The 62,085-nt window shown below is 39.8% G+C and overlaps 2 protein-coding genes across 8 annotated transcripts in view; one reads left to right on the top strand and one right to left on the bottom strand.

Annotated features, from left to right (window-relative positions):
• Positions 1-7,360, top strand: part of lacc1 (laccase (multicopper oxidoreductase) domain containing 1) — a 9,901-nt gene extending 2,541 nt beyond the window's left edge. The window contains exons 2-5 of one of the 4 annotated variants that reach the window (XM_044366658.1): positions 1,175-1,353; positions 2,644-2,809; positions 3,107-3,332; positions 6,542-6,720. In XM_044366658.1, the coding sequence (XP_044222593.1) occupies positions 1,175-1,353; positions 2,644-2,809; positions 3,107-3,332; positions 6,542-6,620 (650 nt within the window). In that variant the 3' untranslated portion in view covers positions 6,621-6,720. Of the gene's footprint in view, positions 1-1,174; positions 1,354-2,643; positions 2,810-3,106; positions 3,333-6,541 lie in introns of all 4 variants that reach the window. The other 3 variants (XM_044366657.1, XM_044366659.1, XM_044366660.1) reach the window with 3 other exon arrangements.
• A 9,938-nt stretch (positions 7,361-17,298) lies between these two features.
• On the bottom strand, positions 17,299-57,586 carry lmln (leishmanolysin-like (metallopeptidase M8 family)). Of its 4 annotated transcripts, none has more exons than XR_006405961.1 (18): positions 57,115-57,586; positions 51,776-51,879; positions 51,461-51,491; positions 50,350-50,432; positions 49,037-49,154; positions 45,757-45,935; positions 42,933-43,038; positions 40,639-40,733; positions 38,757-38,874; positions 38,235-38,342; positions 37,944-38,131; positions 37,190-37,322; positions 32,856-33,015; positions 32,308-32,438; positions 28,464-28,674; positions 24,870-25,099; positions 24,720-24,772; positions 17,299-19,771 (listed from the first exon to the last, which is right to left on the bottom strand). XR_006405961.1 is itself a non-coding variant. In XM_044365492.1 (18 exons), the coding sequence occupies exons 2-17, from the start codon at positions 57,253-57,255 to the stop codon at positions 24,915-24,917; spliced, it is 2,091 nt and encodes a 696-aa protein (XP_044221427.1). In that variant the 5' UTR covers positions 57,256-57,350; positions 57,446-57,586; the 3' UTR covers positions 17,299-24,772; positions 24,870-24,914. The 4 variants fall into 4 exon arrangements, 3 of the variants coding, with proteins under 3 accessions (XP_044221427.1, XP_044221429.1, XP_044221428.1); XM_044365492.1 differs by having other exon boundaries at positions 17,299-24,772; positions 57,115-57,350; positions 57,446-57,586; XM_044365493.1 differs by lacking the exons at positions 17,299-19,771; positions 24,720-24,772; positions 24,870-25,099 and adding an exon at positions 25,954-26,217 and having other exon boundaries at positions 57,115-57,583.
• Between the last annotated feature and the right edge of the window lie 4,499 nt (positions 57,587-62,085).

The following is a 62,085-nucleotide window of genomic DNA, read 5'->3' on the forward strand; positions in this document are numbered from 1 at the left end:
GGACTCTCCATAACCTGTTGTTCCCCTTCTCCTTTCCAGAAAGTTAGGTTGTAAAAAATAGGCAGTAAATGAAAAGTGCAAAGCAAGAATGGTAAAAATGGTGAATGGACTGTACTTGTATAGCGCCTTTCTAGTCTTCCACATGCTGAATGGGTACAGGGGCTACCATGCAGGGTCCCAGCCTGTTCATCAGGGGGAACTAACCATTCACACACATTCATACACTGATGGTGCAGCCATCGGGAGCAATTTGGGGTTCAGTATCTTGCCCAAGGACACTTCGACATGCAGACTGATCTTCTGATTGGTGGACGACCCACTCTACCTCCTGAGCCACAGCCTTTGAAGTTCTCTACACATTTCACGCTGTGCTCTCTCTGTGTTATGGGTGTATAAATAAGTAGAGGTCTACCAGCGTGATGGCAATGCACTCGGTTTAGTCAGCACAGTTGTCTATGATTTGGGAGACTGGAGTTCGAGATCTGGTGTGGGAACCTCCTTCGTAAGATAGTTTATTTATAAACACTTTTTTAAACACTTTAATATCCTAAAATTAAAAGTGTAATAAAAACAAAAACTGTATTTTTACACCTATTTCCACTTTTATTCAAATACAAATACAAATATAATTTTGCTGCCTCAACAAATATAGATGCAAATACCAATACTGGGCTTTGTGCACATCCCTAATAGATACATAGTAAATATCAATAATAGGCTCAACTTGAGCATGAAAAATTCTAATATAATTAGAATATTAAACATAATAAGGGATGGAATTCAGATTGACAGCACTATTATACACTTATTAAAACATACTTATTAATACTATATACCATTTCTGCCAAGTCCATTCCACTAGATGCCACTAAATTCTATGCAGTGTAACTTTAAAGTAAAAAGTAGCGTCAAATGGAAATACTCAAGTAAAGTACAAGTATCTTTAAGTCTAAATTGTACTGAAGTAGAGTACTTCAGTAAACGTACTTTGTTACTTTCCACCACTGTGTGTGAATAAAGGCTAAATAAGTCCAAGTTCAATTTTCTGATGCGCAGGGTACCATAAAATTGCCAGAGTTTTGAATGAGGATCAGTGTGACTGAATATGAATATAAGGAGAATAAAAAGCGAAGAGAAACAGCAATCACTTGCTGATCATTTCTCTCTCTCTCAGACTGTTTTGGTCATGGCTTCAGTACTCGTACAGGTGGTGTGTCCTACATTCCCACCCTGTCCTCCTTGAATCTGTTCAGCAGCAGCAGGAGGAGGGACCCCGGGGCCGTGGTGATGGAGAACAGACGGCGACTGGCCCTCCATGCTGGTTTTCACCCTCAGCCACTACGCCTGGTCAAGGTACAGAACTGTCTGCACAACAAAAGATCAAACTTCTGCAGGGTAAAACTACATGACACAGTACAGTACTGCTGCTTCACTGGCAGAAGAGCTGCATAGGCTGCATGCAGCCATCTGAGTCAGTTGATTCTCCTACACATAAAGGGAGATTTGTTTTTCTCTTATACCGTGCGTTCAGAAAGTATTTAGATCCCTTCAATTTTTTCACATTTTGTTATGTTGCAGCCTTATGCTAAAATTGTTTAAATTCATTAAACGTAACAAAAAACCAAAATATCACATTGACATAAGTATAATATATAGTTGAAGCACCTTTGGCAGTGGTTACAGCCTCTCGTCTTCCTGTGTGTGACACGACAAGTTTTTCACACCTGGATTTTGTGACTTTCTGCCATTCTATTCTTCATATCCTCTCATGCTGCCATCACACCATGCTTCACTGTTGGAATGGTATTGGGCAGGTGATGGTGCCTGGTTTCCTCCAGACATGATGCCTAGAATTGAGGCCAAACAGTTCAATTTTGGTTTAATCAGACCAGAGAATCTTGTCATAAAGCCCAGATGGGTGGAGTTTTGCAGTGATGGTTGTCCTTCTGGAAGTTTCTCCCATGTCCACACAGGATCTCTGGAGCTCAGCCAGAGCAACCATCGGATTCTTGGTCACTTCTCTTACCAAGGCCCATCTCCCCCCCTTGCTTAGTTTGGCCAGACGGCCAGCTCTAGGAAGAAGTCTTGGTTGTTCCAAACTTCTTCCATTAAGAATTATTGAGGCCATTGTGCTCTTTGGAACCTTCAATGCAACGGAAATGTTTTTGTAACCCTCCCCAGATCTGTGCCTCAACACAATCCTGTCTCTGAACTGGAAAAAAAACTGTAGGCTTGCAGCAATTCTTTTCAGTCTACAGTTCATTTGGACTTTTCCCACATAAATATGTTATTTGAAAGCATATAGAAGTGCTTATAATGTTGTGACTGATGTTCTTTTTCTTTTGTTTTTGTATATATGTTATCCTGAAATTGCATGTTTTGTAAATTAGTGGTGTTGGTTTAAGGTGGACAGCATGTAGATTTATGTGTTACTAAATTACAGAATTAATGTAATTTTGGAGATATTCTTCAGCTGATGAAAACATGAATGGACTCATTTCTTCATATGTTGCTCTCCATTTGTTTTGAAATGTGTTGAGGAACTTTTGTCTTGTTAAAAACCTGTCAGGACTTTGCTCTGCTCAGCTGCAGCTCAGAGCCTCCTACATTAACTTCTTGCATGTGTTGGCTTGTTTGTTGCAGGTGAAGCACGCCAGTGATGTCTGGGTTATGGGGAAAGCCGAGCCAGAGAGCTATGATGCGATTGTAACCAATCAGAGTGGGGTGATTTTAGGAGCTCCAGGGGCAGACTGCATACCAGTCCTGTTTGCTGATCCAGTGTCAATGGTCATCGGAGTCGCTCATGCAGGTAGTTGTTTCATTCATTTACTTTCATAAAGATGACAGAAAATGACAGTTATGCCTGTGGGCATAGTGGATTGCCAGTATTGGTAAGAAGAAAAACTAATATAGATTATAAAAAAGAATATATTATATGAGGAATATGATATATATATTAATATTAAATGGGGAATAACGTCTGTATTTTCATTCTGTATGTGAAATCAGACATAAAAAAATAAATGTAATGTTGCAGAAGTCAGCCTCCATGCTTCCTGGTAGTTAGTTTATCCTGACAAACTGCTTATTTTCTACTTGCCCTCAGGCTGGAAAGGAACCCTGATGGGAGTTGCTATGGCGACAGTAGAGGCCATGGTGAGAGACTTTGGTTGCCAAGTGAGCAACATCGTTGTGGCCATTGGCCCTTCAGTGGGGGCGTGTTGTTTCACCCTGGTGAAAGAGCAGGCGCTCGACTTCCATTGCATCCATCCAGACTGTGTCCTTGATCCGCAGTCAGCCAGACCACATGTCAACATCCGTCTTGCCAACAGGTACAGTTCAGCAGAATAGAATATTATATTATTATTATTATTATTATTACTGTATATTATTTATATTCAGGTTTTACTTCATATTTAATATTTAATCAGGTGAATAACTGCCATTCTTATGTTTCAACACTTTGGTCCAGACTGAAATATCTCAACAACTATTGGATGAAATTTGGTACAAATGACTTGTGATCCTCTGACTTTTCATCTATTGCCACAAGCAAGCAAAGATTTCCACTCATTCAACATTTAGGGCTGGGTATTGAACCTCAGTATCATTCAAAACAGGTCTTGAGTATCAGAAACTACCAAATAGGGCTGCAACTAAAAATTGTTTTCATCATCAATTCATCTGCAGAGTATTTATATATGTATGTTGTAGAGTATGTATATTTTTGTCTATAAAATATCAGAAAATAATTTAACATTCCTGTCACAGTTTCCAAGGACCAAGGGTAATGTATTAAAATTGCTTGTTTTATCCAACCAACAGTCTAAAACCCAAAGATATTCAATTTATTTCGTATATGACAAAGACATCAAATAAAAGCTGGGATGAGAGAGTATTTTGGCATTTTTGTTGGAAAATTATTGAAACAATTAATTGATCAAAACAGTTGCTGATTAATTTCCTGTTGATGTACTACTTGATTAATCGACAATTTCTGCTGTCAAGTATTGAAAGTTGTCATTGACTGCTTGAGCAGGTACTTATTTTAGATAGTTTTGATTTTAATAACAACTCTGACTACATTAAATATAGTTTGACATTGTGGGAAGTTAGCTCATCTTCTCTCATGCAGACATTTAAGACAAGATCAAAACCACTCTCATCTGTCAGTTAAATATAAGCCAGCATGTATTCTGTAAATGGATGACAGAGGTGTTTTGTCTTATAAGTGATTTTGTTTGAAATATGAAATGACTTGAATGACTTTTATGTTTGTTTTGTCTTAAAGCTAACTTTGTCACTCACACTAATGTTGTGAAGCTGAATTAGCCTCCTTAAGGCCGTAATCAGACCAAATCAGGCGGTGCGGCGAAAATGCCAGTGCTCCCATTCATTTGAATGGGGGAAGTGCATTTCAGCTTTTGGAGAAACACAACTGTATGTCACTGCGGCTGAAGGCTGCAGTGGCCAATCACAGCTGGAGACCAGACTGATCAGAGCTGTAAAACTCTGCCATGAGGAAGTACAGAGATGTTACTAGGAGGAGGGAAGGACATTTCTCTTTGTTTGATAATGGTAAAAGTAAAGTTAGACTTTGCTGTCGGCTCCCCGACTCATTATAAAAAAGACAAGAGACAAAGAGACAGACAGACAGAGACAGAGAGAGACAGAGACAGAGACAGAGAGAGAGAGAGAGAGAGAGAGAGAGAGAGAGAGAGAGAGAGAGAGAGAGAGAGAGAGAGAGAGAGAGAGAGGCTGTGGTTGAGTGAGCTGGAGAGTGAATGAAGAGAGGGAGTGCTGGTAGCAAGAAAGCCGGTTCATCAGATCAATAAAACGTTATTTTCTGATTGTTTCAAAGTGGTTAGAGCACAAATAGACACTCCCACACCTCCGCTTAACCCTGTGCCAGTGGGACCAGTAATGGTGATTCAATTCACCATTACTGGTGCATTAAGGAACATCCAGCATAAGCATTCGGCCAAATCTGGCCAATTTCTTGCATCTGCAACGCATTCAAAGAGTGAAAATAGTGTGAGGGTCTTGCTCCAAATGCAAATTAGCCACAACATCAACACCACCTGTTGCAGACCTTGCTTGCGGCAGCTGGCTAGTGGGAGGTATTTATGCATTGAAAACCAGCAGACTTGTAAAGCGACCTTCAAGCTGGTGAAAAATCACGCAGATGTGCACCCGAGACAGCTGTCTGAAGACAACTGAAACTAATCATGCTGCCACAACACTACAAAAAACAAACAAACAAACAGACGCAATCCAAAGGGGAAATGCCACTACAGCCTAACAGGGAAATCTGTGTAAATAGCGTATCAGGAGGGTAACACTTACCTTCTGAACAGCACATGACAGTCCAACATCAGGTCAGAGACCAATGTTTCCTGCAAAAAACACAATGTATCTCCCAAAAACCAGAAAACCAGAGCAAACCATAGATCCAAAACAGCCCTGGCGACAAACATGCCACCTAAAAGCCAGCACGCAGGACCAATCACCTCATCAGCTGTGCAATCACACCATGCAACCAACTGCTACCTGAGGCACAAAACAAACTCCATAAACTAACCCTAATTAAACACGCTTGCTGTCTAGACAGCAAGTGTGTCAGATGTGTTTTTCACACACAGGTCACACGCAACAGATAGGCTCTCATTGTAATCTATGCAGTCTTGTGTCTCACCCGAATCTTACGGGCATAACCGCGACCTGAAGCATTAATTTGTGCTTCATGTCTATTTTCCTCCATTTTATGCACTTCACTACAGTCGTGTGTATTGGGCTATTGAGTGCTTCCAACATGCAGGTGACCTATGCTCAACACTGCACCTGAATGCCTCCAGTGTAGACACAGAGATGGAGCACTCGCTGCTGCTGCTCTGCTGATGTTCTTCTCATGCTACGTTTGCTGCCCAGACACAGGTTAATGGACAAGCCCGTTTGTTATGACCTGGCTCAAGTGGCCACAACAAAAGGGAGAGTTTTAACAAAAAGATATTTTGAATTGAATTGAACCAAATTAAAGAATTAACTAAATATGCAAAGTATGGGGTGTGGAAATCAGTAAAGTCAGTGGTGTGTGATGTGCATGGGTGGAAGATATGTGTGTGTGTGTGTGTGTTATGAAGGTGCATAAAAGCAAAGTAAATAACCAAAGTAACATGGGTGCCAGTAGGGAGGAGCAGAGAGAGCAGCAGCAGAGGGGTAGAGAGAGTGAATGAGCTGCAGCAGTGGCTTAAGTAACCTAGGAACATTGGGCCCAGGTGTTCCAGGTTATTCTAATCAATCACCTGCAGGGCGATGAGAGATACAGGTTAGTAACAGATTGAAACCCCAGATGACTCCAGGTGACATTACAATACTAAGTATATAAGGATTTTATTCTAAGCCCAATCAGAATCAGCAAGACCTGCTCCACAATATTCTATTTTTCAATAGTTTATGCTTTAAGTGTTTTTTACTTGTGTACTGTAGTGTGTTTTATACAATAATCAAGTTTAATTCTACTCTACTCCTTTCTTATATGCAGCTCAGTAAATCAAAAAACAAATTTTCCACCCCAGAATTCTCCTCCAAGAGGGTGGGATCCTGCCAGAGCACATCCATGATGACACAGTGACAGACAGGTCCTGTGTGACGCCCTGCACTTCTTGTCACCCCGAAGCCTTCTTCTCCCGCGTCAGAGACGGACTCAACTTTGGCACCCAGGTGGGCTTCCTGTGGATCAAGGAAAACCAGAAAACAGGCCCACCCTCCAGCAGACAAGATGGTGTGGAACTGACAAAATGAATGATTGTCACAGATATCATCCACCTGAGTTGTTGGGACTTTATCCCGTATTTGATAATGTGTGGGTAAAAAGGCCTGGAGACAGCAAATGACTTGCAGCTGCAAGTAACAGAGAAAATAAGTCCCTATTACTTTATATTACACTGTTATGTATGATTATATATATATATATTTATGTATATATATGTCAAATATGGAATATAACCTCTCCTGAAGAATAATGACTGCTAAATCTGTACTGTTGCTCTATTACTATTTTCTGTTCTACAGTTTTAAAGCATATTAATTTGAATGTAAAATCAACTTTAACTGTACTGTAAAAAATTCCAGCCGAGTAGATTTTATTGAACAGATCCAATTAAGATCAGCAGCTGTTGTTAATGTGCCTTTAATAAGCTGTACAGGTGCAGGCAGGAGTCCGAATGATGGCTGCTGTCAGTGTATCGAAGTTTTATGTGGTCGTTTGCTTGAATGTTTCTTGTTTTCAGGTCCCTCTTGGTAAAGAGATGACAATCTCAATGTGACTACCTGATTCAATAAAGTTTTTAAAAAAATATGACACACATGAAGCATGCTTCCACTGAAGAGTTGAATACATCAGATTTGTGTGGAGAGATGAGGAGACTGTAACGTTCCTCAAATTAATGTGTTGAACTAACAGAAAAGTCACATTTCCATCGTGTTTTCTACATGGTTTTTCACTGACTGCCGCTTTTTTAATGACATCTCACTGTCCTCTTCTTCTGCAATGGTTTAATGGCAATGACTTAAGAGTTAGCGCCACCATGTGTTTATGATCAAGTTCAATTGACCAAAACGTAGCCACCCTGCCACCCTGTGTGGCAGGGTGGCAAGCGGCTGAAGAAGCAGAACTTGATTGGTGCACCATGCTCGTTACCAGCACTAGCTGCATTTACATGGACCCTAATATTCCACTAATAATCAGAATAATAGCCCAATCAGAATAGAAATGCCTCATGTAACCACCTCAATCGAAAGAGACTGGTCCAATCCGGCCCAATCAGAAGGAATTTTCAATCGGGTTGAGAGGGGTGGTGTAAACCTTTTAATAATCCGTTCAATAGAAAAATATTAGTGCCTAATAACCATGTAAATGCTTAATCCGATTGTTTCGCTTTGGTAGGAATAAATATATTCTTCTATAGGGATAACATAAGGTATAGATGTGGACAGTGCAGTGTGTGTACAGTTTAGGCAGTGAACAAATGCTACAACTTCTCAAGACCCAAGCCAAGTTCCTGTGACTTGCCTGCCACCAGCTGATTTAAGTGAAGATAGCTACAAAGGGTTAGCCTAATCTGACCAGTTCACCTAAAGTGGACTGACTTATTATTATTGATTATTCTGCCAGTTAAACTCCCGCTGTTACTGCTCCAAGCGAAGAACAACCCTCCAAGTTCCCCAAACCAGCCAACCTCCAAACTAACTGTCAGGAGGGAAACTGACAACAAATAAAGAAAATAACAACACCAAATCTCAGTCTGGAAGCAAGTGAAACAACAGGCAGGGGCCCGGTTTGAACTAATACTACAGAAAGCGGGCAGGAATCGAGAAAAGAAGCTCCATGTGTCACCTACTCCCTGCCCCAGCATGCACTGTGCAGGCTGACCTGCGTGGCGACAATTTTTATATTTTTTCATGTCTGTGACATATTGTGCAGATACAGACTTAAGGCCTCATTCACAAACAGTGCATATACACAAATCTGTGCTTAAACCGTGTATATGAACGTTTTAAGCACAAATCCAGGATTCATCAGTATGTTCTTATCTGAGTTTGTTCTTCCTTTGCAAACAAATTTAGAAGTGTCATAGACCATGCATACGCACAAATCATAAACGTCCCACAGTCTTAAAAAATATGGTCAATATTTATTCAATGCAAACGGTATATTAGAACCACAATTATTTAAAAAACCTTGAGCCTAAATATACAGCATTTAAGTGTAAGTTGCTGATAATACACTACTTATTTACTAATTATAAAACGAATACCTAAGACATTGTAGTCCATAAATCATAATCATCATAAATTAACAAAATTATTTTAATATATTAAAATTGTCCTATTCCCACTTTCAGATGACAATAGTTTATATATTTGAGTTTCCATATTGATATGTGACAGCGACTAATTTATCCCAGGCCTATCCAACTAACGGCCCGCGGGCCAGATACGGCCCTTTTGAATTTTTTTGTGGACCGCAAGAGGCTGCCTACAAATCAGGCTGGCATGGTAAAATTTATTTTTATTTTCTTGTGTTTGTTTGTTTAAGGGGACAGATAACTGTGGTTCACACTCCAACATAATGGGTGGTGGTAATGAGCCGGCTGGCTGCCATCCGCCATAAAACAGAAAATAGAAGAAGTATCACATCCGTCCATCAAGTTGCACTCTGGGCTGGCTGACCACAAAGAAATTCACGTTAGCTAACAGCAAGCTTCAAAATGTCTCTGTCGAAGCTAAAGAGACGTAAAATCACCAAAGCGATTCCAATTCCAAAGCGAATGGACTGACAAGTATTTATTCACTTTGCCAGCCGCTACAAGTAATAAATGTTGCGTTTATTGTGCAATGAATGTATTGCTCTGATGAAAGAATATAATGTGAAGAGGCACTGCAAGTCAAATCATGACTCATTTTCTGCCAGTTTTGCAGAGGGCTCAGAGGAACGGAGAAGGAAAGTACAGGGACTGCTAGCATCCTTTCAACGGAGTCAAGTGGCCCTTGGTCACTTTTGCACGGAACAAGAGAGAGCCATGATAGCATCCCTGTGGGTAGCCTGGACACTAACCAGACAGAAGAGGCCTTTTACCGAGGTGGAAACTGTTAGAGATTGCATGGTTGCTGTCTTTGATGAAATGGTTGTTGATGAAAAAGTCAAGGAAAGCATCACTTCAACCATTAAAAAAGTGCCTCTCTTGGACACATCAACTCTTTGCAGAGTGGAACTACTTGCAAAGGATGTCTCAAGAAAGCTTTTGGAAAACCTTCAAAAAGCAGAGGTTATCTCTATCGCTGTCGACGAATCAACTGATTGGACTGACATGGCCCAGCTATGCATCTATGTCAGGTTTCTCGATGGAGTGTGCTTTCAGGAAGAACTTCTGGGCTTGTTCTGTTGGAGGGACACACTACAGATGAAGTGATTTTTCAAAAGATTGTCTTGTTTTTTAATGAGTGTGAACTGGATTTACAAAAAGTTTGCCTGTTGGTTACTGATGGCGCTCTGGCTGTGATTGGTAGAGTGCAAGGGCTGGTGGCATGGCTATCAGCCATAGCCCCACATATGCAGTTTTTACACTGTATCATCCATCAGTCTCTGCTGTGTGCAAAGCTCATCGGTGATCTGAAAAACACCATGGACACTGTTATGAACATTGTGAATTTTATTCGATCAACCTCCAGCCTGCAACAATCAAGTGATAGTCTTCTAATTTCATTGTTCCCTGCACAGATTCAAGGCACCCAGTGCCAGTGAGGCAGTTAAGCAACCCCAAAACATCACTGAGCCTCCTCCATGTGTCACTGTAGGCACGGTGTTCTTTTCTTTGAAGGTTTCATTTTTCTTCTGTAAACAAACAGGATTGGTGTGATTTACCAAAAAGCTCTAATTTTGTTTCATCTGTCCAAAGCACATTCTCCCAGAAGGACTGTTGCTTGTCAACACACAATTTGGCAAAATCCAGTCTGGCTTTTTTGTATCTCCCTCTTAGAAGGGTGGTCTTTCTGGGTCTTATACCAATGGAGCCCATTTTCATTCAGACAGCGACAGATGGTGCGACTTGAAACTATTATACCTTGAACTTGAGGATCAGCTTGGATCTGTATTGAAAATTTGCTTGGTTCTTTCTCGACCATTCGAGCAATCCTGTTCAACCTCAGGCCAATTTTCCTCTTGTCACCACGTCCAGAGATGTTGGCTACAGCTCCATGGGCCTTAAACGTCTTAATAATATTGGCAACAGCGGTCACAGGAACATCAAGCTCTATGGAGATGGTCTTATAACCTTACCTTGACCATGCTTGGCTATTACCTTTTTTCGCATGTCTTCAGTCCTCTGGTTTTCCTTCTGTTTTCCATGTTCAGTGTGATGCACACAGTGGCACAAGACAGCAGAGTGAGTCATTTTCTCCTTTCAAACTGGCTGCCTGAGTGATTATAAGATTGAAAACATCAGTGATACTAATTAAAACACATTAGTCTGCTCAAAGTATCACTACAAATCAATTATTTCTTACAACTTCTAAAGGGTACCAATAATTTTGTCCAGGCTAATTTAGAAGTTTAAAATATGCACTATAAATCCTTATCAATAGTGATGTATCACAATAATAGTTCTCTTCAGTGTAACGTTAACTTTTACTATACTAGCTGGTACTCCAAAATGGATACTATGGAAAGCCAAAGGCATCACATTTCGTCTCAATTTCCCTGGTGTTTAAAAACACCACCAGGCATTTATTAGACGCTGTTCTGATCGCTCGCAGGCTTTAAAGTACGTGTGAAGCCTGGTGGCGTTAATTAAACGCCTTGTGGTGTTTGGTAATGATTGATTTATCACAGCCAATAAAATTGAACTGTAGTCACCCAATCAGTAAAGAATAAGGGCAGACCACACTAATCAAGCACTAATCTCCTTTTCTGTTTGTTTGGATAGCCTACAGAAAATCCCAAGTATGCACTTGGGTATTATTTTATGATTTATTTATTTTTATTATTATTTATTTATTCATACACATGATTATGTGTTCAAATATGTGAAGTAGAGTGTAGTTATATCAGCTATCTAACAGGTAAAGGCTTTTCATTCATGCTTGTTCACTGGGATAAACCAGTTTGCCTGCTGTTACTGTAAGATTCCTGAGGGTGGCAGCAGAGGACCATAACAATTATGATATATTCACTTGTAGTGCACAGGATTAATGACACATCCTTTCTAAGGAATCCATTCTAGTTTTGGTATAACTGTGTAGATATCGATGTTATAGAGTGTTATTGATATTGTAAAGGGTACAAAGTCATTTTAATTTATTTTATTTCATTTTTAAGTTTATTTTATTAAGATTATATCATTATGTGATCACAATGTAAAGATTACAATGTTATATTTTTCAAGCCAACATAGTAATCTACAGCAGAGTAAGATTTTCAAGCTGTGGTGAGAGCAAGCTGTGCTGATCCATCGATCCATCTTCCTGAACTGACTGCTTGTGTGTACCATTGCAGAATAAAGGACTTGAATGCCCCTTCCACCTTGAGTCCTGTACCATAGATGTTCATAACGTATTGTTTTAAAGCATACAGTTTAGCATAGAGCAAGCCCTCTTATATAAATGTTGATTTTAACAATGCAAGACAAAAACAATACAAGTGTTAATCTACTGAAAATAAAAAATGAAATAAAGAGATGAGAATAATAATGATAACACGAGACAGCCATTAGTCTATAAATAACCACATAAAAACAAAAACAAAAGGAGATGGTGATGGTAAGTAGAATATGGTAACTACAAGTATATTTATAAATGCACTGAGCTCCTCTCTCCTCCTCCCCCTCTCCATCTGTACGTATTCATGTACCATTAATGCACGTTACTAACTTGGCTTCTTCCCCGGAATTTTTGTGCTTGGAGCAGGAAACTCCAAGATCCGAACTGTGAGCCTTGGCTTGCAGGGATGATGCAGGGATGGCGGTGTCCTGTGGGTGTCCTGCCTTGACACCTTCTCCGGCCATTATTGCTGTTACTATCACTAGTTATATCTCTATTATTATTATCGTTGTTATTGTTGTTGTTGTTACTATGCTTCTCTGTGTCTCTCTCCCCCCTCTCCCCCTCCCTCCTTCTTTCCTCTCAACCCAACTGGTCAAGGCAGATGGCCGCCCACCTAGAGCCTGGTTCTGCTTGAGGTTGAGGGGAGTTTTTCCTTGCCGCTGTCGCCAAGTGTTTACTCATGAGGGAATGTCGGGTCTCTCTAAATTAAAGAGTGTGGTCTAGAACTGCTCTATATGAAAAGTACCCTGAGATAACTTTTGTTATGATTTGGCACTATATAAATAAAACTGCATTGATCTGAATTGAATTTAAAAATGTCTGCACATGACTATGCCTTCTGGTTATCTCTCTTATTGTAGCAGGAAGTGACATATTTAGCAGCATAATACCAGATTGCTCATTTATGGTATGACATTGTCTAAGCAGTAATGTGACCACTCTGTCGCCCGTACTGCTTACTGACTCATCTATGGCATAGGAATCAAGGTGGAAGGGGCATTCAAGTCTTTTATTTCTGCAATGGGATGCACACAACCAGTCAGTTCAGGAAGGTAGATCGATGGATCAGCACAGCTTGCTCCCACCACAGCATGAAAATCCTACTCTGCTATAGATGTAGATGGTTGATATAACTACACTCTTCTTCACATACAGTGGAAACCACCAGTGATCATGGTTACAGTGATCAGCCGCTTATATGGATTAAAAAAGCTCAGGACAGAATCATTCCTATACAAATGCTGTTTAAATAATTTGCCTATAGTAATCAAGTAGTCTGCTTATAGTGTTCATTTGGGGTATTTTCAAATATGAAAACATGGAAAAATGAAAACTACGGTAATTCTATATTTTTTTTACCTTACCCCCATGATATACATATGATATGCAATTATAGGCTGCTGCACCATTAGGAGGCGTTGCGGAGGTGTGGGGTGTGGCCATGTTTATTTATAAACACCATGAAACAATAAGAAAATAACGTTGTATTTCTCTCATTCACCGGCTTTCTCGCTACCCCTGCTCACTCTCCCCATCCTCTCTCTCTCTCATCTTTTTTAAAATGAGGAGACAGCAAGCCTAACTTTACTTTTAACATTATCAAACGAAGAGAAATGTCCTCCCCTCTTCCTTGTAATGTGTTTGTCCTCCCTCAGCTCTAATCAATCTGATCGCCGGCTGTGGTTGACCACTGCAGCGTTACAGGTTGCGTTTCTCTAAAAGTTGATTCCAGTTCAACTTTCTCGCTGCGGGCCGCTGCGGCCCCCACTCCCGCAGCCTAGACGCACAACCCGTCTGCTTCCGGCTGGTTACCTGACGCTGCTGCCGCGTGTACATTACAATCACAACGGGAAAAAGAAGGTCAATAAATGAAAAACGTAGTCTCCTTGAAGTTTATGACAAACTGCCAAAAACGAGCCAACGAGATGCAGCAGCGAAACAACCAGTGTTTGAAACCGCTGTAATGTAGCCTATTTTGAAAGTCAGTAAAATTCAGCAAATAGCAACGCTGCCCGTTTCATTACTTTATATTCATGTAATAAATATACAAATGTCAATTAGATGGTAATCTGCATGAGAAATAAAGAAAAAGAAAAAAATGGCTACAATAACCATCCGCTTACAGTGATCAATTTGACCTGGACAGACGTTATCACTGTAAGCAGTTTCCACTGTATTTGAAAATACAATCATATGTATGAATAAATAAATAATAATAATAATAAAATAACACCCAAGTGCGTACTTGGGATTTTCTCTGGGCTATCCAAACAGCTAAGGAGATCAGTGCTTGATTAGTGTGGTCTGCCCTCATTCTGTATTGATTGGGTGGTTACAGTTCAACTTTATTGGCTGTGATAAACCACAGGGCGGAGATCATTAACAAACGTCACAATGCGTCACACGTGTTTTAGACGCCTGTTGGCGATCAGAACTGCCTTAATAAACACCTGGGGTCCGTTTCACAAAGCAGGTTCAACAAACTCTGAGTCTAATCCTGAACTCTGAGTTGATCTACTCTGAGATAGGAAACTCCGAGTTTCCGGTTCCAGAACAGCTGATTTGAGTGAGTTTATTCAACTCGGAGTAGTTTCACCTGGAGTTAAGCGCGTGCACCACAACTATAAAAAGCCAGCATCAATTGAGCCCCGATTCAACGAGTCACCATGGCAACAGGGAAGCGGAGGGCTGCGTTTTTCGCCCCACTAGGGCTAGAAATCTTAATGCGATAATACGGCGAGTTTGAACATGTTTTCAAAAAGAAGTGCAACACCGCTGCAGCTGCAAAAGAGAGGGAGACGGCGTGGGAGAACATCGCTGCTCGGGTCAATGCGTAAGTTTAAATGTAGTCCTTTGCAATCACAATAATATTACAGAGGAAAACTGCTTGATTGGTCGCCTATTAATTTATTTCATTTAGGTCCAATCCCGCGAGGGAGAAGCGCACTTGGAAGCAGTTTAGGATGAAATATAAAAACATTGTTCAAACAGGTGAAACCTCGGCATAATCTCATGGGGGAACCTCATTTGATCATGTTTTACATTGTAAAGTAAATATTAAGTGGCTGTTTGACTGTGCAGTTGTTTTATCCCCAACATAATGCTGGTTTCACACACATAAATGTCTTCTCATCTACATCATGTTCTGTTAAATAATTAAGCCTATTTAAACTAACACAGACTTCTACTCAGCCAACAGAAAGAAGGCTGATGCCCGTAAAACGGGTGGTGGCCCAGCACCGCCACCTCTAACGGAGGCAGAGGAGCTGGCCCTAAGCCAGAATTTAGGAAGGCCAGTGGCTGGCTCCGACATTGTACAAAAAACTTCCGTTTGCAAAGAAACACAGTGCAACACACAATATCTGCTGGGATGTGAGAGCATGATTACGATTGGTAATGTTGCAAATGTAAGGACGGATTAGGTTTTGTATGTAGATGATGGACTGTGACGTGAAATGGTACCGCTCAAAAAGATAATTGTCTGGAAATGCTAGAACATTTATGCGCGGACTGATAACCATCTCTCAACGAATATTTAATTCTCTGCGCAGTAATGCTGCACCTTCATCCACGGGATCGTTATCAAAAGGACATGCCATGTTAATGAAAAAGTCGCCACCTACTGTGCCTAATGGACTTCTAATATACTGACTCTGATTTTTTTAATGATTTTTTTAAATGACAGACGGTAGAACTAGGCTACGCCAAAACTCGCCTGCTGACTGAATGAATGAGGAAATCAAATGGAGTGTGTGGCTCTGAAAGAGGGCGGAGACTGAGAGAAACTCGAGGTTCATTGAGAAAAACCTGGTCCCGACCAGGTTAGGTTCATAGAGTCTGTTACTACGGTAACTGACCGAGAGCTTAAGTTACCCCTCTCTGTGAAACAGGCTAGAGTTATCCCTCTTTCTCTGGTTTGAGTTACCTCCCTTTTTGAAACGGAAAACTCAGAGTTTCCCTCATTTCAGGGTTAACAAACTCTGAGTTTTCACTAAACCCGCTTTGTGAAACGGACCCCTGGTGGTGTTTTTGAACACTGGGGAAATTGAGCCGAGATGTGTTATCTTTGACTTTCCACAGATTAACCTCATTTCACCACCTCCACCCAACATTCTACAATCACATGCCCTAATGTTGTATTGTATTGATAATGTACAATCTGGTTCTTTAAATGTCTTACCTTTTAAAAGTGCATCACAAACGATCTATTCTGCTACAACTCTACAATGATGCTAGTATTTGCTGCTAACTTCTGGAAACTATTCAAGGAACCTATAAAGGAAGGAAGGGTCATTACATCATACCAATGCTCTATGGTGCCAGACTTTGGTGCCAGTTGTATTGAATCCTATGGGAGATGCATGGAGAAGCACACTAAAACCAAACATATCTACATCGTATGACCTTTGATGAAGAAATGCCTCTACCAAGAAGAACGCAATTCAGAGAATACTGACTGATCTTCCTTTTATTATACATTATATTATATACAGGTGTAACATTAGTCTTCTCATAACATGCCATTGTAGGCCACTCTTTCTATGCTATTTTAAGTGCCTCTGGAGCGCCTTTGAAGACCAACAGAAAATAAATGAATGCACACTGAAAAATCAGTCAGTATTCTCTAGTCTGAAGTATGTTCTTGGTGTTCTTGGTAGAGGCATTTCTTCATCAAAGGTCATACGATGTAGATATGTTTGGTTTTAGTGTGCTTCTCCATGCATCTCCCATAGGATTCAATACAATTGGCACCAAAGTCTGGCACCACAGAATGTTGGTATGATGTAATGACCCTTCCTTCTTTTATAGGTTCCTTGAAATTATTGAGAGGCTTCACCATCCGCCATTGCTGTAAAAATGGTCCATTGGAAGGCTCTGTGTAGAACCTTACAGAACCAAGCCAAAGAATTCTTCTTGTTTTCATATTTTAGAGACATTAATTAATAAATGTAAAGTCAAATCTACACAAAATGTTATCTTAGAGAATAGTGTCATGTTAACTTTAGGCTGTAATATATACATTTTTGTGGAAAATATTCAAATGTATCAATCAATTTAAAGTCTAAAAGAATAAGTTTAGCTTTTAACTTGTAGAAATACTCAAATACAACTATTTTGGTTTATTATATTAAATTAATGCAATATTGGATTTTTTAAATACATTTCTGACGTGTAGTTTTAAACAAGACAAAACATGTCTCTGGTATATAGACAGAATTTATTTTGATAGACAAATGTCTCAGAGTTGTCTTGATTTTGTCTCAAAAAGCAGCCCTTTTTTCAAAAAAAAAAATAAATGCATACATAAAGACAACAATGCAAAGTGTTTCATTGAAGGGATTGGCTGTGTTCTTAAACAGCCTCAGCACTGCAAAACAGAAACAGGAATCCCTTGAATATTTGTCCAAAGAAATATCTCAAGTGTGCATGAACAGAATTCCACCAATGCTGACTTTTCAGATTTTATTTCAAACAAAATGCTCCAATCAGATTTCCTTAATTCAGCGCAACTTCAGTCATCATATTAAACACGTAAATAACAAAAAATCTAATGAAAACAGAATCTCCTACAGTAGTCAGTTATAGATGAAATTACCCTTTAAAATCAAAAACTGCAGTGAGGTGAAACCACTTGTTTCCTGCCTCAGTATGCTGCACATGACTAACAGTAGTGACACAAAGCTCTACAGTACATGAAAGATAACAGTGGTGTAATACAAATGAACCAGCAGGGAATTTTGTTCGATGCTCAACAGACAGGAGGGCAGGTAGCTTCTGACTTCCTGTTGACACTTCAGCACAATCACATTACTGCCAAACATACGACTTTAAACAAAAACATCTTAAAGAACATGGACAGACCTGAAGCAAAACTGCATTTGTGGGTTTCAATAAATAAATTCAAAAACAAACAAACAAAAACTCCTCCAGCATTCAGTCGTTTACTGTATTCTTTTCATTTCAATGCCGCCAAACAGAAATGTCCTTTAACATTAAGGCCAGTTCTTTTGGGTTAGTGCATACACTGAGCAGCAGCGTTTCATCTTAGAATATAACAATCAAGCTGCAGTGAATTAATAAGCAACACTACTGGTACAAAGAGTTTCATTCCAAAACCAAAGGACAGCAGATGGCACATGTGATGCAACCATGAGCCAAATATGTGGAGAATTTATAAGTGACTGGGTAAAGAATAAAGCTAAATCAACCCATTTACTCCGTCTGGTCTCATGACCAAAGTATGAAATCATTTGTTACTTCTATTTTGTCTGAATCTTTTTTCTCAATGCGTAAAAACACAACATCTTTTACTTCAGTAAAAGTAGTAATACCGCATTGTAAAAATAATCCAGTACAAAGAACAGTCCTGCACTGAAAATATGGTAGGGTATGTGAGTATTGTGCAAAAGTATCAAAAGTACAGGTACTCAATGCTGGAAAATGGCCCCTGTTAGAGTCATACTGTTACATATTGCTGATGCATTAATATGTATGTAGCATTTTATTGTAGTGGCTGCTCGTGGTAGAGCTAATTTTATCTACTGTTGGGTTGTTCACAGCACCTATGAAAAGTATTCACTCCCCTTAGGAGTCTTCAGTCTTTCCCTGTGATACGTATTGTAGAAATGTTGATATGCTACGTATTAAACATATTGTAATGTAGAGATTCAACGTATCCGTGGTTGCAGAAATGTACAATCACAACATTTTGTTCTGGCAACTGAGCTGCAAATCAAGAATAAATGTTGGAAGTCCTGTCAGTGGCCTCTAGAGGCTACACGCCACACAGTAAAGTACAGGTACAGTACGGCTACTACTTCTGTGTGTCTGGTGCACTCAGGGTGTGCTACACAGTCAAATGACATGATACAAGTTTGTTTAATCACTGAATATGGGACTATTCCAATAACATGGTATTCACACTCTTCTTCACTGTGACAGAGAGTGGGCATTGTGCGAGCAGAGGAAATGGCTGTTATTTCGATATTTCTTGCAAGTAAAAAATAAAAGTGTTGGTCTGACGGTGCCACTACAGGGAAGGTGAGAGAATAACCAAAAATATTTTGATAAATCCTCTGGGAATCATGAATAGTATCAGAAAATCTCATGGAAATCTGGCCAAAGGCTTTTCAATTTCACTGTTATAGCCAAAGTGTTGATCAGAAGGAAATTTTGACCTGATGGTGGAGTTATCAGGTAACACTGCCCCTCAAGAACAGTCAGGGAGAGAGTCACCAAATCATTAAACATCCTTCTCTTAAAGCCATATACTGGATATTCATACAGCCTTCTCCTGTTCAGAAGCTCTCAGATGTACAGAATGACCAATTTCAACATAAAAATGAGAATAGAGCATTTTGGAATGAAACCTTTTGATAAAAGCTGCAGTACAGCCACAAAACACCTGGGACTGTAGAAGAACATGATATTCCAGCAAAGAAGTTGAATTGTGTGTGAAAAATAATCTCAACTCAAGGTCCTCTTGTATTTCAAATTATTTTGTCACACAAACGTGATTTGTTTTTTTATGTTATGTTGAGATGAAAAAAAAAGAGATGAACAACAACTGCCTGCCATCACACTGTAAACTGCTGTAACAGTTTCTCTTTGTGCAGTTGCAGAAAAACATTTTTACCTGGAAACGTATCAGCACTTCAATCATCTGTCCACCCTGTTATTACAAAAAAGACACAGAAAACTCACAATTTTTCCATTACACTCTGTATGGTAAGTTATTAAAATGACAATTGCTGTTTCAGACAAAAAAATTCTCATTTGGTGACTGAAGTAATGAAGAAGACATAAAAGAGTTCAATTGAACCTCTGACAGCATGAAACATAACCATAGCTCATCCATAAAGCAGTGCACTGTAAAAACTGCAGGGAAAGAACAAAGTTAGTGCTCATGTCTTTGTGGGAATTAAACATTTCCTAAAGTATAGACAAACAACATTAATCGTAAATACACCCAAAAATTATTTAAATGATATATTTACACTCTGTTTAAATAAGCCTTTTTGATATTAAGCACCATTGGATTCCTGCTGGTGCTGTCCTTCAGTATAGCTTCCTCCAAATCACTGCAGCACCAACATTATGTTTGACAGTTTGAAAACTCGTGGGTAAAGTTCCCACTGGTTTCCAGTGCAAGTAATGCATATAGGAAAAGCAGCCAAACTACAGCGTCCATCACTACGACAAAGATTTAGCCAATCCCATGATCCTGTAGGAGGATGTTGACCTCAAGTGGTGTCTAGACAGCAAACATTGTACTTTTGGTTTTATGCTCAAGTTTTCAGATATCTGCTGTTGCAACTTCTGCCACAAACTCTGTACAATGTAGATACATGGAATTTAGTCTGTGGTGCTCAAAGCATTTAAAAATAACTTTTAAAAAAGTTGACTGTAACTTGGCTTTTCAAGAAATAATGTCCTTGTTACTTGCCACAGATTACAAGTCTCAGTAGCTGAGGTCTCAAAACCTTGTAGTCCTCATACAGGACTGTCATACTACACACTCCAGCCCAGTCTGTATGGCTATCTCATAGAGCCCAGACACTGCAATTGTTCATGCACTCCTAAATTTTGTTACTGGAAGTGGAAGTGCATTCAGAGCTGCTATGGAGGATTTATCCATGAGACTACCTCTGTAAGGTATTTATGTAACAGTGAGTAGGATCCAAACAATTGATGTGGATGGATTATGTATTTACACTGCATTGTCATAAGCCCACATTCTCATAGCATTGTTCTGTTCATGAAATAAAAAATATGTAGGGAAATACTTCATCTTAGTCTTGTGTGTTGATCAGAGTTGTGATTAAAGGGTTGTGTGGGCTGCGGGACATTTTCAGATTTCAAATTGGGCTGCATCATTCTTAAGTTTGTGGCTGCTCTACACTGTTGAGTCCTGTCTGTCCTGCTGTTATTTCAGACATGTCTGAACTAACCACTAACAGGCTTGCTTTTTGTGGGCTGTGATGTTTAACCCATTAAGTGAAGTGGAGTGAGTGGAGTGAAACACACAACAGGCTGTACTGTAAGGTTATGTTTCAAGGCTGGATTTCTTCTTATTAGTGTAGTTACAAATGTAAATGAGATTCTGACATTCTGGTTTCACTTGAGCTTTCTATACTCCAACAGAGGATGTGAAATACAATTGTATGATAACACACAGCTAATAGGCTATGACAGCTTCCTCCATTTTGAACTCTCTGGCACTCTGTTCCCTCACAGGTCAGCACTGTCGTGATGGTCTGCTGCTGGTCAATCATGCAAATATGTGCAGATTTACTTCTCTGTGAGCGAATCTACTGAACAGTTCAATTCCAATGGACTTAATTGAATTTGCTGAAAGATTTTGCTGTGTAATACGCTGGTGTGACCAGGCCTTTAATCAGTAAGGAGTACAGAGTGGCAGCACTGACCGAGACAGAAATCCTGACCGAGATTTAATCCTATTTCTCATATTTTAACGTATAACGTAATTTTCCACCTAATAAGTCACTAAGAACATTACCTATCGTACATATTTTCAAAATTCTCCTTGTAACTAACTTTATGAATGCTCTCAGTGACTTAAATGTCAGGGTTTTGTGAGATGGCTATTACTAAAAACCAAAAACTATCCTCATGACTGTATACCACAAAGGGAAACAGGTGAAAATTAACGCTGACATCTAAATCTTCAATACTGCTGCAGTACCACAGCAAATAATTCTAAAACAACACTAAACATGACATCCCCCAGGAAGGAGGATGCTCCAGTATGGGCTCAGCACCGACTTCCTGTTGGGTCAATGAGAGCTATAAATAATCTTAATTTGGCGGGCGGGGGCATAACGGCTACATTATCATCTTCGTCAAACTATGGCTTGTTCAGGTTTTCATTGGTGGATAGCAGGAAAACCTAACAGCTTGTAATGATTGACAGCAAGCAGGCGTTCCCTCACATGTGTACACGGCTTTTTCTTCCTCGTCTGAACAATCTGTCAGTCCATCTAGAAAAGAGCAGTAAGTGTTCTGATAATGTCATAACATTGTCAGTACATTAATCCTAGTGCAGACTGTGCAACCTTTGCCATGATTTGAGTGTCCCAATCTGTGCTTGTGCCCGTCATGACACATCATCTACTTTCAGCAGTTCCTAAATGTGTCTTGGTGTTGCTGTTAGCTGTCCCAGATACTACTACAGTTTGATTTCATAGTTGCCAGAAATAAGATGTGCTTGTTCTTAGTCTGGGTGCTTTCCATTCAGAAAATTCTGCTTCTTCCCATCCTCACTCTTCCATCCTCCTGCCCATGACCCAGAAATCCATTGAATTCCGTTGCCAGTAGGAATGTTCTAATCCCTCATGTGTCTTGGAGGAGACAATGAGTGAGGAACCACAGGGAAATTTTATGTGGACATTTTTTTTTAATGGCAACACCTGTAAACATAAATCTGTTTAGTGATTGGTCAGCTGATCAGATGGGACAGTGAAAGGAGCACCAGGCCACTGTTGAAGCAGATTTACTGTAATGTTACTGCAATACAACAGGTTAGGGAAACTACCCATGGGAAAAGAAATGACAATACCCACTGTGGCTCTATTGTTTATCATGTTTCATGTTCATAAGATAAAACAAATTATTGAATGTGTGTTCAATCTGAAGTACATGAAGGAGTATTAGGGACACTGTTGGGAAAATAATAATATTTTTTGAGAAAAATAATATTACAGGAATAAAGTTGCAATTTTAAGGAGTTATAGTTAGGGGTTAATTGTAATATTTCAAGAATAAAGCTGAAAATTTAAGTGCAAAAAGTCACATTTCCAGAAAAAAGTATAATTTTAGTATAATATTCTGTGGTAGTAAACAATTAAGAGCAGTCTGAGTGAGTGATGACCTAAATTTATAGGTTTCACCAATAACCTCATCTTGTTATGAGAGAAAGCCAGTTCCATAATGTATGAGTGAATACGTGGATGTGTTTTGAAGTAGTAGCAGCTGGAGTCCAGCTGAGCCCAGAGTGAAGTCATGGCATCAGGAAGTGAGTGCAGCTGAGTGAGCTTTAGGCAAATGATGTGAAAGGCAGCAGAATCTACACTAACGTATTTATGCTGTGCATTATGTTCCTGCTCTGTGTTCTGCCGATCTGGTAGTATCAGACCGACACAGTGACACAACCATCTAAAAGACACTGTCTCTGAATGAGAACGTTTAGTTAAATGGCTGTGCGCTGCTTTTTTATCAGAGGAGGGGAAGTCAGTAACAAGACATACATTTTCCAAACTAACCACTAGTCTTCATCTTTGAAACCTCTCCTCAAACAAACTGTTTGGAAACACTTCTGATAAAACACAAATCTCACCTTTGTGCAGCTGATTGTCCATACAAGTTAACATCACCACCTCCAATATCCTTGCTTTCCAATGGTAAGCATCCTTGCAATATGGAGACAAACAGAGCAAGGTGCCTAAGCCAGAGGGAACCAGAGCAGACACAGCGACACAGCTCAGAGGAGAGTGACATTGCAGTCCAAACACACCTTTACACAAGTTTAAATAACTGCAGGCTACATGAGCCTGTGGGCTGTCAGCAAAAATTAAAACATGCTCATGTAATCCAATCAACCTATGACATTTGACACTTTACAATCAGAGCAACCTATTCTACTATGACTTTTTTCTCAAAATATTGACGAATTTCTCATAATATTATGACTTAATTCTGGAAATCAGTGGCCTTTATTCTTCGTTGTAGAATTATGAATCATGAAAGCATTACTTTTTCTTCATCAGGCATACAGGAAAATATTTAAAAGGCCTGTCTACATATTTCTCCAATACAGCCACACAGTTTTGGTTATTAGGCTATTAATAATACCCAGAATGAGCCTGAAAAGTATCAGACTCAAAACGGTGCTGCAGTGAGCAAGGATGTCCCGTTTTGTGAATAACACTCCTTACATCCTCAGTGGGAGCGGCTAAGACGCGAGGGAGGCAGGTGAGGAAGCATGTTAGGCCAAATGGAAAGCACCCAATGACCTCTTGCTAGATTTAGTTAAAGATCGCGATCATTCAAAGCAGTCATAATCAGTACACCTCACCCAAGATCAGCTGTTTAGTTTGTGCACCCCCATGTCAACATGACACCAGTAACTAGCAATTCTTATGGTCTGCAATAAAGGTAAGTGACATATACAGGGATTAGACACAATAGAGATGTTTGATGCAATACATCCTCACACTACAGCCCAGCAATGAATCCTACCTCTGCAAAGCCTGTAACATTAACTAAGTGAATTGATTCAACCCTGCAGCCATGTCATACTGGACTGAATTATACTGGAAGGTGTTCCAAATGTTTTATCAATGCAATCCAATACAACACCACCACACCATGAACCACAAACTGTAGCCTCCAGGATGAGCATAAAGCTGAAGCAAATGCTCTCTAACACAGTGTAACTTTGACGAAGATAGGATTCCAAGCAGGCCTCTTTTACTGGATTCATAGCTGTAGCTTACTATATGTTGTGACCATCCTTTGAATGTACATACATTTATTTAAAAACAAGAGCTTTTTTGGTATAATTGTAGCCTATGTTAATGCAGAATTGAAACTCATGTGACCTGTCAGCAGGAGACCGGGACACTGATTCCACCACTTTCATCCCTGCCTGCCTCTAAAAACAGGAAATGCAGCTCAAGTAAGTGTCATGTTTATATTTCACATTAGAGGGTAAAAAGGTCTTTTAAACTTTTAAAAATGTAAACAGTTACCTCCTGCTGCCACCGGGGGTCACCAAACTGCAGAGAAGACTTCTTTCAGCCTTGAAGGTAGTTTGTAGTTTTACAGCCAGCCAGTTGTATATACATTTGTGACTTTCTAATATCTAAACTGTCATGAACAGTCCTATAATTCTTTGCATTCCCACCAGGCATTCCACTTCCTGTCCTGCTTTTGTGTCCCTCCTGGTTTTTTATCTGGGTTGATAGGAGATGGTGGGCAGCTGTAGTGTCAGAGAACAGGATGATCCACAGTCAGTTGCTCATCTTACATGTGATTTAGCAAGAAGAAATCTGTGATCAGCAATTCAGCTGAGAAGACTAATCTCCTTCTCCAGTCACTATAGCATAAAGGAAAAATGGAAATTGACGTATTAAGATGATCCCACGTTGAAGTAATTGATTTCTGTACAAGTTGGGAATTCTGGGAAGAAAACTGCTGCACCACAGGCCAGAAAGCACAGAAAGTGTACAGTCTGCTGTCTGTTAAACCAGGGGACTGATGTTCCAGATGATCTGAGGTTTGACCACATGCTCCATGTTGCACTGATTCACACCTGAATGAGGCTTCAGCAAAAAGATCCCTGACTGTGGTAAGAGAACATACAGTCATTTATGAAGAAACTGAATGAACTGAGGAATGGAGAAAAGAAGAATGGAAGAATGCAGGTCCTGAGGAAGGAGTGATGGAGGAAAAAATGGAAAGCAAAACTTACAGAGGACAGAGGGGGAAACAAAGGATGGAAGGAGGGGAAGAAAGGTCTGTGACCCAAATCCACACAGGGCTACAGATGAGTGTTTTCAACTTAGGTCAGTGAATTGTTGATTTTTGTTTTTACATATTGTCCAGCTACCATGGTGTGTGTGTGTGAGTGTGTGTGTATGTGTATGTGTGTGTGTGTGTGTGTGTGCGTGGTCTGTTATAGGCTACTTCTGGGGACAAATTTCAGACTAAGGACCAATTAATTGAGGATGGCTTGTCCAATTGGGGACAAAAGCCAAGCAGAAAATCACTAGGCACAAAGTGGTTATGGTTAGGGTAAGTCTTCAGGAAATGAATGTAAGTCTATGTAATGTCCCCAAAAGTGACCATGATCTGATATGTGTTTGTGTGTGTGTGTGTGTGCGCCTGGCAGGCAAATGTAAATTTTCATAGGCAGGATTTATTAGCTGTGTGTGTGTGTGTGTGTGTTTGTGTGTGTGTGTGTGTGTGTGTGTTTGTGTGTGTGTGTTTGTGTTTATCAGCTGCAGTGGCAGAGCAGCAGTCCAGCCACTAGGGGAAGCAGGTTGAGCAGTAGGAGCCACAGAGTGATAGCCAGACCTGGAGAACTGGAGCATGGGTCTGAAACAAACAAACAAACAAAACAACAAGTATTTTGCATGTATCCACAGCCTGATATATCTTATTCTTCTGTGCCGTAGACTTCCGTTGTTGTCCAACAACTATTAAAAACACGTCAAGGAGTCACACAGCTGCACTGGGTGACATGTTCATTCACCAGGAGGAGCTTTGTCACAGTAGTAAGTTTAGAAACGGCTCCAAAGACTAATAACAGAGTCTCCAGAAAGTAGTTTCAAGTAGAGGCAGGGACACACAGCTGTTGACCTGATTATGAATGTGATTTGGGCATGACAACAGATGGGACAGAGTTGGAGTGGGTGTGTGTCAGTCTGGGTCAGTTGATGTTGACAGCCAGCAGATAAAATCATTTAATGTGTGATATATAAAGATTCTAATCTTAAATCTTCAGATTAGGGCTGTCACGATATCAGATTTTCACAAAACGATTATCGTGGCCAAAAGAATTCACAATAACAATATTACCACGATATCTATAGAAAATTTAAAAAAATAAATAAATAAAATAAATAAATAATGCTATCAGTCAAATCACGCCGACATTACTTGCATGTCAACGTATGTCAAGGGAGACGTACCATAAATAAACAAGAGAGAGGAAATAGTGAGCAAAGAGGTTTGTGGTGTTGAGAGCACTGGACAACTGAAATGGAAAGGAAACTGTAAACGGAATTAAAGTCAACAGCAACAGCGAAGAGCTGCACAGCTGACCAGAACCTTCATTTCACTTCATTTAACAAAATTCACTCATCTCCAATTACAGTCCACATTACCCACGCTTTTCTCTCCTCTTTTTTAGCCTTTTCAGCAAAAACTGTAATATTAATATTAACCATGTATGTATTAGTACAAGCAGATGGTTACCTACATGTTTGTTTTGATACAAAAACATGCAATATTTGGCATCATTCTTGCAGGATTTGCTAGGTTGACTCACACCAGGACTCAAGTCATTACAGAGCAGTAGTTGTCTGTGTGATTACTCGGTCCTAAGGTTTGTGCTCCTTCCTGACTGTCAAAGACTAAAAAATCTGTGCCAGTTGGTGGAAACACTTTTTATGTGGTCTGTCCAGTCTTTGTAGGTTTCAGCTCTCTTTAGGTGTGTCCCCAGCTTAAGGAAGACATCACAAATTCTCTTTGTCTGTCTCTGTGGTATTTTGGTACCCAGCTTGGTGCACAGGTGAGAGGAGAGGCACAATAAGGTGGGAGGTTCATTCAAATAAAGCAGCACAAAGCGAGCTGCTGGTATTTTGGTGGAAACTGGGTCTTTGATGTTAAGTGGAGAATAGAAGTCTCAGAACCACGTCTGTTTCTGGGGCTGATGCTTAAAATATAAATAAAACATTTCAATGAAAAACTCTCCATTCAGTATATTAAATCAGCATGAAAATAATATTTAATGTGATTAAACTAGGAATGTCAGTACAGCATCCTGCATTAATTATATAAATGAATCTGAACAATTCTTACAGTATCTGTTGTACACAGCTGCTTCATACTGTCTGAAAAGTTTCAGCTCATGAAATCCCTGCAGCATCTGAAGGCAGCAGGACAGATATGTTGATAAATCTGCAGCCTCTGATTGGAGAAGTGCTGCGCTAGAGGGCAGTGCCATTATGTGCGGTTGTTCACCGTGTTTATTTTCGGGTGCTAGAACACAAATACCCGCACTTCTACACACCGACAGGTCGGTTATAACTCACTATTCTGCCTAATTCTGTGGGAGACATTAGGGTACAGAGCCTCATCAATCCTGTGCGCCACCAACTTTTTTTTTTTTTCTTTTTAATCAAAAGTTGTTTCATGTTTTATTGCTGCTGCTGCATCATATGTGATGTGACCATTTACCACGTGAAAAACAGTAGAATGAGAACTAAATTGTTGTGATGCTGTACTGTGATTGGCTCAGCTGCTTCAAAGCTATGACACTAGTGAGAGTGTATTTATTAATCAGCATACCTGCTGACTAACTGTATGTTCACCTTAACCCAGCTCTTTTGCACTTTGTGCTAATGTCAATGTCAGTTATGGGGCTTTGGTCTTTATATAACTTGTAATTAAATTTGTTCACTTTGTCCTATTTTATTTGAAATAAATGTATGATTTTCTAGATTTGACTGCCTTGTTGATTGAGACAGAAATCCGGTTTCATTCACCTACCAACTAAAAGCTAAATGGCAAAGAGAAAAAAGCTGAACACATGTATAGAGAGGAGGGATGATACTGACCAATGGGGTTACTCCTGGAAGTGTTGATGGGCAGGAGCTGGTGGGGTAGAGGACAGTCATCACAGAAGTCGGTGCAGGCGGGGCAGATCAGGACACCGTTGTAAACCCAGTCATTGACTCGCACGCTCACACTCAGTAGCTGACCTTTACGGAAGCAGTGGAAGGAGCGATCCTGAACGTACACCATCAGGCCCTGAGCTGAGCAAGACACCTGTAGCACAGAAACAAAGTATGAAACAGCGGGGCCGCAGTCAGGACAACTGAGTGACATGTTTTTATTTCTCACAACCACCATTCAACTTTTCTTCTTGTGCTAGGGTGCTGTGTGTAGCTGCCGTGTTTCCTTTGGAAAGAAGTAAGAAATTTGTTATTTAAAGCTTTAAAGGAATGTGTAGAGAAGAAAGAACTGACGTCAAGCATGAAACAAGGTTTAATCACCCTGATCCCTAAATCAGGTAAAGATAAAAGAATATTAGATAATTTGAGACCCATCATCTTGCTTAATACTGAGTATAAAATACTCTCTGGGGCTATTGCTGATAGGCTGAAAAAAAGGTATCTCCACCATAGTTAGTGAGACACAATCAGGATTTTTGAAAGGAAGGTCAACTCATAATAACATAAGACTTGTATTAGATTTATTTGATTATGATGATACACTTCAGATAAAAGGGTTTGTTTTATTCTTAGATTTCTAAAAAGCATTTGAATCTGTTGAACATCCTTTCATACTGGATACTCTTATTTTTGTTTTGGAGAGAAATTTATAAATTTGATTAAAATGCTATACAATGGTATCAATAGCTTGGCAGCTCTAGGACACGGCACCTGCTCGAGATTTGATATTGAGAGGGGAATTCGTCGAGGATGTAGCAGCTCAATATTACTGTTTATAATGGTTGCAGAAATGCTAAATATTCTGATGAAGAATGATAGTATTGAAGGATTAAAAGTGATGGGAAGACAAATAATAATAAGGCAACTGGCTGATGACACAACTTTATTTCTAAAAGATGAAAACCAAATCCCATTAGCTTTACAGTCTATTAAACAATTTTCAAAAGCTTCAGGCTTATAATTTAATTTAAACAAAGTGAAATGTTAACCTTACATGAACATCCCCTGCAATCACTATACAACATACAGGTTAAGAAGGAGGTTAAATATTTGGGGATTGTCATCTCTAAGGATAAAACTATCAAGATGAATATTTGGAATACTATAGACAAATGTAAGGCAATCCTAAATAGATGGTTGCAGAGAGCTATTACAATATTTGAGAGAGTTTTATTATCCAAAATGGACAGCTTATCCAGACTCATTTACCTGGCATTTTCCCTTCCCATATCAGCGAGAATGACAAAATCAATAAACAGTGTCGATGTCAAATTCATATGGAGAAATAAGTGTCAGTACATAAGGAAAATGATATTGTTAAAAACTATGATGATGGGGGTGTGAATATGATCGACTTTGATATCATGAATGGTGTCTTGAAATTGAAATGGTTAAAATCTTTTATTAAGAATAAACACTCCTTTTGGTTTATTATCCCCAATATAATCTTTCAGAAAATGGGTGGAATAGACTTTTTACTATGTTGTGACTTTGTTTGTAGCTAATTACCGGATAAACTTTCTGATTTCCATCAGCAAACCCTCCTCTATTTATAAACATAACTTTACACCACACAACACACCAGTGTGGAACAATGATACATACTGCTCAGTAGAAAATCACTATACCAAGAGGAATGGAAGTCTAAAGGGATTTGGACTGTTGCTCATTTTATGGATGATAATGGAAATCTGTTACAACATGATGAGTTTTGTGAGAAATTCCAACTCCACTGTACTGTGAAGATCTATAACAGAATGATAAAAGCCATACCAGTCTCTCTGAGGTCAATGGTTAAGGAAGACATTATGTACACAAAGATCTCTCCGGGACTGAGGCAGCTTTGCATTGAAGGAATAGACTTTTGTGACAGTCAATGCAGTAACAGAGTAGAGTTATTAGATATTTGCTATTAAAAGAATACTATTCCAACACAGAAGGAAATATATTTTTGAGGAATTTGGAGCTGAAGAGGTTAAGAAAATAAGAAATAGATACATCTTATTTCCACTCCTTCCTAAAGTAAAAGAGGTTAATTTCAAAATTTTAAATGAGATTTACCCAACAAATGATTTCCTGAGAATGAGGTTTAACTTAGATATGAATAACTGTGTTTTGTGAAAGGGAAATTGAAAATTAAGAACATTTGTTTTTCCATTATGAATCAGTGCAGTCTTTCTGGAGTGATATGCAGGGCTGGCTATGGTCCAAGGAGACAGAACTGTCACCTCTGACAGTGAAGACAATCAAGTTTGTCTTCAAGACTTTGTCCTCAATATTCTGTTATTATTGGGAAAGTTCTTTATACATAAATGTAGATACTTCAAAGCTAAACCTAATGTAAACCATTGGAAGAATGAGTTAAAACTCTTGAGTAAGTCTCCAAAACTAGTTAATGACAAGAAAGCCCTTAAACTTTTTTCATTATTAGAAAGACAAATTGATTTGAAATAACTCTGCCGTTTGTATGCTTGATTTATTTATTTATTTATTCATTTTCGCTCGTTCCATGTCACTGTTATTTCTTTACTTTCTTCTATCTACCTTATTATGTTTTGCTACTGTTGGTTTCCTTTTATTTTGTTCAACCTGAGGCAGAAGGACTTGTTTGAATATGACATGTGCCTTGTTTGTTTCAGATTGTCAATAAAAAACAAAATTAAAAAAGCTGCCGTGTTACCGGTGTAACAGCCGGAAACACCGTGGCTAAACACAACACGGCACAACCATGCTATACTAACGATGCTAACTAGCTGCTAGTCACCATGCAGGCTGGTAAAATCATCCGTTGGATCCCTTTGTATCCGTGTGTTGTTTTCAAAACACAAGCTGATCTCAGACCACTGGAAACTAAGCAGCCCGGTTGGGTTTATCCAGGTTATTGGTGGTAGCCTGGGTCAGCCTACCTCCTCCAGCTTATCTTTGGCGTCCAGGTGAGTGGACAGCAGCAGCTGGCCCCGTCAGTGTTGGAGCCATGTGAGATACTTAGACGTCTCATAATGACAAATGTCAGTTCAGTGGGTTTGCATAAAAACAAACCGTTTTAAGCTCGTACACGGGTCCAGCAAAACCAGAAACCGACCTAACCCCACTAGATTCCCTTCGGTTCCTGCTATGCTTTCAGTTTAATGTTCATTTGTTCATTTAAATGAACATTAAACTTCAACATTTTGGGAAAAATGCTTGTTTGCTTTCTGAAGGAGAGTTAGATGAGAAGATTGATACCACTCCCTGTTCACTAAATATGTAGCTACAGCCAGTAGCTGGTTAACTTAACTTAAGCTTAGCATATAGATTGGAAACAGCTAGCCTGGCTCTGTCCAAAGGTAAAAACAAGATATCAGCCAAACAGCACCTCTAGAACTTAGGGATTAAGGCAGGACCATGGATCTCAATGTCCTCATGTCAAGTCCAGTGGGGGATCTTGGATGCAGCTCTCTCTCCCTCATTTTCTATTTGAGTCTCTTTTGTACAGCACACTTTGTACAGTCTAACAGAGGAGGTCAAGTAATGGCTTCCTCCATTTTGGACTCTCTGGCTCTCTGTTTCTCAGAAGTCAGCACTGTCAAGACAGTTTGCTCAACTGCACACATTTCTGCCATGAGGCTGAATTCCAAATGAACTGATCTTAATGCAAAATTTCCCTATTTTAAACACAGAGGTGACTAGGTCTACCAGTCAGTACATGGTGATCTAGGTAAAACTGTTGAGAATTTTACTGACATACCTTGTAGCATCCAGAGCCCCAGTCAGGGAAAGTCATCTTCCTGGTACACTGCTCCATAACAAAGGCTGACTTCTGATACAGACACACAGAGTCTGGTCCATAATGCTCTGCCCCATAATTCCTCCACCAGTCTGAATACACACACAGAGACATTCACACTATTCATACAGATGGCAGTGGTAACAACATTCTAGTATAAGCAGTAGTTCAGAGCAGATTTAACTGCAAAATTCCTCCAAAATCCTCTACGGAGTTATACTGATGATTTTGACAGTCAAGGTGTCAGTATGTTTCAACACAAGTGTTACTCAAATGGTCGAACAGCATCAGAAACACACCCCCCCCCCCCCCCCCCCCCCCCCCCCCCCCCCCCCCCACACACACACACACAACTTTCTGACAACAGTATTGAGGGGCTGCGTCCCACAATTTTTGAAACTTTCAGAAACTGAAAATCTGTGTAGTATGAAATAATTCGTTAGAGCATGCTGGCATCTTAAGGATAGTGGTGATAATAGCAGTGATGCTAACAGAAGTGTCAGTGTTACCTGGCTGATTCTCAGATACTCTGCAGTAGGAGTTTCTCTGATACTCTCCACTTAGATGCCAGCTGAACTCCTGGCTGAAGGGACAGTAGTCAGCGATCTCCACAGCACCCCCGAAGAATGACAGCTGATCAGCAGGAACGTCCGGGATCCGCTCAAAATACTGACACACACACAATTGTATAGAGTATACTGACAGACCACAGTATATCTTATTATAACTAATATAGTATAAGTATGTATGAATACTTCAAAGCACATTTAGATTTTTTTGTTTTGTTTTGTTTTTTTTTTTTTATTTAGTGAGACGAGACAGAACAGGTGATACAAGACATAACAAGTAAATAAATAAAAATAAATAAATAAGAAGGGAGAGGAATGGAAAAATGTGGTATTAAAAAAGAATAATTAAGTTGATTTGTCTAGGTAGGGCCAAGCCGCACCACACCGGCCACAGCGCCCCAGCCTGCCACCCCCAGAGGTGATAGAGGTGATGCAAGGAAGGAGTGAGAAAGTGAGCGGGGGGAGGGAAAGGGAAGAGAGGGGAAAAGAAAGGAGAGAAAAAAGCAAAAAAAGAAAGGGGGAAAATCGAGAGGGGGGAGTAAATAGGGAAAGTGATATATCCCAGGTACAGCCAATTCGTAATATTTTCTTTATGTGTTTAATGGTTTGACTTTGCTTTTTTTTATTTTTGTTTTGTTTTTTTCCTCTCCCCCTTCCCTTTAATCCCCCTTTTTCTTCCGAGTTGAGTTTGGATTTTGCTTATTTCTGTGTGGGGCTGGGGTATTCCCTTCCTTAGCTGCCTCCAGACCCTGGAGAAGAACCCACCCACCCATCCTGAGCAGCCTCCAGAACTGATTGGGAGAGAGCCTGTTCTTGAACATCAAGAACAGGATGTTGATTGTACATCAACACATAGTTTGATGTACAATACTATAGCACATACAGTACATTTAGTTAATACTAGAGAAGGCTGGAGTTACAACGTAGTTTAGAATACAGCTTAAACAATTGATCTATTAATCGATTAGTTGATCATAAAATTAATCAGCAACTATTTTGATAATCAAGTAATTATTTCAGGCATGTTCTGTAACAAAAATGTCAAACATTCACTTGTCCCATCCTCTCAAATGTGAGAAGGTTCTGCTTGTCTTTGTTTTATGTTACTGTAAATTGAGTATCTTTGTGGTTTGGACTGTCCTTACATTACTTGATTACTTGGACAAAAGGAGGAATTTGAATACACCTGGGGCTCTAGAAAATTGTTCTGGGCATTTTTACTATCTTCTGACAGTTTCAAGGCTAATCAGCAGATTAGTTGATAATTAAAATAATCATCTGTGTGCAGGGGCACTGAATTTATATTTCCAACAGAGCTGCCCCACATACACACACAAAATACAGAAGCAGAGCACTGCAGTAAATCACTGCTATGAGACTAAACTATGAGAAAGTATAAAGAAATGTACTTAAAAGGTACCTGTGGAATTTCTGAGCACTTGTAGCGCTATAGAGTAGTTTTTTAGTGAGTGGGTCCCTGTTTTGTTTGTCTCATGCATGTGCACGAGGATACACATGCACACGTGTGACATGATACACAATCCTGCCTGTCACTACATGCTATTCTGTGAATAATGCACCAAGAAATGCTGCAATGCACCAAAAAAGGCAGAGAAGAAGAAGACTGCAAGCTAGTGAACATGGGTGTAAACAATGCAACTTTAAAATACTTTTTAAAAAATGGCTTTGGTTTTATAAGGAAGGAAAGGGAATGGAACACATTTGTTAGACCTAAAGAATAAACACAATCAGTTTAGGTTTGTCTCTCCACAGGACACATTTTAAATAATCAGAATAAACAAGCACAAAGTCACCACTCATGATCAAGTGCTGCTGTTGTTACATTTTGAGTGTTTTGATCATGTTGGAGAGGCCCTCTGAATCCTGTCCAAACCTTCCTGCCACAACAAGAGAATCTAACTTCTCATCTAGACCACTGGCATGAATGTCTTCATATTTATCTAATAGGATACAATGTGTTAAAGTTTGTGACACACTGTCCAGTTACATGAAGTGCACAATGGGTGTTCCACAAGGGTCAGGATTAGGTCCTCTATTATTTAGCCTATATATTAATGATCTCCCTCAACAGTGTAATGATTTAGAACTGCAAATGTATGCAGATGACATCGTTGTATACACACCACACATGCAAAAACAGCTGCAGAGTTTGCAGCTGCTAAGCTAACAATTGCGTTGGAAAGCATCACACATTAGCTTCATCAATCATGTCTGAGTCTAAATTTAACAATACAAAAGGTATGTTTTTGTCTAAAACCATGGTACAACCTCCTAACCCTGATATTCTCATGAAAGGTGAGAGGATTGACATAGTCACTTATTTTAAATATCTTGGTGTGACAGTGGGTCCAAATTTGAACTTTAAGAAACATGTAAAAAAACAATTAAAACCATAAAGTACAACTAAGTAAATTTTAGACATATTAGAAACTGTCTCTCTTTGGATGCAGCCAAGATATTTATGCATGCTATGATTCTTTCCCATATGTCTTATTGCATCACATGTTGGGGGCAGGCTGGAGAAACAGCCATAAAACCTCTTGAGTCCTTATACAAACAAACTCTAAAAACTCTGGACAAAAAGACAATGCATTTCCATCACTGTAGGATACTAGAGAAATAAAATTTACTGAGCTTTGAGAATTTTAGATTATTTTCAAATTTATGCCTTGTTTATAAAATTTTAATGATTTGGCCCCTCCTCCACTATGTGACTTTGTGTACACTCGCTCAGTAAGTTCTATCGGATATTCCAGAATATCCTCTGTAGGAGACTGTACCATACCATTTCGTTGCACTGCATTTGGGCAGTCGGCATTCTCTGTAAAAGCTACAACTCAGTGGAATGCCCTACCTGACCACATGGAGAGCTGCAGTTCCATCAGTACTTTCAAAACCAAATTAAAAAGTCTGCTAAAAGCTACTCAGCTCTGTAACCACTGAATCTAAATATCATCTATGATCTTCTCATTAGCACAGATAGTCTTGTTTTTAATTTGACAAGTTTACATTTTTAATTTCTAGTTGACATTGTGGGTGTATGTGATGTGCTATTGTGTGTAGCTTTGTATTTTGTATTATGTGTCCTGTGTGTTTTTTGCTTTGTGCTGTTTGTTATTGTTCTGTTATATGTTTTAATTGTGAGCTGCTTAAGGGACTGCAGATGAAAATTAGTTAAAAGCTAACTCTGGTGCAGTACATTACACGGTAACATTTATGTTTAACACTGTACATGGTCCCAATAAATAAATAACACAAGTTCAACACAACTATGGAACACATCACAGAATATGATAGGAAACTCTGCTTTGGCTTTTCTCCTGATATGGTCACCTCACATATGATTTCCTCACCAGGGCTCATATGTGCTCGTGCATGCCCAGACTCTTGTGCACCCACAGAATGGGAGCCTATGCCTGTGAGTGTATAACCTCTTTCATATTTCCCGGTAAGTTACTGCGGTAACCTTTCATGTACTGCTAGTGATTTTCACTGTTCACACATGTACCTACATTCAGGAACATTTCTGTGTTGTGCCTTTTCACACATGCCATTGCAACGCTGGAATAGATGGAGCAAGGGACAGTCCAGTAGATGGCGGTAATGCAACACTTAAGGAATGCCAACCGCCATAAAACTCAACAGAAGAAGAGGGCAAAACTCACGAAACTCAGATCAAACTTTCAAACTAGGCAGTCCTGCTCAAATATGAATCAAGATTCTGGCAATTGCATTGCCTTTTTCTCGCCTAAAATGTTTTCAGAAACATATTTTTGTGTACTGTTTCGCGGTAATATGAGAAAGTTTGTGACGCGTCCGCCATGTTGAAAACAAACAAGCCAAAACCAACATCACCCAACTCACAGTTCATCATCCCCACATCAAGTCTTGTGATTGGTTCGCTCGTTCCACTTGAAAGTGTCCTTCATCAGACGGAAATAACCCTTTTTCTTGTCCCTGCAACATTACTGCTTTCATTCACAACAAAGCCATACTGGCATTTTCCCTGAAATGTTACTAGGTCTTGAGGTGGGAAATTGGCAGTACAGATTTCCATGAATATCTATCCCTGCTCCCATTCACACATGACCCCATGCAGGAAATGTTCTTGAACATTTCAGGGATAGACTGCATGTGTGAAAGGGGCTTATGTATGTGTATGTGTATGTGTATGTGTATGTGTGTGTGTGTGTGTGTATGTGTGTGTGTGTGTGTGTGTGTGTGCGTGCGTGTGTGTGTGTGCGTGCGTGTACCTGGTACTTGAGCGGCAGCTCCTGTGGGTATTTCTGCAGGTTACAGACAGCCACAGCCAGCTGGTCCTGTCTGCATGTCAGCTGAAGAGGAGAGGCTCGCACTGTGTTGCAGTACGGCGTCACAGCGTGCCGTCTGCAACAACAAATGCACCACAAAACACTTCTGAAACTTCTGTACTGGTATTTTCAGATTTTCAAATTAAAGAATTCGATGTTCTTATCTTGAAGAATAAATGGAAAAAGAAAATCGGATATAAAAAGGTAAATAAATAGTGCAGAAATGTAGCTAAAACTCAGAAGACGTAATCTCTTGCATGTGCATTCTGAGCGGTCCTCAATACCAGAGGACACTGTTTACTGTGTGTAACTGCAACAAGATGTCTTGCCTTTCTTGAGAGGGAACATAAAATCTGCATGTAAATCTCTTTCAACTAATCTACTGTAAAGGGGTCTTTGATGAAAACAGTGAGTCTTAACTGCTGGTTAATGAAACAAGCTTATCAAAATGGATAAATCTGGTCTCCAGGAAGCATGCTCATAATCTGAGCTGTGACATTGAAACCACACATATTTCTATTTCTTGAGCTGCAGAGCTCCAGTCATAGCTACATGAGCCACCAGCAACACCTCCAAAAGACTGGTGCTGCTAGCTTTAAAATTCTAAGTGTAGACATTCTTTGGGATCACAGGAACTACAAACTGCAAGAAACACCTCATCTGAAGAGAAGTTTCACACAAAGAGTGTTATTGTGACCTCTGCCTCTGTCTGTCCATCCAGAACTTGCAGCTCTTCATGACAAAGTCACAGCCGAGGCCACGGCCCCAGTCCAGCCTCTGGGCCAGGCTGTAGTTAGCTCGGTACCAGCCGCTGTCTTCCATGATTGCCAGCGTCAGACGAGAAAACACACGGTTCTGGGTGTGGGAGCCTGTCATCGCCTCGTTCTGAGGAAAGGAAAGGAAAGGCAAATGAAGAAGAAAATTTAACATGAAGGAGAAACTCTAATTGTTCACTTCCCCCAAAGTCACACAGAGAAAGTGTGGTTACCTCCAGCAGTCTCTTCTCCCAGTGGTTGAGTTCAGTTCCCGTCCCTCCCTGGTTCTCCAGCTCCATTCCCTCCAAGATAGGGCAGTTAAAATGTCTCCTTGCCTCCTCCTGGAGGCACACAGAAGAACATACTGTACAGCTCTGTCAATGACTGACAGTGAGTGTAATAATACCGAAACTACAGGTACTGCAGGCAACAGTCTCCATCCTCTCCTTCTGAACTTATTCCTCTGTCATGTTTGAGTGAAATCTTTTCATCCCATTATGATTTTAGTCCAGGTGAAGTCATTTTTCTTTAGAAACCTAAGTGCTCCATTACATTACTGATGGGCACAGCATACATGGGCCAATTAAGCTCCAATTCAAAGGCTTCTCCAAATGTACTGCAGCTGAGAAATGAGCCTTCTGTTGCCTGTAGTCCAACCTTTGGAATGGGACCGCTGACTCATGTGTATTCAGTCTAAAAATGCAGGTTTCCAGGGATCCACCTCTGAACTGACTGGGAGACAGACAGCTTCTTACCACGACACGAGGGGTGACGAGGACATGCACTTGGTGGCGGACCATCACTCCTCCTCTGATGTCCCACAACCTGCTGACACTCCTGATCACCGCCTCACTCCACTGGTACAGACCCAGGCTGTGCGCGCGCACACACACACACACACACACACACACACACACACACACACACACACACACACACACACACACACGAGTTTATATGAGAGGTGGAAGATGGCACAGTAGTTCAGCTATGTGGAGGGTTTGGACTTCTCCATCTAACTCTTTTTTTTCACTCACACAACTATTGTTCTGTCCCTTTTTATGTGCATAAATAAGTGTCAGTAGAGACTGACTGGATTTCCGATGTGGTTGGACAACACACCGTACAAACTGCAAACTTCCTTCTGAACATACACATGCACTGATAAAGAAATTTCATTTAGACACATGCAGCTTTAACCTTCCTTCTCACAAGTTTGTTTCTGCAGAGTCCTCTAGCCCCTCTGCTCCCACCCAGAGAAGCTGGGATGGAGGAGGCAGCTTCTTTCCTTGTCGCAATTAATGGCATGTGAGAATTCCAAGAAAACAAGTATATTCACAAGTCACACTACAGGTAAAACCTACAGCATCAGGCAGTGTCTGTTATATTCACTCATGCCCATGTGCCCTCAGTATGTTACATACCTTGAAACACATCAAAAAGTGGTGATATCACCACTTACATCAGAGTGCAAATAGATTTTCTATATGAGAACACTACATCCACAATGTCTCAATGAGGAATTCTTTTTAACATTTCTCTTCATTTTGTGTGTATGTGTGCGTGTATGCACTTGTGTGTGTGTGTGTGGGGGGGGGGGGGGGGGGCTGTATGTAAGGTTGGTAAGGCTCTTTCTCTACTCTACTAGCTCATATCTTTCCTACAATGGTTCTACTCAAAACCTCCTGAGGTTTTGAAGAATAAAGCTGATAACAGGAACAGCCCAAAAATCTCAAAAACTGGTTCCATTGCTGAAAAACAGCCACAGGTGTTCCAGTCCCATGTCTGAAAAGTCTTCATGTCCTCAGAGGCCTTGCGATGGATTCAGCAGCCCTGCTGGGCAGCAGTGAAGTGTCTTTCAACTGCTCAGCTCAGTCTGTGTTCCTCAAGATGAATTTTTTCACTTGAAATTTCTCACAACTTCTTCACTTTTCAAGTTGTATTGGTTCCATCAAAGTGATGCAGTCTCCTCCAGCAATCGACCAATTGACTCTTACTTCTCTAACATCTTTGGTTTTATATTACTTTTGCTGTCCCTATAAGAACATCCTTCCAGGGATGACTTGCAAACATAAAGGTTGCCAGGTGGAGCTACAGATGGCGTGACTGGCAGGTCAGGTAGTCGATGACCAGATCTGACTCTCTCCAGTTTCTTCACCCATTCTTCTATTTCTTCTGCTGGATCTTTCGATGTAGAATGGGCATTGCGGAAATTGTTTTTCCCTTCTTTCTCTCAGCCTCTGGCCCAATATCTTGACCTAACAGGGTTGTTGTCTGGCCTTCTCCTCTTTGGAGGCCCATCGATATGTTTTTCTGGCCTCTTGACAGTATGTATACACTTACATGCACTGTCTGTGTTTGAGTTCTGGTTTTCATATAGGTTGTGTGACCACACCTAGGTAGCTGATTAGCTCATGTGAAACACCTTTTACCTTCTTCTCTTCAGGAGACATGATGAGTTAAAACCTCATAGATGAAACTTAAAATGACTCTGAACTAACACTCTATAGAGAGGAAGCTAGATGTTTGTTTCCTCTCCAGTCTTTTTGGTTTCCTTTAGTATAAAGCATCACAACTGGCTGGGTTGATGGACATGTAAAGTGAATGCCGTTTCCAAACAACACAAACTGTATTCACCTCTCGTTGAAGGCAGGCAGGCCACTGGCAAAGCGAGGAGTCAGAGGTTTGCCCTCATCGTCATGGTAGAAGGCAAACAGACCTGCTGAAAACCCCTGGTGGACACAGGAGAAATAACACACAGATCACACCTGAGTGAATACATTTAGACTTTGTTCAGACTGCAGCTCCTCTCTCCTCCTCCTACTCTCCATCTGTATGCATTCATTTGCCATTAATGCATGTTACTAACTTTGCTTCTTCCCCTGAGTTTTTTGTGCTTTCTCATCTCGCAGGAATCCCCAGCATCCAGCCCGAAACTTTGCAGTCCTGTTGGTGTCCTTCTCCGGCTATTGCTGCTGTTTGTTGTTGCTAGTCACATCTCTATTACTATTGTTATTGTTATTATTATCACCAAGTGCTTGCTCATGGGGGAATTGTAGGGTCTCTGTAAATTAGTACAGTCTAGACCTGCTCTATGTGAAAAGTGCCCTGAGATGAATTTTGTTGTGATTTGGCGCTATATAAATAAAATTGAATTGAATTGAAAAAAAAAAAAAAAAGTTTCTCAAATCAGATCTTTAAGACAATGTCCGTACTGTTATTTGCAAGTGATCAGATTGGATTGGTGTGTCCAGACATCACCGACCTATCTGTATGGGTTGCTGTGGTAACAACATAGGTGTCAGTAACTACGTATGCTGGTGATGCGGCTTTTCAACGCAGAAGCATGAGAAATGGAGATCCATCATCTCCCAAAGTGCCAGGCCAGCTCTCCAGTTTTAGTGGGCGGATAGTGTAACAAATGTCAAATAAATGACGAGTGGAGACAGAGCTCTCTCGGCTTGCTGCCTACTCCGCCATTCGCCAAACTGGAACATCATCCTGGTATTTCAGCAGCGCTGTGCTGCTCCACAGCTGACAACGAGTGTGAGCACCATACAGCCCGGCCCTCTCCTCTGCGCTCAGGATGAGAGCACTGATGAAATGTTGAACGGACTTTGATTTGAAATTTATGTTGGATTATATCTTTAAAAATTGAAAGGTGCTAATGGAATAGTTATAGCTGACTGGCACAAGCACAAATAACACTGTTGGCTTGAATATTTATTATAAAGTGGATCTATAATTATCGTGTGATATGAAGTGAAATTAAATGTGTGAGGATTATTATACAATCTGGCTTCAATTCACCACCTCACCATCTGTGTTGCCAGTTTCCCCTGTCTCCAAAATGTCCATATGCATGGGTCAGAGTTTACATACGGGTGCGCACATTCTCCCCTCAAGTTTGTTTTTGTAAATCACAACTTTTGCGTGGGAAATGGTGTAAGCCTCTTTAAGCCCTGTTTTGTGCATACTTAACAGTTATAAATGAGACCCCAGGTCTTTAGAAGTAAGTGCAAGTTAGAATGAGTAAGTAAGTAAGTTAGATAGAATAACCTTTAAGCTAATACATAGTCAAAACTTTTGTGAATTTGCAAAGCATGAACTGTCAACAAAGTGAAAAACCAGTACACCCCTTAAAGAATGTGTTTCCAATTCTTCAAGTCTGTCCTAAACCAACTGTCAGGAGCCGAAATGAGCATTGAAACAGATTTTTCTTGCTATAATCTTTCTTCCTGTTCATACTGGCCATTAGAAGATCCCTTCATAATGCACTTACAATGGGACAAAATCCACAGTCCTCCTTCTGTGCAAAAATGTATTTAAAAGTTTATCTCAACTAATATGAAGCTTCAGCCGTCCAAATGAGTCAAATCAAGTAGATATCTTTCAAGGTTTGTCTTTTAAGTGCCAAATTCCTTTTTTTGTTACAATACTTCCACTGCAGCTCAAGGGAAACACTGTCTGAGGAAACACAAAGAGGGATTTGATGCTAAAAAAAAAAAAAAAAAAAAACTGTAAATGTGGCAGATATCCACTTGATATGACTAACTCAGCATGCTGAAGCCTGATGTAAGCTTCACATCAACTTTTAAATGCATTTTTGCACTAAATGTCTGTGTGGACATACTGTGGATTTTGGCCCCCATCACTTACATTGAAAGCACATTTGAGGGGGATCTTTTAATAGCCAGTATGAACAGGAGGAATGACTACAGAGAGGAGAACCCCTGTCACTCTTCATATGGACACCTGACTGTTGTTTGAAAAACTGCAAACCTATCCTTTAAACCTAGTGAGGGTTAAGCTTAGGTTCCAATCCAGCTCTATTTATTGATGGTTTCAGCCACTCAGTTTGTTCAGGTTTCTTTACTACAAGAAAAGCACAATTTGACAGAGGATTGAAAGAAACATGTTGTTGTACTGACCAGAGCATGGATGATCTCATGTTTGACAGTGGAGAGCATCCCTTCGAACTCCTGAGGCTGAGAGGAAATCATGGCAGGACACAGGTTGGCATAGCCTGCTATAGGTCTAAAGGACACACACACACACACACACACATACACACACACACACACACAAAATCACAGGGTAAGTGAAGATACGGTGCCCACAATAACAAGAGTACCATGATAACTCATATAATTAGGGAGAAGACTGGTCGTATAATTAGTAGACATAATATATCATGTTAATTTTTATGCAGATGATACAAAGTTATATCTTCCCTCCTGTCAACTCTACTTATTCTTGTAGCTGGGCTGCTCATAAGGCCTGCTTTGAGGAAATGTGTTTGATGTCTTGTAACTGTCTCAAGCTGAATGATGATAAGATTCTGATAATTATATTTGCCAGCCAATACCAAGCCCTCTGCTAGGAATTTGGGAATAATTTTTGGTTCAAATCTGAACTTAGAACATCAAGCACCGGGGGTTATACTGTCTCGTTTTTTAATCAATTGAAGTATTTCTAAAATCAAATCATTTCTGTCTGCCGCACACCTGGAGAAAATTATTCATGCCTCTATTTCATCCCATCTGGATTATTGTTACTCTCTACAGTATATTCTACACTCAGTAAGAAAGCACTAAAAAAATCAAATGGTTGAAAATGTAGCTGCTTTGCTTTTGACTGGAACTAAGAAAACTGAGAAGATTAGATTAGACAGCCCCCCCCCCCCCCCTTGCAAAGTAGTTTGCCTCATTTACATTTATCCCAGAACCAAGGAAACTGGGATTACTGGTCCCATAGCCAGTAATTGATTTCATGCCATTCCAAAGGCCCCTTGTATTACTATTGGACATCTGTCCTTCAACCCCTTCCTTATATTTATGTCTACCTTGTTTGATAACTGCTTTCGGCTCCTTTTGAGCAATTTTAATGTTATCTTTGTCACCACTAAAGAATGCAGTTTTCTTCCCATTCATAACAGCTTTAACCTCCCTTGTTGAGGTTTATTATTAGGAAAGATTTTATTTGTTTACAGGGCTTGACAGACTCAACACAGTAATTACAGTAATATAACAGGTGACTTTGTCAGAGACGCTGTCCAGATCATTGTCATCATCTAAAAACACAGTCCAAAAAGTGCAATCAAAGCACCCTGTTAACACTTCACAAGTGTCCTCTGACCACACATGCACAGTCTTGGATGTAAACGGCTGCTTCCGAACAATGAGAGAATATCTGGATGTAAAAGATATCAAATTATGATCCGATTGTTCAAGAGGGGGAAGCAACTTAACAACAAAACTCTCCTTAATGTTCGTATAAAACAAATCAATAGTTTTATTACCCCTTGTAGGACATGACACCATTTGCTTAAACGAGGGTATGGTTGAGGAGAGAGAGAGCAGTGATTAAAATCCCCATTAATAATAACCAACACGTCCGGAGAGGAGCGTTGCAGGTCATGGATGACTTGATATTGTCTCTGTGGCTGGCTTCCCATTACCCAATGGAGGAAAGTAAACCACTTGAACAATCACATGAGAGAACTCCCTGGGCAAATAGTAAGGTCGGCAACTTACCGCAAGCAGCTAAATGTTCAAGTCAGAAACTCTCTCCTTCACCATTACATGACCAGAATAACACCACAGATCATTAATGTAAAGGCAAACACTGCCACCCTGTTTTTCTGCCAGTCCCAAGCTCCTGCTGACTATAGCTGATGAAAGGTGGGCCTGGTTTGCTCCCGACTAGTGGTGTTTGAGCAGCTCTCCAGGCAATTAATACCCTAAGCCACAGAAGGCAGCCATAATTGCGTCATCAAAGTTTGATCACACTGACAATTGAGAATCAAGAGGCATTAAAAAACATTCAAAACATAAAAACAAACAGACACAGAGGTGGCACAGGAGTTGCCAGCAAGGGAGCACATTCCCCAAATTTCATCAATTATACCTTCTTTGGCTTCCCATTGCTTTCAGATTACAGGTATTAAATAGATTTGTTCCAAGCTGTATTTCTGACCTGCAATGCCTGTACGTACGAGAGCACACACCGAGCTCGGAACAAGAAACTCATCTCGCTTTTTAAGTCAAGATTTGCCATCAGTGGTGGCTGTGAATTTGCTATTTGCTATTGTTATAGCTCCTAAAGTATGAAAAGTGTAACCATTCACAATTCGAACAACTACCTCTGTATTTTCTTTTAAACAGTAAAACACACCTTTTAAACTGGCTTTTAACTCGTATGATTTTAGATCTCCTGGATGATATTATATAATCTTATTTATTCTATTTACTCTTCCATCTCATATCTGGTTTTACTTTTCACCATTTAACTTTATTACTGTCTCTCATGTCCTTTGCTGAAGAGTAACAACAACAAAGATACATTTGTTGAGGAATATAATTTATTTATTACTCATCTCAGATAGAATAAAACAATACTGGTTAGTCTGTCAACAATTTTCTCACATACACTCACTTTCCAGTTTATTGGGTAAACTTACATAGATGACAATATTTCAGTCTAATAAAACAGCCCATTCATCAAGGTTTTTATTTGTTTATCAGTTTTTGAAAGGTTTATTTTATAGTCATTTTGGAGGCTGTACTTTGTGGTGCTGTTGAATTATACTTAGGTGTTTCTAATATTATGTCCATCCCATTCATATGAATTAGGATACATCACCAAACCTGAATAACAGTTTAGGAAACAACCTCTGAAACAGCTAAATATTCAGTGTGAGAGAGTTCTGAACACGCATAGAAACATGCAGACTACATGTGCTGTTCTCCCCACCTGTCCAGCTCTGCCTCCAGCTGGCAGTAAGCAGCGTAGGCCACTATGTTCTCCTGTCCACAGCGCTCAGTGGTGATACCGCTGACGTAGAGCACGAAGTCAGACCTTTCCACCCCAGGGCCATCTGGGGGACCCAAGGGGCCGCATGACTTCCCTGACTCACTGCACACCTTGCATTGCTGGGAGAGAAATACAGAAGAAAGGAGTGAGTAAATGGAAAAAAGACCTCACAGAGCAAAATCTGAGGGTAAAATTATTCACAGGAAAGACAGACAAACCTTTTGCAGTATGTTATTAAATAAGTTAAAATTAGCTATTCTTTCTAAAGAAAAGTTTTACCCACATTTTTTAGATTCTGAGCCTCACATACTCAGCAGTAAGTACAGGTAGCAGATGGAGGGGTTGCAGCACTATTATTAACTCCTTTCCAGTGTCTGCAATAACCATAATGAGATTAACATCCTCACAATAACCTTCATTGCCTTTATCCTTTCAACCGTCCGCTCTGCCCTCCCCCCTTGTCCCTTAATCAGTCCATCTTACCACCTGCCTTCTCATTTGTACTGGAGGTACTGGAAACCTCTTGGAATTGTAAGGATTATTTTTTATTGATCAAACTCTATGGGGTTTGTAAGCAAGTTTTAAAAGATTTTAGTCATTCAGCACTCAAATTTTCAAAAAAAAAATGCCAAAAATCACCAGGTCATGGTAGCTTAAATCCTTTTGCAATACATCTCGCAATATGTGAAGGATCTCTGCTTCACTGCTGCCAGTGGTCAATCTCAAAGTCTGTCGCACAGATTATTTATAGCGAAAAATGTAAAAGTTTTGAAATATGTTTAAAATTGACAATGAAGTATTTAACATAATACAGTATATAACAAAACTAACTACACCCCTGGTCAATACCACTAAAATGTTAAGTAATTACAAATCCTTTCCATTTAATACAAGTTGATTTGTTTTTAGACAAAACCCAAGAAGAATTAAGCCAATTCACTTGAAAAACAGAATGTTTGTCAATTTATACAATATTGGCCCAAATTTAAGAACAAACTGCAACAAAAGTCAGCACACCCTTCATTAATGAGACTCCATTTTTTAAATTTTTCTAATATTTTGTATGCCTGCCTTTCTTTCTGATGACAGATAACAGATCCTCCTGGGCATGGATGATACCATTCTAGAACAAATCTGTGGAGAGATGGTCTGCCATTCTTCAAAGATTATTCTTTTCAGTTGCTCTTTGCTGGAGGAGTTTTGTTGCTCTACCTTACATTTTAAAATATTACAAAAGGTGTTCTATTAGATTCAGGTCATGGGACATACTTGGCTAGGTCATAGTTTCTACTTTTTTCTTCTTTAAAAAAACTCTTATGTGATTCCTGCAGTGTGTTTGGGATCATTTTCATGTTGGAAAATTCCTCTCCTGCCATCCCTCTTGAGACTGGAAGTCATCTTTTCATTCAGAATTTGGGTATAAAAATTGCATTCATAGTGGCATCTCCCCTACACCTTTTCCACTCATGCAGCCCCATATCAGCACACTCCCACCTCCATGTTTGACAGTCGGCACTACGCAATCAGGTCCACACCAAACATACTGGACCCCATCTGATCCAAACAAATTTATTTTGGTTTCATCTGACCAAAGAATGTGCCTCCAATATTCATCTGGCTTCTTTTCATGTTCTTTGGCAAAGTTCAATCTGGCAGTTTTGTGCCATTTTGTGAGCAATGGTTTTCTTTTTGGATGTCATCAGTAGAGGTTGACTTCATGCAATGTCCTTCTCACTGTCTAAGCAGTCACTGAAACACCAATTTCCACAGATAGTCCTTGTGCCAAGTTAGAAATGCTTGCCCGTCTGTTTTTCAATGCAAGGTTGCAAAAATAGTGAATTATGCATGCTTTCATTTTTTGCGGACGGCCACTTCACCTTCTGTTATTGGTAGTATGGGTCCTCCTGTACCTCCTAACCACTGCTGCAGCTGGGTTTTGGCTTCTGTTTAGTAGCCTACTGAGGATCTTGTACCCTCTCCCATCTTTATGAAGTCTCACAATCTGGTGTCTTACTTGTTCAGGCAATTCCTCACCATATGGGGCCATGGCACATGAGACACAACCCAGGCCAAAACTGAGAAAGTTATAGTGGTCTGCTCAGAGGTTCCTTTATAACTTTGTGCAGGCAATTAGTCTGTATTGGAAGTCACAGTTGTAGCCATTTTTATGTTGGTGGTCACAGGTGTGCTCACTTTTGTTTCAGTGGTCACAGGTGTACTCACTTTTGTTTCAGTGGTCACAGGTGTACTCACTTTTGTTGTATTGAGTTTGTATTTTGAGATCTGTATTTTCAATTTAGTCTATCTAACCTGTTTGGTTTTAATTATACATAAGACCAAATACCCTACACTCCACCTTAAAAATACCAAAATTATTGTAAGATTTAACAATCATTTAACAATTTAATGATATTGCACAGGGGTGTACTCAAGTTTGTTATATATTGTATGCATTGTACAAACAACATAACTTGCCAAATGTGTGATCAAACTCCATGAAAACATTTCTATGTTGATCACAATTGTATGATTTGTCATTCAGCTTTTTTTCTGTAAATTTCCAATTTTGGTGAATATTTAACTTCAGCTGCATTTATTCTCATAGACCTCCATTGTATTTAACTTTCAGGTTGTGAAAACAAAAGACACCAACTTTACTGATTGTATGTACTCAGTTAAGCTGATGGTCTAGCATGATCTAAGATGCATGCCCTGAGACTGCAAGGTCACTGGTTCAAATCCAGCTTGTCAAGTCTGATGTGTGTGCATCCTCATGTTTCTCTCCACTGCCTGTTGTGGACTCTGTTCACACACACGTGACTCTTGTTGGTTAAAAGTCATATACTGCATGTATGTCAAACAATGTGATTGCTTGCAGCTACTTCCACTCTTCTCCCTCCTCAAGTGACTCATTCCCTCCCTTGGTCAGCAAACTGCTCCTTAATCCAAGGTATGCCTTTGAGAATCTAGATCACACAATTTTCACTGAGCACTGCTAATAAGTTAGTATCAAAGACGTAATTATTAACGCATTAGGTGATTTTTGACCACAGGAAGGCGCAAAGACTCCAAAACAATGAATAAATTTGTAGTGTTACAAGTTGTTCTGACTTATGTATAACAAGATGAAATTTGTTTCAAAAAGCTAGAAGAGTAAAGGCCGTTTTATTTAGTTTTTTGTTACAATATCAATTATGTGTGTGCAATGGCCCTTATTGACCTGCAGGTGGTGCTGTGGAACAATGACAGGGCCACAACGGGTGACATCTGCACAGGCATCCTGGCAGTAGCGATGAGGGTCATCTCTCTTCCTCAGGTACTGGTTGGTTGCACATTGTCTGATACGACACAAACAACAAACACTGATGTTAACCTCTGCATTGTAGTTAGAGAATAAATACACCTTTTCTGCTGAAACAAACTTTTATTACAGGTAAAGTCCGGCACCTTTAAGTAGTGTCAAATGTCAGAGCAACCATGGAATGGATAACATAGTAAAGGCTTCTTAACATCTACTTTTTCGCTAAGCAGCAAAGACAAAGGCTAAATCCAAGATCTGAGCATTCAAAGACTTTAGCCAAAATCACCTACATCATTGTAATGAGTGAGAACCATGTTTGAGGGCTTGTAACAGCTAGGGATGCACCAATCTGACATTTTTCTCCCCTGATATCAATTCTGATACCCATTCGCATTTAATACCTGTGAACCAATCTGTGTAGGATGGATTATAGAGTAGGTAACGTGACACTGTAACTGCATATCAATCCATTGCTTAAAGCGGGGATTTTCATACACCTTCCTTCCTCCCAGACACAGACCTTACAAACAGGCCGATCAGAGCAGATGCTGCACTTGCTGTCCTCTGTGTGTACACCCCGCAGGTGAAAAAGGCTTCACTGAAAGGAATTACAAGTCTCTGCATCTCTTCAACAAAGAGTGGCTCCGTTTTCTCTCATAAACCAAAACCGAATTGCTAAACAACACAGCTCCTCTGTAGTGTCTTTTCGCACCAGTTGCTAAAAGTTGGTTGTTAAAAAGATGTAACATCAGTCCTCATTCTCTGAGTCATTCTCCCTTATCAGGCTTCATCCATTCTTTAATAAGATATATTTTGTTTGGACAATGTTTCAAACGACTTCTTGCCAAAAAAAGTTCACAAAATGTCTAAATCTTGTCTGAGAAACACCACATAGGAGCACCCTGATAACTGAATGGTTTCCCTGGTTCAATTCCAGCTGGGGACCTACTACAAGACTACTACAAGACATACTTGTGAACCTATCCTTTAAGGTCCACCACTACTCTTACATGAAAATGCATTTATTATGAAGCAGATGCAGGAAGTGGCAGTAGCATTACACATCATACACATCACACAGTAAATTAATGGATCAACAGAAAACTGTGGATCAGTCACATGACATCTGGTCGATACCCAACCTTGTGTCTTTATCAGCTCCTACATGGATCAGTGCATCTTTAGAAGCAACGTACACAGGTGGAACCAGACAGTGTGTAGTGGATTCATACCTGCTGAGCAACACAGGCCCCACCCTGTGCCTCACACTGAAGGCCCTCTGCAGGTAGTCGATGGCCTGGGGAAAGAGCTTGTCCTGAGGAGGGGACAAACACAATAGCAATGATGGGTGAGAACTTCAAATAATGGAGGTTAGCAGAGGCAAAATTGTCAGCTGGTTTTAAGTTGCTCTTTAATCTCAACAACAACAATGCCATGTTAATGTTAAAACCCCTCCTGTTTTTCAAAATAAGTCCATATAAGTTGGCTCTCAACAGCCCCTTTTTTTTGTTTCGATATCTTTGTGGTAATATTGAAAAAATAATTTAAGATCCCGTCCCGACATGTTTTAAATACTATGTTTTGAATAATAATCTGTCTGATTTGTGTGGCTCCAAACCATAGCTCCAAACTAGCTATGATGTCACAAATCATGCTCATATGTACACGTGCTAAACTGAGATTAAAGGTGAGCACAGAGAAATTTTCCTCCCTTAGCAGATGAATGTGAAGACAAACTCTGCACATCATCCTGCACAGTGAAGGGAAAGAGAGAACACCCAACTGGAGGAACAAGAAAAACACACTTTTAAGTTTAGAACCTTTTTGATTATTTTGAATCTTGACAATTTTGTTGTTGATTTTAGTGTAAATTTGGATTATCCACCTTTGTTATTTTACAGTTTCTTATCTTTATATCTGGCTTGTTTTGCTTTTTCTTATTTTACTGATCAATGTGAACTGCTGATTGCTTAATTGTTGCTGTTGTTGTGTGGACCTCGGAAAGACTAGCGATCACTTTGTGGAAGCTAATGGGGATACAAATTAAGAATAAAGAATCAGATGATGTGGGAGTTCTATGATTGGCAGGTGTCTAAGCTCATCACACTCCACCTGCTTGTTTCTCCTCAGTTCTACTTCTTTGACTCATGCACATGTTTTTTCTCTCGTTGCAGTACCTAACATAATGGTGAGCAGTGAACCCAAATTCAAGCTCAAAACATCTTTTCAGCACTCTGTAGGTGAATTTGCAGGTGCTACAGCCAACCAACAAGGCTCCATCTTATAGGTTTTCATTTCATTTACAAAAAGTGCTCTACACATTAAGTTCTTAGGCATCCTCACCTTTACCAGTCTTCTCTTGTCTGCAGGGAGCCTGAGGAGAAAGAGCACATCCACTTGACACAGAAAACATCACTTACATGTACACAGTATAGTCACAAGGTGGGTACAACTCATACCTGAATCATAGAGAAATAAGAAATAAGAAATAATAATAATCATAAAATGTCAGAGTAAAGCTTTGAAGTTGTTTTTATGAGGTTTGTGGAAGTGTTGATTGCTATGAACATACAACATTAACTGTCAAATGTCTGGTTCTGGTGTCTACTTTCTAGAGCTTAGAAATGTTCATGTTATCTAACAAGCTGCATTACTCACTGGTCAACACTGTAGTCGTAGATGATTTTAATCTTCAGCTGTAGGTTGTCAGGAGAGCTTCTTTTAGTCAAGCGCTCAGGCCTCAAGTACACATGATGGACAACCTAAAAGAGGCGGAGGAGAAATTATAAGAAACCAAAGATCTCTGACAAGTAACAAGTAAAGAAAATCAGTGATTGGTTTGGTTGGTTTTGTTACCAAGCACCCAGATGACAGATGACATGTTGGGGGAGTAGGTCAAATGTATAAAACATACAATTTTACATTAAGATAGCAGTATATATCATAATAGTATATTTTCTGGAAATTCAATTGAGAAATCATTTATAGATAAAATAATCAGATGAGAATGCCTGTTTTTAGCTAATCCAGTGAATTAAATACCTAACAAGTCATGGTACATTGTCACTAGGGCTGTACTGAATGCTTTGAAGCTTTGTTTGTTGCCATAGTATATGAACAGCAAAATCAGAATTCAAACATTCCTATATACAGTTTTCTTTTCCCTCCCGGCAGCTGGTATCATGTGTAGTTGTCCGGCAGATGAAAATATCAAAGGCCAAAATGTATGGTGGGAAATATGCCGATTGCTAAATTCATTAATAGCATATTAAATAGCTTAATATTGTGTGACCTATAGGATATGCTGCCAAGACAACTTAAGTATAAACTTATATTATGCAAAGGTTGGTTTTGCCACCACTGTTAAAACATTGGAAGATTCATTGAATGTTAGGTCACATGTGACTAAGCGTGACACAAGATTGAAAAGCCGGTGCACACTTCAGGAACAGTCCTGTGCTTTGGTACAACAGCAGTTAACAAGACTCCGAAAAGTCTTACCATTTTTTCTCAGGTAATGTTACATCCAGCATTGGCACAGTGAAATAAACAAATCAGTCCAGAGCTCCATGGTTAAGTAACATGTAATTGATCAGTAGGAGGTTTAACTTTTCCCCATATGGCCCCAGTGAGAGGCGGTCTCAGGGAGACCGCAGGAGGTGGAAGCGGTGGCGGAGCTGCAGCTGCAGACTGCCCGCATGGCAGCATTAAATTAACAACAGCAAGGCTATTTATTTTATCTGATTGTTGTAGCCTATATGCTCAGTTCACAAAGTTTGTGAAGAGTTCATTCTGCTGACTAAAATACATTTGTTGGATCATAGCATTTGTGTTTTTGTCCTTTTTTGCTGTTTAAATGTAGGCTATTATATGGCTATTTAAACATATGTCTGGTAGTTGTTCTATATGGCCGGAAGTCTGGAATATTAACAGACATAGTGGCTGCCAAAAAAAGTGGACCATCTAACCTTGGTCTGCAGTCTGTTATTGTTAAAGGAAATCCACTGTTAAAAAGAAATTTTTTTTTAAACGTTCAAGAAATGCACAAAGTCAAAGTCAATGAGTAATCATGTTAATACTATATATTACAATATATAATATTACAATATTGACCAAAATAATTGTGTTATGATATTTGCCATAATCGAGCAGCCCTAGTCTAGCTTGCTTTAAAGATGCTGCTGCTGCTTCTTCCAGCGGGTCCCTGTGCTGCTCGCCTGCTGTGCTGTTCTCACCAACAGCAGCAACTTCAGCATGAGGTGGATGCAGACCGACAAAACACCGGCAGCATGAGTGACACCGAGGTGGCGAGACGGGCAGAGAGACAGAGGAGGTACCTGCACCGTGAAGCTAGATTTATGCTTGATGTAGTGTCCCTGGTGCAAGGGTGTGTGCGCCAAAAATATGTCATTGAGTCTTGCTTATTTACAGAATATTTTGTTTGTACGCCCCCTGGCGTTTCAGAGAATACTGCAATGACCAACACATTGAGCATAACTGCCTCTGTGCATGCTCGTAGCTTGCACACCATCTGTGTAGGCCTGCGTGAGTACTGGACTACCTCCTCTATTTCTTTGAACCCCCCCGCCAAGCTTCAAGTAAATCGAAGCTTTGAAGCCCCCCCCCCCCAAAAAAAGGTATTCGGGACAGCCCTAGACCCTGTTTACGCCTGGTATTAACGTGCGTCTCGGGTGATCCAATCACAAATGGACCGCTTTAAGCGCATCTGTTTATACCTGGCATTAACATGCATCTCCATATGCATCCTGAGTGACCACATGTGGTCAGATCTCACTCCCCTGCTCTGTTTATGCAAATAAACACGGATATCATTTCTGTTTTCAACGACCAAATTCGTTCGTTATTCATCCAAAGCTGTGTTCAACTTGTTTGATAACAGGATAAATATATAAATATTCCGCGTCGGGAGAGAGATGCAGCGATCTCCCCGTAGCTGCATCTCTCCATTCAGAGACACTGTGCGCATTTACGGACGAGACACAGAAGCATAACTTCATTGATTATTTAAATCTCCAACAAGCCAACAGGATCTGTCAGGATCTAATGTTAATTAATGTTCTGTGTTCTTCTACACATCCAATAGGTCAGCTGTTACACACATGCAGTCCAGGTTCATACAGTGAAACTGTTTGGAGTAAAGCAGCCACCGTCCTGATAAATCCTGAGCTCACTATGTTGAGCAGCACAGCAAAACTAAAAACTGTTGTTATCAGTTTGACAGGACAGAGGAAACTATCCAGCTACATTTAGCTTCTGAAATATTTTTTTAGACAGACAAGCGAAAAATTAATGATTTAATTTCTATTCTAATTGTCGATTTGAAGAGGGAAACCGGTTAGGGGAACGAAAAAAACAGGAGAAAACGGGAGGTGGATTATGTTTTTAATTCACATGAAAAACAAAATAATTTGTTTATCCTGTTATCAAACAAGTTGAACAGCTTTGGACGGAGGGTACTGTGTCTAGTCTGCCGGAAAATAGAAGATGTCAGCTGAGTAGGTGGTCCCTCAATGTGGCCCAGGACATATTGCGTTTACACTACTAAAAGAATGTGGCCACATGCGGCCCAGACCACCTCCGAATGTGGTCTGACTGATCGGGTCTCAATCCGTCCTCAATGCGTCTTGGGTGCATTTACACTTGTATTTAGAGCTGTACACTTGTCATCAGATCACCTGAGATGGATGTTAATACCAGGTGTAAACAGGGCCATAGTCATCACATGACACAATAATCATAAAAACCAAAGGGCATTTGTAAAATGTTCCACTCAGCAGTTATTGCACAGACGGTAAATTACGATTATTGCAGATACTGTACATTACAGTTATTGCAGAGACTGTACATTGCGTTTATTACAGAGACTATAGATTACGGTTATTTTAGAGACTGTTCATTGCAGTTACATGCTGTACATTACAGTTATTGCTGAGACTGTACATTACATTAGTGCAGGTTATTGCAGATACTGTACTTTACAGTTATTACAGAGACGGTACATTACACTTAGACTCTACTAGGGGTGTGCCCAAATACAAATATATTATTTGGCAAAGCACATTGAATTCAATTTTATTTATATAACACCAAATCATAAGAAAAGTTATCTCAGGGCATTTTTTATAGAGCAGGTCTAGACCATACTCTTTAATTTACAGAGACCCAACAATTCCCCCTTGAACGAGCACTTGTTGACAGCAGCAAGAAAAAACTCCCCTTTAACGGGAAGAAACCTCAAGCAGAACCGGGCTCTAGGCCCGGTTGGTCAAAAAGTCATTTTTTTACGAATATTTGTTTCATACAAATATTTTAGAAATTATTTGTTTTCAGAAAGAAAAAAAGACATGTCAAATACCAGCACGCAGGTTGGTTACATCGCTATTTCAGTCTCTCTACTCTGCTCCACTGTTATATCTATCAGCAGATCTCAACAAGTGGAGTCACATCCACCTGCTACATGTCACACATTTCCTAATTTGGTCATCAGTCCCGGAGTTGGGGGTGTTCCCCAGAGATAAAGCTGAGCTACTGACACACGCCAAGTGTTTCCAAGAGACTCTCCATAATCTGGTGTTCCCATTCTCCTTTCCACAAAGTTAGGTTTTAAAAAACAGGGAATAAATGAAACGTGCAAAGCCATAATTGCCTTTGAAGTTCTACCCTACACATTACACGGTGTGCTGTCTCGATGTTACGGGTGAATAAATAAGTAGACGTCTGTCTGCAATGAGGCAATGAGTAATGTTTTAGCTCAGTAGTCAGCGCAGTCGTCTATGATCTGGGAGACTCCAGCTCAAGACCCAGTGTGGGGACCTCCTTTATAAAGGTAGTTTATTCATCAACACTTATTGTAACACTTTAATTTTCTAAAATTAAGAGTGTAACGAAAACAAAAACAGGATTTTTAAGCCTCTTTCCACTATTATTGGAAAACAAATACAAATAATTTTGCTGCCTCAACAAATGCAGATACTGCCCTCTGCACATCCCTAACGCGTACATTATGGTTATTGTAGAGACTGAACATTACAGTGAGATACTGAACATTACGGGTATTACAGAGACTGTATATTACGGTTAGATACTGTACATTTCAGTTATCGCAGAGATTGAACATTACAGTTATTATATAGACTGTATATTACTTTATTGCAGATACTGTACATTATGGTATTTACAAAGATTATACATTACAGTTATTGCAAAGACTGTTCATTGCTGTTAGATACTGTACATTACAGTTATTGCAGAGACTGTACAATATAGTTAGATACTGTACATTACAGTTATTGCAGAGACTGTACATTACGGTTTTTGTAGAGATTGTACATTGCGGTTTTTGCAGAGACTGTACATTACGGTTATTTCAGAGACTGTACATTGCAGTTAATGCAGAGACTGTACATTACGGTTATTGCAGATACTGTCACTTACATTACGGTTATTGCAGAGACTGTGCATTATGGTTAGATACTGTAAATTACGGTTACTGCGGAGACTGTACATTACGGTTATTGCAATCAACAACAACCGTAATGTACAGTTTCTACAATAACCATAGTGTGCAGTACATTATGGTTATTGCAGGGACTGTACATTACGGTTATTGTAGATACTATTCATCATGTTAGTTATTGCAGACTCGGAGAAACAAGGGAGCCTTATGTTAGCCTGTTAGCTTGCTAGCTAACTCTACTATCTATACGAATCCTTGTTACCAAATCCAAATTGGGTAGCAAACTGAACTGAAGTATTTTCCATTTGATGTAACACAAAAACTAATATTGCGTGTCATATTGGAAGTCAGGTTTGTCTCTAGCGTAAGTCAGTGTCAAGCTATGTATTTTAAAGTACAGGGGTACCGTAAAGCAGTTATCCTGTGCAATACAGACGTTAATTAGCCACCACTAGCTATCATGCTAACTTGGCTAGCTTAGCCCTACCGCTGGTTCTCAGCAAAGCAAACCCAGGCTCACCTCACTGGGAGAGGGGACTCGGTGTTTACACGTCCCATGACTGCTCACTAACACAGCCAGGAGGAAGAAGATGAGGGCCGGGCCGAGGAACCAGGACACGGTCACGGACGGCTTGCCATCACCACTCAGCCTCGGCTCCATCCTCCCACCAGCCCGACAACCTGGGCTCGGCTGCCCGCAGTAAACAGAACCTCCGCCGGTCCGGTCCCCGCTGTGCTCGTTTCATTCATCGCTTTCTGGGTGAATCAGAACATGTTAGCATCCCGGAAAAACGAGCGACGTTAAAACACGAAGAGAAGAGATGGCAGTGCCGGCCAGTAAAACGCTAAACCTGTGTCTGTCAGCTGCAGCGGGTGCCGGTTTGTTGCTGACGGTCAGCTGAGAACAAGTAACGGCGCTCCGAAGATCGTCTGTTGATAATGTGACGAGTTACTCAAAGAAAGATATTTTGTACTTTTTCGGCTGAGAGACGAGGCACAGCACTCCAAAGATTCTCTATTAATAAGATGAGTCACTCGGAAGGATATGTTTTGTACGGAAAACTAGAACGCGCGCGTGTTTTGCCCCCTGACATGGCTGGATTAACCCACTAGGAGGCAGAAATTAGCTGTGTATTGACACCCTTTGTTAGGGTTAGGTCAAAGGCTTATACAAGTTAATGTCAGTATACTGTATTAAGCTGCTTTTTTAAAATCTATATTGAAAAAACATAAATAACTCTTGCCAAGCAGTGTTTTTCTAAAGTCACATTCAGCTGTTGATATGTACCTCCGATGATGACAAGTACTCATTGCCATCTGTAACAACTTCAGTGCTGATGCATACCATATATTGGTTGTGAGTTTAAGCCTGCAACATCAAATTCAAAGCAGCCTGTGTCCAAAATCAATCATTGCTCCCTCTATTACGGATATTCAGTAGTTAACTCTATAGTCAGCAGCAAATTGAGAGTTTAGACAATCATCATCATTTTGCATTATCGCTGAATGCTGAGGTCTTGTACAACTTTAATTTTCTCATCTATAAAATGTAACACAGCATTGTGGGATTGTTTACAGAAAGAAGTGTACATGTCACAGACACTACTTTTTTCTTTAAAACAAAAACACAACCAGTACTCACAGATCTATAGTCTTCTAATTTATTGTGGACAAAAACAAACGCATTTCAACTAGAAGCCATCATTAGCATAATGTAACCACAGAAGAAATGACAATTTATATAAACAGGTGAGGTTCAAACACCAATCAGCAAAAAGAATGAATGATTATATAATAGGATCCATCTGTGAATGAACCGCCCAGATACAGCCTCTTCTAATGAGGGAGGTGTGACCAAAATAATCAGTAAGTTGAAAGGTAATGAATATATAAAACTGAATGCCCAAGACCGGACACACATAGCAAGAGACTATATAGAGAGAGCAATACAATCCAGATTAATAAATGGAGAAGCTTATAAATACATAATAAAGAAATAACCCTCATAATATACAGACATTCTCATTGAATATGACTATAGATGAAAATGATAATAAAATTAGTCTATGCTTAAAACTGCCCAAAATGCACTACGTAATGAGTATGAGTATATGCACAGAAAGCTCAAACTACTAAGTAGATAAATCTCTGATATCTGAAAAATCTGAAACCAATGTCACACATAGCATGTAAAAGGAAACATATTAAGAGCTGTGTGACCCTGTTAGCCCAAATAATTTGTATTTTACAAGAAAGCATAGAAAAATGCCATAGAAAAAATGTCAAGAATAAATACATCCACAAAACACATATAAAGAATCCAAATATAGCAAGGACAAATTGCATGTGAAATTTAATAAAGAGCTATATTATTTAACAGGGTCATATAGCTCCTTATTATATTTTACATGCTATTTAAAATGCAGCTAAAATCATTATTATGTGTTTAGTGTCGTAAACAATCTTTCCATTTGTTAGAGGCTCTGTTTTAAAACCAGAGTGGAAATAGAAACATAGAACAATACAATGTTTACATTGATCTATAAAAATATATATTGCTGTTTTTTAATTGTCACTTAATCGTAACTCAGGATTTCTGTCCATGTCAGGATCCTGTAGGAATGATGATTCTTTATTTCCAGTGATCTGATTGGTCAGTGGTCGAGGTGTTGACAGGTTGTGATCCAATCCTCTGAAGTTAACCTGCCCTGGAACAGGTTAGCTATTCAGCTTAAGTTATCATGGTGATGTACCCCGGTAAAAAGTGAACCACTGTTGTAGGACTGAAAACCCATAATTAAACCTGAAGTTGCCTCACTAACCCCAAATCCTGCTTCATAGTACAGGCCTCGTACCTGTACTGTAGGTTTCGCAGGAAACCCTGGGTTGCAGGCCATGCCTTTGCAGTCCTTCACAGTCCTGTTGGCATCCTTCCCTGGCTATTGCTACTTATTGTTATTGTTATGATTGTTGTTATTCTGTCCCCCGCCCCCTCCTCCCCCTTTCCCTCTTTCTGTCTCTCTCTCAACCCAACCGGTCGAAGCAGATGGCCACCCACCAAGAGCTGGGTTCTGCTTGAGGTTTCTACCCGTTAAAGAGGAGTTTTTCCTTACCACTGTCACCAAGTGCTTGCTCATGGGGGAATTGTTGAGTCTCTGCAAATTAAAGAGTACGGTCTTGACCTGCTCTATGTGAAAAGTGCCCTGAGATGACTTTTGTTGTGATTTGGCACTATATAAATAAAAATTGATTGATTGATTGATTGATTGACTCTGTAAGTGCTGGCATTTTGTTTGTTGCTGCAACTGTGCTCCCGATTCTTTAAGATTTGGAGCTGTGCTACTTTCTACCCTTTCCATTGTGGAAATTTTGAGGTGTCTTTACAGAGCATACATTTCACACTCAGAATTCAGACACTGAAATAAAATGGTGGACAGTGATACACTATAAAATAAACAGGGAATGATTTTGGACACAGACATTGTAATGGTTCTAAAGGAAATATTTAACACCACATACATAATCCAGAACACCTGGGGCTCCGAAAGCTTCAGACTTACTGTGTGCCAACTGGTTTTTGCTTATTTAATCGAACAATTGTTTGGGAATATGCATTCTGAGCATTTTATCCATGTTGACTTATAAGTTAAGCTTCGTAGTTCAATTTTGACCATGGAAAGAGTTGTTTTTTGTTGGCTTATTTTAAGACAACATGGATACAACATGGCACCCTGGGTCTGGGGGTTTGAGGGTGTTTTCAAACCTATAGTATGGTTGCTCGAATCAGTGGATGAGTTGGTGTACTTGTTTTCCTTGTTTGATTTGGTTTCTTTTCACACAGAGCAAAATCCAAGCAAACAAAAATGCATCACTAAAAGCGACGTGAGAATGTTTAATCCACTCAATGATGAATGTGTCTGGAGCAGGAGTAGGAAGAAAGTCCTGAAGAGGCTCCTATCTGCCAAATATTAAAAAATGCAACATACTTTGTCAGACCTGTTTGAACCTTGATTCACTCTTTGACTAGCGGATGGTTTTGCTCATCCGCATCCCAGTATGCAAAGCTCACCTGGCTATGGGAGCTGTTTAGCTCACACATGCAGAGTACACCTAGTAGTTGGGTCGGATCGATGTTGGATCACATTCCCACTGCAAATTAAACGCTGCAGAGTTTGTTTGGGACAGTTGTTTTTGTCTGCAATTACAAGGACATTTATTGTCATCTCACCACGGTTACATTTATACTTTCCAGTTCAATGCTGTATATGATAGCATGAAACTGTAGCTTGTAGCTTGAGTCAAATGAAGAATTGAAAAATTAAGAATTGAAAATTTAAGGTTTAAAGCTATAATATGTAATTATTCTGCATTAAAATGTCTAAAAACAACTAGACCTATGTTATATATTCTATTGAGTTGTGTACTTACATTATCCCAAATGTTTCCAACAATTTTCAAACCCAGAGAAATCCATTTCAGTTGGTCAGCTGTCAATGGCGTCATACCCCTCTACCAAAGGGTATAGTGCACAAGATGCATGCTTCGGTGTTGTGTTTGTCCGCTACAATTGCGTCTACCAAAGAGTAACTTACACACATACAAGATAATACATCAGCGTTGTGGTTGTTCAACAGAAACTGTTATGAAATTGCCTTTTATTCAATTTGAAGTCACATTTTCATAATACATAATAAATAATTTTTAACTATATCTTTTAGCCGGATGAAGAATTTTAGTCGTTGGACATTTGGATCTTAAGTTATAAGAGAAATAAACTAGGCAAACATTAGCAGCAGCTCAGCTAACAGCCCCTCCAGGAAGTCCGGTGCTCGCCGAACATCGTCGGAGAAACATTGTTTTTTTTCAGGTGAAACTGCTTTATTCAGTGTTTTTACTTGTAATCACCGGGTCTGTCTTTTTTTTGGAGAGGAGGAGACCTCTGCAGGTAATTCGGCTCCCAGTAAAAACATCCTGAACAATGAACACTGGAGTAATCCTATCCCGGAGAAGTTGGTTGTTTAACAATGAAGATAACAACTCCCATGATCCCTTGCTACTTCACACCATCATCACACTCCATCTTTTGTTGTTGTTTTGATTGAGAGACCCCTAGCGGCTGAAATTACATATTATGCGTTTAAATTAATATGGATAAATAATAGTGCAATACAATAAAATGAGAGATACCTTTGCATAAGCCCTAAATAGAAGAGAAGGTAAAAATGAAATAAGCGAACTAGACAAACTGTACACGTTTTTTAGAGGATGTGGAACCTAGGATTCAAAAGGGGCCCAGCAGTTTATATTTACCCCAGGGCCACCTGCCAGGTTAATCTAGCCATGTTCCAGGGTAATTATTTAGTCAGGACTGTGGGCAGGACTTTCTGCCCAGTCAAGTTTAGTAATTTGTTTTACTTTTTAGTGATTTTATTAATAAGATTAAAGCTGCAAGCAGCGATGAACGGGCCCTTGCACCCCATGCACGTTGGGC

The sequence above is a fragment of the Thunnus albacares genome, chromosome 11, assembly GCF_914725855.1.
Source record: "Thunnus albacares chromosome 11, fThuAlb1.1, whole genome shotgun sequence".
Lineage (NCBI taxonomy): Eukaryota > Metazoa > Chordata > Actinopteri > Scombriformes > Scombridae > Thunnus > Thunnus albacares.

Coding starts and splice junctions, on each gene's coding strand:
- lmln (XM_044365492.1), bottom strand. CDS start 57,255: ATGGAGCCGAGGCTGAGTGGTGATGGCAAGCCGTCCGTGACCGTGTCC. Junction 51,492..51,775: donor TACGACTACAGTGTTGACCA/GTGAGTAATGCA, acceptor CTTTCTCCTCAG/GCTCCCTGCAGACAAGAGAA. Junction 38,343..38,756: donor TCGTCACCCCTCGTGTCGTG/GTAAGAAGCTGT, acceptor GTGTGCCTCCAG/GAGGAGGCAAGGAGACATTT.